A 72,089-nucleotide genomic window follows, 5' to 3' on the forward strand; every position below is an offset into this window, starting at 1 on the left:
TCCTTCTACCACACAACCCAGTCCAATTCACCTCCTACTTTTAGTGTTTTTGTTTTGTTTTGTTTTGTTTTATTTCAAACAACTTTATTAAACAAAGGTGTGATAATGTAAGTATGTAAGTTTCCTTATATTTATTCCTTTTTAATCAATTTCAACAAGATCCAACAAGTTAACCCTTTACATTTGTTTTAGATCTGGAAAAATATTTGAACAGAGTCTTATTGGTTTTGGCTGAAGATGTCATTAACTGCATAGATGCCTTTTTCCTGCTAAATGAAAGAGTTTTGCAAATGGATCACGGTGGAAGGTTTATACAAGATTAAAAACTTAAATTTGGAAATGTAACTTTGTGTTGTCCACAGATGAAACTCCAAAAGACCCAAGAAAGGCAGAACTCTGTAGGACTTTTGCAAAAACTGTTTTAAGTTTCCTATGAAATCATTGTAGAGAGTCAAGAATTATTTAAAAAGGATTATTTATTAAACATTTTTCTTTACAAAGTACAATCAATGGTTTGCATTAAATTTTGGGTTTTGGTGTTTGCCTGTATGTACACAAAAGCTTATAACAGAAAATATGTCTTGATTTAACATGTGGGACACAATGCTGAGTTACTTTCATATTTTGATTCCTACCAACATGAGCAGTTGATAATAACTTTCAGCTTATTTGCTTTGTTTTTTTTTGGTTTTTTTTTGTTTTTTTTTTTTTTAAACTGAAGATGAAGCAACAACATTTCTGCAGTGTCAGTACTTATCAATGTACTCAGTGATGACAAAGTAGAAATGAACAATCTTTTAGGGGTGTTCCACTGAGCATGAGTGGAACTTAAAAATTTTCTGGCAGGTTACTGGACTATTCTTATGATCCTAAAAGTCATTTTTGCAGTTATAAGATAAGAAGAATTGAGGAGCTAGGTAAGTTTAATAATACCCTATTAGCAGCAGTTGATAGTAAATGCAACATAACGTTTGTTTTGTCTGTCATACAAGGACGTGTACTAGCAGACACTATTGTATTGTTCTCTACTTGAACAAAAGTATCTGCATATGTTGTATGTCTTTGGAGAAACAAAACAAAAATAAAGAGACAAAAAGCCATTTATTGTCATGAGTGACTATTGCCATCAGCTAACATGAATGCATTGCTAAAATTAGTGAAGACAGGAAAATGCTGTAAGGTAAATATATACAGAGTTAAAATACATTTCTTATCCACTAGATAGTGATTTTGTGGCACTGTGGTTTTCAGAATATAACGTCTGTTGAGAGCAATGTAATTTTCAGTGCAAGCTAAAGCAAAAATACCTGCCCGCTGTCATGAACATGACAAACAAATCTGGAATGTTCAAAGTTCTTCTTCCACTTCTCCATACGTGAGGCACCTTTAAGACACGGCACTTACTGTAAACCATCTAAAAATTAAGAAAAGCAGACACAATAAGCCTGAATCTTCCATAACAACTCTAAAAATCACTGCCAGAGTCACTTGCATACGTAAACGATGCCTGTGTAAGGCTTGCCAGCAAAGCATCTTTCCTGAGAACGGAGCTGGGACACTCTCTGTATATCATAAGTGTGCATGCTCAGAGCTGTGATCGCTGTCGTGGCTGTCGTCGTTCGCTAGTGAGTCCCCTGTGTGCTGGAGACCAGCTGCCCCAATGCCAGAGAGCTCGGAGGGGAGCAGTGTGCCCTTTTTCACATTCACCAGTTCCTTTTCCCGGGCTGCTGCCCCTTGCTGGCCCCCTTTTACCCGCTTCCACTTCATCCGTCTGTTCTGGAACCAAACTTTTACCTTTGTGGAAGAAAAACAAAACAAGAAAATAGAAATGGGGTCACTGGTTGATAATGATCTTCCTAGATATAGTACAACACTGTCTGTTCGGTAAAAAACACAGCAAGAGCTCCTTGACAAGTGAAAGATCAAGTTTGGGATGTGATGTGAGTGCTAGGGATGTGAGGGTAATGACCACAGTGGATGGAAAAGGCTGCAGGACCAGCTGCAATATGCATCACTGCTGTTTTGCACTCCACAGAAAGACCTCAGAACCCTTTAGAAAACATTGGAGAGTTAACACGCTCTTGAAGAATGCATTAATTCTGCAGGTAGAGATGTGGAATAAATTCAGATGAGATTGGAAAAGAAATTATGAAAGATTAAAAATATATCTGCACATTTGAAGTCATATCATTTAACCCTGAGATTTTACTCCAGCTGAAACTCATTTGCCCTCCTCTCCTTCTCTGTATAGAAATATATGGGAAAATAATAATAATAATAAAAATTTGCACAGTTCCAAAGTACCAAAAGTACCAGCACTGCAAACCACAAGGACTTTTTTTCAATAGCCAAAAGAAAAAGAAAAAAAAAAAAAAAGGATGTGCATAGCATCTGTCAAATATATTAGACCATATTAGATCAGACTAGATGCTGATTTCAAATCAGCTTAAAATGCTGTCACTGAAAGCACTATTTGTGAATGAGAAGAAAGTTGGGGGTTGATCCATTTAGAATTAATGTTAAAAAAAATAATGCATGTATGTCTGCAGCTCTTAAAAGGAAGGTTCCACAATAAAAAATAAACAATATCTGCAACTTTTCCCTTGGAAGGAAAGCAAGTAAGCTTGCAGTGTCGGTGTATCCTCTGCTGTGTATAGCAGAATGTGTTTCAGAGTTTTAAAAGAAACAGCAAGGATCAGTCACAGCAGGACATATTGTACAACATGAGTAATAGAGCCACAAAAATGCTGTTTTGCTGAATCTGTCTTATACATCCCGGAAACATCCCAGTGTTTAACCTTTAACATCACTTTGAATTTTACATTAAAACTTTATTACAATTGAATTGATAGTTGACTTCACTATTTATATGTACACATGTGGAAAGGAAGAGAGGTGATAGATAGATAGACTATATTTATTTATAGTCTATGTTCCTGTTAAAGCCAATGCAAGCTGTTAAAGCCAATCACTTGGGAACAGAGCAAAATGATTCCAGGTTAGTTAAGAGCCTTAATGCCTATCACATCATTTCTGTTAGTCATCTCAGTAGTACCAAAGCATCTGGTTTGTACAGTGAAATGAGTGTAAAGGGGAAGGTATTTGGTACTGGCTGCTGTGATGTTGGGAATTTTGGGTCTCTTGGGTCACATATCAGAGATGTCTGTTGAAACTGTTTTCAAAAGGGTGCAACATTAGTACAGAATTGGCAGCTCTCTGGGGGAATTTAAGATGTCAATTTGTTTATTTATTTATTAAGACAATGAAGTTTCTCTCGTAAAAGCCAAAACTACACTGTTGCAAGAAAAGGTAGTAAATGCAACTGCAGGCACAATGCAAACACAAAAAATCAATAGACTTTGAATTCAGCCTGGTACCACAGAATACTATCACTCTTCTTCTGACAAAAGGGCCTATAAACTTGTATTCAATAAAAAGAAATTACAGGGTTGGAGAGATGTTTTAAAGATTTAAGCAATTCTCAGAATGTTTTTATGTCCTTAAACAAAAACAAAATGATGATACATACAAGGAATGTATCATTAAAAACAAACAAACAAACAAACAAAAACTTTCAATGCATAACCTGAATTCCACCCATTTTAACTTTAACTGCAATATCCACTATAAATAAGAGAGACCTGGGCATGCCACCATCCATATGCGTCTATTTCTTTTTTGGCTACTTAAGAAACTGAAGCTTATAATTTTAATAAATTATTATTTTTTTTCCTGTTATATATATATATATTTATAATGTGGACCACTTTACAAAATTGCAGCACAGAGAAGTCTCTCTCCTTCAACATTAAAATCAGGAGAACTGAGTGGCACCAGCTTCCAGGCAATGAGACAGGCAGGGGAGTACCTCTTATCACCTACCTAACTGGTGAAAAATTAAAAAAAAAAAAAAAAAAAAAAGGCTTTAATTCTTTTTTGTTGTTAGTGACTTCAAATAATTTGCAACTGATTTACTTAAAGAATATCAAACAAACAAACAAAAAATCATTAATTGATATGCCAAAGATTATTTTCAAAGGATAGAAATTAATTATATTTAAGTTTCCTATTAATAATGTTGTGAGTTTATTTTTATGTAACTGAAGGGAATACTTTAGGTATTCTTTATATATATATATATTCCTTATGTCCTCCATTTTAAAATACTGAAATCCACTTTTGACCAGATCCAAAGTACATTAATGTCAGTGGGAGTTTTCCCATTGAGTTCAATGAACTCTAGATGAGGCCCTTAATGCCCAAGTGTTAATAATATGAGACAAGTCCTTCACTTGTTATTTCCTCTGAAGATCGAATTCAGATATAGGAATTCTGAACTTCCTTTGGAGCTGAAGAGTCAATTATGGTGGGTAGAGTAGTTACTGATATGTGATCCATCTATATTTTTGTAATGGAAAGGAAGTGAAGCAAATTGTGTGAATGAAGTGATAATTTATTTGAAGTAATGGAAAACTGTGTTTTTCAATTGCCCAGATCATTTGAAACTTACAGGTGTTGCACAAAACATGCATCAGAACAAAAAATCCTCAGAAAGAAAGGTTGTTGGGGGAGGGAGAAGGAAGAGAGAGAGAGAAAGAGAGGAGTGTTTGTGGGGAGAATGTGAATGAAAGAAAAATAATGAAATTCATATATGAGTGAGAAAGGAAAAGACTGGATAATGAAGTGAACTTCAAAAATTCTTGAACACTTTTTTCAGTGAAAAAAATAGTTTGTCCCATTTACAACTTTTGAGAAAAAAAAAAAAAAGTCCTTTTAAAGCAACTTATATATCTACTGTGACAAACATCACACTGTAGGAGCTGTTTTATTCTGTTTTAGTTAGCTCCAGCAGGAGCCCAAGGTGTCAGGATCTGATTGCCTATTATTTATTAAAATGCACTCCCTCTTCTCTACCCTCTTAGCACAGCTTAACTGTATAGAGCAAGCATATGTATAGATGTATACATGGAAAACAAAGGAAGTGAAGGGAAATGAATAATATTAAAGATGATGGTAGCATTAACAGCTGTTTCTAAATCAGCACTTATGAGCCAGTCTATTGAGCACATCTGCTTACTGGCACGAAAACACAGCTTTTTTTCCCTTAGTCAACAAGTTGTTTAGCATCTGCATCTCCACATCTGATGATTAGACTGTTATTTAAGATACAAGTAAAATTTCACATTATGGGTCTCCTGATGTACAAAAGAAATGTTTTTGCTGTGAACAATTTTTTTAAGGAATTTTTTAAGGTCTGAAGGAATCATGGGACAAGATTCAAAAGAAGAGAGCTGATATTGTTGATGTCTACATTACTAAAATTATCAATATATACTTAGGATATACAGGTCTTTAGTAGGCTTAAGAGCTACACTATATGCTGTCTTGCCCATGTACCTTCAATATAACTTCATGACATGGATGGACATCAGTATATCAATTTGGTTCCAAATGAGCATATCACCTCAAATTCTGATTTAATACTCCTTCTTTAGTGGAGCCCTTTAGTCACATTAAAATTAAGAATAGTTACCGTGCTCTTTAGAATATTTCCTCTTGATGTGGGATTTTAGCATTCTACACTTATAGAGAAAAGCTAAACAGATATTTTCTACCATTAAAGGTTATTACTTAATAAAGACATTCTTGTCTGACAAATGAAAGAATGACTGAATTCAAACAACATAACTACCACAGTTGCAATATGTTTTCTTTTTTTCTTTCAATAAATATAAATTGCTCTTTCAAAATGCTCTTTTCTAAAATCTTATCTAAAATTAAGTTTTCTATTCCAGATTTTAGTGGTGTGAGTCCCAAACAGGATTAAAATTTAAGGCATTGATACCTCATAAACCTGAAAAATTAGAAACAAGAGGACTGCACCACTCAAGACTGTTATTTTGCTATAAGGGTTACATATTTCTAAGCATGAGCCTTTGAAGTCAGTATTACAAATTCCATCTGTTTTATTACACTTAAATGATGTTTCAAGAGGACCAAATCACTAAATCTTTTAAGTGTCCTGCCCCATGTCAGCCATTGTCCTTTTTCTTTTATTGTTATTTTTTTAATCTACCAATTGACTTTCTTCTAATACAGGTAAACATAACAAAAAATAATTCTGATTTTTAATAAATGAAAAGTTTACTTCTGAACTTCCTTTGGCTTTGAAAATGTTCCTTTTATTTTTAGATAGTACATTTATGCTGCCAAGTTTTAAAGAAAGTAAAATTCCTGAACTTTACAGAAATCACTGGTGCTATACAGCTGAAAATTACCTTCTTCATACATAGAGAGACAGCATTTTCATAACAATTTACTCAATACACTTATAAAATCAAGTAGGAATAGAAAAAAAAAAAAAAAGGCAAGATTCTTTTCCCTATTTAGTCTATGAATAAAAAGAAGAGCATCACAGAATGACACAACAGTTTGAGTTTGAAGGGATACCTTCCACTAGATCAGTTGCAATTACCAAATCTATTCATTTAAAATTATTTTAAAAATTTAAGTTATTCATTTAAAATATTTCTAGAAACAGTAGCAAGAGTTATCAGTTTAATAACTAAAGATAACGTAAGATTTTAAATAGTTTGATACATGGGAGAGTAAGTTAAGGTAGTTAGTCTTAACAATTTTAAATATATTTTAAGTCTTAAAAAACTTAAATATATTTTAAGTTTCAAACCAGTTTAAATATATGTCTGAGTATTAAATGTCTTCTTATTTATTATAAAATAGTACAAAATATATAAATCGGAGAAAATTAACCTTTCTAAATTACTGAGTGGCACCAGAACCTTATGATTAAAATTGATTTAGTCACCTTCTCACTGCTACGTGTTATGTTACAGGACTTTGCACTGAATGCACACAAGTGCTTTGCAGCAGCTGCTGAGAAAAAGGGGGGTTTTGGCAGGTGCACAAAGGACAGCTGGAACTTTTGGCACCCAGGAAGGTGTAGGAGGGAGTTCTGGTTTTTTGTTACATAGAAGTCAGTTGAGGTTTGGGTACTGCTTAGGTGATACATTCTCCTTTTTACCTCCCACATTTAGACAGGGATGGAATAGACATTATATTTCAGAGGACAGCAGTGATGAAAGTATTTCATTCTATTTTCAGAAGTCTTTGACATCACTCAGTTTATTTTCCTCAATTCCATTCAAAGTAGTGTCGGCTTCTCTACCATTGATCTTCAAAATTCATTTCATGATCAGAGCTAACAGCTAACCTTCTTTATCAAAAAGGAAGGCACTACATTTCAGGGTTTTAAGGTTCTTTTAAGGTTCTACTGACTTGTTTTGCATAATCTAAGGGAGTATTTTTGACAAAATTAGTCTCTCTGCTTTATCCAGAGTCAAAGAGGCAATCTGTGGGGCTACTCCCTGTGCCTTATTCTCCTAAAACACGTCTTTTGGGGGTCTACTATTCCAATTCTTTGGAATATATATATATCTATTCCAATTCTTTGAATATACATTTAAATCTACAAAAGAAACACATGGTAGAAATCTAATTTGTGGGGAACATCATCTTGAGCTAAAGTTTGCCTTTTCTTTGCATAGACACTCGCATGAATTACTCAGATGAGTAAAATGCAGAGCATTTTATTTCATGAGATAAAAAAAAATCTAACTTTCATTATTCTGCACCCATCTTGCACAAGTAAACTGAGTGTGAAAGTTAAAAGGCAGTGTGTAATCAAGACTGGCTTTTAGCTGAGTATGCTGTTTTTCTCTGCTACCACTTTAGGATGAAGAAAGTCAAATGAAAAGGAAAGTTAAGAAGCTGACTCAGCACAAAACAATCTACTAGCCCATGACAGTTCTTTGCGACTTTCTGACTTTGGAAACCATCTCCCTGCCCAAGAGAGAAGCAGCCTCACTTGTATTTGTTTAAACACAGTTCATTACTTGAATTCTGGAGGTTGTTTGTTTGTTTGTTTGTTTGTTTTTTCTTTCCAAAACAACCCAATCCTGAGTCTTTTGATGATAAACTAAACCAAAATCAACAACCAGATTTAAAGCTATTAAACCTCAAGAAGCTGCAACAATTTCAGCAGGACATCCCTGAGGGGAAGGAACTAGTGAAACTAGAAAGAGATTCTACAGTTTTTCAATTTCCTGCATTAAAAATAAATAAATAAATAAATAAATAAATAAATAAAACAAATAAAAGCAACAAACCAAAACCAAAAAAAAAACCCTCCTGACTTCTTTTTCTTTTTCTTTCTTTTTTTTTTTTTTTTTTTGAAGTGACCATAAATGACAAACCTATCTCCATCTTGAATGGGTGAAAAAACAAGCCACATCTTCCTTAGACTTGTGTTTAAGAAAAGGTTGGCTTAGGGGACAGAAGTCTTACTTTGTAAAAATACCCAGATGAGCTGCTGATATTTCTGTCTATATCACATAGATATATTTTTTGGCAGAAACAGAGGTTTCTCCCCACCCAGAACCTCATGGGGTTTCTCTGCAGGTGTAGGATCCATTCACAAGTAACAGCTTGAGGCTCTTGGAACTTTGCACATGGAATTGCTTGTTTGAATTCGATCAATACTGTAAAAGTAAGTGTGTTGTTTGAAGTTTAGCCATGTACTTTTTTTTTTTTTTTTTAAGAATTACCATACAAATCAAAATTATGCACAAGATATAATTATGTTTGCTAGTAGCATTCTTTCCTAAGAAAGAACAAACTGAGTTAGCACAGTATCTTTTACTGCTGGTTTTTATATTGCTCAATTACTGAGTTTTATTTTATTAAGTGTTACTCTTAACAAAAAGTGTTATTCTTTGTTTAAACAAATGATCTTGAGGATTTCAAGCTATGCAGGCTCATTATTATAGTGTATATAGAGAGTGCTTAACGAGTGGAAGCCTGGAATGAGCAGCTGCCTTTCAGAGAGGATCACAGAATCACAGAATCATCTAGGTTGGAAGAGACCTCCAAGATCACCGAGTCCAACTTCTGACTTAACACTAACAAGTCCTCCCCTAAACCATATCACTAAGTTCAACATCTAAACGTCTTTTAAAGACCTCCAGGGATGGTGACTCCACCACTTCTCTGTGCAGCCTATTCCAATGCCTAACAACCCTTTCAGTAAAGATTTGACAGCACAATCAATCAGACAGATATAGTCAACTATGTTATATCAACCTACACTTTCATTTTGTTTGAAAATACACAGGGAATAATTTCACCACCTAACCTTAGAAATCCAACTTCCTAAATTGGGAAGTTAGGCATGCCATGGAGAGACATGTACTCCTCCAGAGGTGGTTCAGAACAAATGGCCAATTGAGGGGCAATGAACTCTCTGGTGGAGCCTTTCTCACCCCAGTAACTATTATCTTACCACCCAAATTCAGTGCCTAAAAAATGCTATGATTAACCTCATCTCAGCTCTGCGATGCTGAAAAGGATTTCAATCAAGTCACTTGTGATCCAAGATAACCTTTGTATGGGAAAAGCCTTTCTAATGGAAAATTTCTCTTATTTTTATAATTGTAACTATTTAATGTTCCAATGTGTCTTATGGCTCCACTGCCCCAGGTAATCTATCAACACTGTCCAAAAGCATATAAATGATAATGATACTTGCTTCTTGTTCTCATAGAAAGGGACATTAAAAAGATTCTTCCTTTGTCACTCTATCCATGTTGGTATGACATATGTGGAAACCAAAAACAGATGCAAAACACTCTTCATTTTGACAAAATGTGTTCCTTGTCAATGCAAAATCAAAGGTTTCAGGAATTTTATGTATTATTTGTGTCTTTGGGGTGGATACTGGAAGTTAAAGCTAAGAAGAAACAAACCTTCTCATTGCCATCAGCAAAATTTAATCTGACTAGGTGGGATTTTCCATTTATGTTGGCAAACAGAAACGTTACGTATTTGGACTGTTTATTCCGGTAACCTGAGCTAGCCTGCAGAACTGCAACGTAGCTCTTTTGATTAGCTCCTTGCAAAAAGATCCTGTGAGGTGGAAAGATCTCCTACTCTTTCTATATTTGGCAGGATCAACTCCATAAAAATGTCCATTTTGCCACGCCTCTGATACCCCACAGCAGCTGCTTCCTCTCTTCATCCCACAGTGAGATATTAAAAAGTTTGGATGGAACCTTCTCCAAGTTTATCTGGATGTACAAAAAGCCAAGAATGCACTTGTCAAGGTTACAAATATCTAGGGAGCTAGCATAGTTTTTAGTCTAACTGTCTTTTCAAAATATAATTGAGGTCAGCTGAAAATTATTAACTGCTGGTTGAGCAGGGATTATGAGTGCATTCTATAGAAGATGGAGCAGGAATTAAAAGTACCTGTGCTGCTGGAATTCTTACAGTACCTTAGTAGAGCCATCCTTCCACTAGATGTGCTTATAATGCTCTCAAAGTGCACTCTATATCTAGGCATTTGAGGCACTTCATTTCATTTCATTTCATTTCATTTCATTTCATTTCATTTCATTTCATTTCATTTTCCTGTCTTGTAACTCAGGTTTCCTTTTTAGGGAGTGACAGGATTAATTCCTTTTCTTGATCCATATGCTTTTTTGTTTGTTTGTTTGTTTATTTGTTTGTTTTGTTTTGTTTTGTTTTTATTATTATTATTTTTGTGAGATGGCCTTCCATGAGTCATTTATGTTTGAATTGATCTTCTAAGTTGTTTCAAGAGTCAAATGGAGCCTTACTTTGGCTCCATACTTTGGCACTGTAGAAAACTTTAATACCCTTATATAGCTTTTAATATGGTCAAACATATGTTTTTTCTACAGCTTGTTTAAAAGCCAGAAAGGTAATTATGAAGTGTTAGTTGGTTGGTGCCTCTTTTAAGCTGCAACATATGGTTGAAATTAGCACTATAGTTGAGAAGAAGATAGAGCTTTTTTTGAGATAATATGCTCCATGATTTCTCTCTCATCTTGGCAAATAACTGAAAGTTGTAACTTTAGGATGACCCAACAATACTTTCCTTTGATTCATTTTTGCTCCTCTGCCCTCTTAATAATATGATGGTTGTCATTAAATAAGAATTAAAATAAGAATAAGAACTAAACAATAATGAAAAGTGTAAAAAAAAAAATAAAATCATAGAATATCCTGAGTTGGAAGGGACCAATAAGGATCATCCACAAGTCCAACTCCTGAATATGGTAGAATATGCATTTTGGTCTCAAACCTAATTTCTGAGGGGATATGTTAGTTTGCATGATGATCACTGCTATTTTATATCATTGTATGATCTGCCACAAGTTTCAGTTCTCTTTGTGCAAACTCACTGTTTCATGAGAAATCAAGAAAGCTTGCAACTTAAATAGGTATAACAGCCTGCAATGAGACAGATATAACTACTCACAAGTTCAAAATTTCTGAAGAAAGGAACTACTGCCTATCATTTACCATTTTCTGCGATGCAGCCTTTGAGGTAAAAATAGGCTAGGGAAACTATTTCAGAAATGGTAATTCTCTAAAAAAGCTATGTCACTGAAGAGAGTGATTTGGGAAACCCCATCAACATATTTTAATTTAGTCATAATTATTTTTAGAGAACAGACTGTTTTCTTATATATATATATAAAAGATTGGTATCAAATCTAATCTCCTCAACTGGAACAGCTAGTAAAAGAAAGTAATAACAGTAGTATGTAAACAAATAGGTACAGTTATCCCATTCAAGAATAATCATTAATTCTGCAAATGATGAAAGGACAGGTCCTGCATATGAGTTCAAGTTCACTGAAAAAGAAAGAAATATTAGTCTCACAGCTGCTTTATACTAGAGGGGTGTTTTGGTTTGGTTATTTTATAAGTCACTGAAGTATTTCTATAAAACAAGTATGCAAAAAGGTGCAAGCCTTTTGATTTACTGCATTAAGCTTTTGAAGACTGCCATATACCATGCAAACCCATGCCCAGTTCCACGCCTATTCACACTATTAAAGCAAAGTATTTGATTTCAAAAAGAGACATTTCAAACTTGATGACATTGGGAGTGACAACATGACTTGGCTCAGAGTGATTCAGAAACCAAAAACTATGCCCAGATTTTTCTCTCGATTTTCTTTTTGTTTTGTATTAACAATATAGTTTTTATGCTAGCCTCTATTTTTTTTTTCCCCTCTCAGAAATTTTATTGTTGCAAGATATGGAACTGGATAGATATTTTTCCTTTCATAAGTAAGGGTGACTTTAAGCAGGAAGACAGGAAGGAAGGCAAGAAAGGAGGAAGGAAGGGAGCTATCTCTAGCAGTTCAGTTGTCATTCAGATAATCTGGGAAAGCAGAGAAGAATTAGATTAGATAATTAGATATACTAATTATAATTCGATAGAAATTATAACAATTATCAACATAATGCATTATGTGACAGCCAGAAAACAGCAAATGCTCACATAACTTAAACGAATTATCCACACTTGTGTTGCATAGGTTGTCTTTTTTCCTCCAGAGACAATATTCAAATGCTTTTAATTTATCTGCTTCCTTTAAAATAGTCTCTTCATTTAGTTATACTACTCAACCTGACCAAAGAAAAGAATAAAGAATTTATCAGGAAGAATAATTAAATTCCAGGCCAAATTCACCCTTGCTAAAAATGAAGGTATGCTGAAGTCAGCTGACTGATTCCCATAAAATTGCACAGCAGATAGTTTTAATTCTGTTGTTTCTCAGTTCTACAAAACCTTTATCCTTTTCACTGAGATTAAAATTAATTCCTCCTCCCCTTAGCTGTCAAAATGAGGTGTGGAAGTTAATCTAATTGTCTAGGCTAAACTTACTCAGGTGTAATGAAAAAGAAAAAGGCAAAATTTGATCAGCTGATAAAAAATCATGTGCTCTATAAACATAAATATATCTAAGTAGATTAAAATGACCTGGCGAAACCTTGTAACATCTTCACATCAAAAAAGAAACTGCTGGCTTCTGCTTGAAAACCTAGAAGGGAAAGGATTTCTCTAGAAATCTTCAGAGAAACTGTTCTTTCATTCACTTTTGTGACTGAATGAGAGTTCATGTATAGAAAAAGATGGATTCTAACTGAGATGTCTATTTATGATGTTAATGAAACTCAAGACAATTGATTTAAAAACTTCTTATATCTAGAGTTTACAGATCATGGTGTTATCAAACATGGTCAGCATAAGTATCTGCATATATAGTTCTCCAGATATTCACCAAATATTACTATCACAATAGGGTGATCTGATGATTATACACAAATATATACATTGACATCTCTACTCAGTGTCATCTTAACATTTTCCCTTGAATACATCATCAACTTACTCACTATCTTAAGCAATTCCTCAATCTATCATGGATTCTTGAAGACAGGAGGACTGTCTATCTGTGGGCAAAATTCTTTAAACTTCAGTGATAAAACAGTACATAACATTTCATCAGATTTTATGTACTTGGGTCCAGTATTCTAAATGCTTTTAATAAAACACATTTTAAAGTGCTTATATTGGTGTAATTACTATTTGAGATGTGACTTAACACTTAGTGTGTTGGGATGATGTCCTGAAAACTCCGGTACATACTTAACATGAATATTTCCATTAGAAATCAATGTGACAACATGCATGATGAAACTTGAGCATGTGCAGAAGTGTTTCCCGGACTAGGGTTTGGTGAGCAGGAAACCAATAACAGTGATAAGAAATTCCATCATCTCCTCTGCTTTCACAGCACAGGGTAAGATAAAGTGGTTAAAAATGCTTGTATTCCAGTTTTGCTGGTGTTCCCATTCTTGCTGCCATCTGGAAACAGGATGTTCAGAAACTCTGGACAAATGGCAACTGCATATATTTAATAGACTAAAACAAGATGCTCATATTTGTTGCATGCAGGCAAAATGACTGCTTGCACATGCTGTACTTGGTCCTACAACTTTTTCAGCCACATTTGTGTGGACAGACTAGAAAAGATGTGCACCAGTTTAACAGATATATTACTTGTGCCTTTGTCTTCCATCTCTTTCTCCAAGATGAAACGAGTCTGTAGCTAGTAAATGTAAAAATAAAAAACACTTGCATAGCAGATAATAGACGTATCTTTTTGGTATAAACATTCAATCTGATATATTGATATATTTATAATTAGCATGAGAGCTCTGCTTTGAAAAGCTACTAACCATAATAAATATTGAGCAAGTATTTGAAGTTCATTATTTTGCATCAGTACCTGTCTTTCAGTGAGGTCAAGGTTTACTGCTATCTCATACCGCCTCAGCCTGGTCAAATAGTTATGATGAGCAAATTCTGCTTCTAGCTCTCTGATTTGTTCCTTGGTGAAAGCTGTCCTTTCCTTCCTGGGTTTACTGTTGACCTCTGACTTGTAGTTTCCTTCCTGGGAATCTGAAAAGGAAAAAAAAAAAAAAAAAAAAGAAAAAAAAAAAGATGACATTGAAATATTGAGAAATGCATAGCTAAATAAGAAACAACCTCAAAGTTAACATGCCTGCCTTCCACATAAGTTAAATTCCTAAAACTTTCTTCTCAGAAACACACCTTTGCCTTTATACCTATGGATGCTTCCCTGTAAATCAGGAAAGCAGCAGTAATTGTGACAGACATGAACTGTTGCTTCTATTCATGCACATCAAACATTAGCTCTAAAACCTTGCAGTGTTTCATTTCCGTAATGGTTCTCTGTAGAAGTTCTGCAAAGCTTCAACTCTTTCCCATTTCTGGCAACTCTCAGTGCACCCAGCCATTACAGGATATGCATCTTTTGAGTATCATTTTAATGAGTAATACTTCAAGAATTGCTAACTTCTATCATTTCACTGATACCTTAAGCCACAGCTCTATTTTAAAGAATACACTTTAAGGTTTAGTCCTATCACCCTTCAGTGAAAGAAAACAGACAAACCATAGGAAATTTGACAAGCATCAAAAAGAAAATAGTGAGTACACCCCATGTGATAATGGGGGCCCATCTTATCCATGCCAAGGTGCAGGTAAGGAAGTTATGCCATAGCCAGTGTCAGTATAAGAAATTTCTTACTGTTACAGCTGATGACCAAAAAATACTTTTGGCCACAATCAAAGGAGCTTTTCTCAAAGTTTCATAACCATCCTCCTGGTTCCTCAGAAAGAGGTGCATTCAGTCCTAAGCCAAACTACTGAACTCAGTGACAGTCATTCAGTGGGTATCAATGAAGTCTGTTTAAATAAAACAGATCAAACTGGAAAGAAAGAAAGGAAGGAAGGAAGGTAGGAAGGAAGGAAGGAAGGAAGGAAGGAAGGAAGGAAGGAAGGAAGGAAGGAAGGAAGGAAGGAAGGAAGGAAGGAAAATAGAGGGAGGGAGAGTGAGAATTGTAGGAGAAACAGACATTTATAAGTTTGGGAATGATACAATACCTATAAATCCAAAATTAACAAGAGATCAGTAGGAGTATCGTTAGTCAAATTCTGGCTTCAAAAACTATCTTAAAAATGTCACAGATAAATTCACACTTCACCTGCTGACTTGAATAGAAGCCTGCATCAACATCCAAAAGAACAGGCCCATAAGAAATCATTCCCTGGGACTCTGATGAATCATCAACATGACTGAGACTGTCCAACTGGCCAGTGAATCTAGTTTCAAAATTACAGTCAACTGTCAACATTTTATAAAAGTGTAAAAAATGTTTTCACTTTTTACCTTTTTATCAGTTACTCTGTTGTTTGGATGGAAACTTTTTTTTTTTTTTTTCCTTTTGGTCAGGAGAATTGTTGATGTTTAACTCAGTGCTAAAGTCACTAATTTATGACATTTTAAAGCTCATTTTAAGGCTCAAATCACCAAGACTCTTCTGCTGACATGACACAGAACTCTGCTTTGAACGTGTGATGTAATTCTGGTTTGTATACTGAGGATATCCTCAAAAGTGGCTGTATGGGTACGGGATATGTTTGGCCCCAGCCACAGTCAGACTTCTCTTGGAAGGACCCGGTTAGACAGCACACACACCAGCAGTGTGGAGACAAGGTCTGTTATCCAGACTCAAGATAGAGAATCTGATAGTTCAAAATCACCTTAAACCTAGTTCTTTTATACTAGTTTGGCAACTAGTATAAAAAAACTATGCAGACAGAAAAAAAAAAATGCAGACAGAAGTTACAGTTCTTTAGTTCTTTTATACTAGTTTGGCAACTAGTATAAAAGAACTGTAACTTCTGTCTGCATTTTTCAGTTGCAGGAAGATACACGTACCTTTTCTTCCCCCAAATTTCCCATTCTACAACCTCATCATATGCCTGTGCAGGTCCAAATTCTATATAGATGACCCGAACTTAAATTCTTATGCCTCTATTTCAGCTTTCCAATGAATCACTGAAAAGAGATACCTAAACCATTTTTTTTTTTTTTTAGTATTCTGATTTACTGTTCCTTATACCACCAGAGTTGTGTTTCATACATGTTTGAAAGAAGGTGGGTGTGCAAGCTGATTACCTACAATACAACACAAAAATGTATTTCATGTAAGTCATTGCTGAAGACCTCTTTGCACCCTTGATAAACCTGGGCCCATGTGAGGCCATGAGCCAAGCAGTCTTCCCATATCCATAACTGCAAGAAAGATCCATGACAGTTTTCCATGCTGGAGGTTGTGACCTTAAATAAAAGTAATGCACTTACAGATGACACTGACACCATAACAAAATTTCAGTATTACAAATAAAGACATAAATCAGGAAATGAAATAGAAAGTGGGGTTAGGTGTTTAAAAGCTTGGTAGCCAATGCTGTAATGACTAGTCAAAGTCAAAATCTTTGGGAGTACCCATACAAAAATCTCTCAGGAGGATCTCAATTTCTGTAAGTGTCTGAGACTTTTAATGCAATCACTTTTTCTGAAAGCAGATGACTGTACAGCCAGTAAAGCCATAATGAGCCATGTAATCTTTCAGGCTAACGTCCAAAAGGTCAGACTCATGTTTCTGAGTTCCCAGCTTATAAATGCCATCAGAATCTAAATTCCATGTTCCTGGGCTAAGGAGAAAGAAATGTAACTGCTATAGTAGCAGTTGTCCTTCATGTTTGCCAGCACAGAGGATTCAGCACTGCTAGAAGTGTTAGCCCACACAGATCCTGTGTGAATATAAGCATGCTTGGACAACTGGTTATTAAGACATTCCTGCCATTGCTGCATGTTACCTTTAAGAAAATATCAGATTGTTAATGCCTGGCAGCCACAGTTCTGTCAGCAGTATGATTTCATCAGCAAACTGACACAGTGGTAAAGTTTCAGGATTTTTGTGTGTGGGTGTTTGTTTGTTTGTTTGGTTTTTTGGTGCATGACATTGAATGCATTTGCCACACTGCTTGCTGTTTGCAGACATATTCCTGCAGAGGCAGACCCCAGCCAGTGTGACTGCACACAAATCCCTAAATGATTCTTCCCTTTGTCACATATACCTGCCTGGGCTGTCATGGCCTGCTTCACATTTCCTTCATCATAGAGCAGGTTAACCAACCTGGGAACTTGGGGAACTTGGGGAACTATGGGGAACTTGACAAGAGCCTACACTTGCTCACCTCTCCAAACAGCAAAATACTAATATTTATATTACTTTAGATGTGTTTGGTCTTCAGTAGCATTGAACTCAGACAAATTCAGTGCCAGGGCCACTACAGCTACTTAGTGACTTAGTAAGTCACTTAGTGACTTAGTGACTTAGTGACTTAGCCTTCGTGACTTAGTGTGTTCCATTGTCTTTAGGTGATGGAACTGCAAGTTTAGCTCTTAAAGCTCATTGCTGTAGTCACACTGAGTCATCATACAATATATGGAAGAGCTCAGTCATGAATTGGTCTTTTTTCATTGTTCAATGTTCACTTTTACTCTCTTTGAGTCACTATAAATGATAAGAATTTAGGACATTTTTACTCTGAAAAAATCATGTTATACTCAAAAATAGCTGAAAGTGATATTGGAGAGGTAAGCAGAAACCTGAATCAAGGAAGACTCTCCCTCACAGTACTGAGGTTCACACAACAGAACAAATGGAATCCTTGGCAATCTGTTTCAGAAAAGGCCTGGCCACCAAGACAATGGTATTTTGCTTAATGCACTTGAGATATTGAAAATGTATCTGAAAAGACACTTAGCTGTTTTCAGTTAGGTGAATGCCAGTTAGGAACTCTTGCTCTCATCTGATTTTCTCTGTTGCAGTGTTACTGTGGTTCATGTGCAGATTTCCTTTTATTTCCCATTGACAACATGCTACTCAGCAATTTCTAGAAATGTTACTGCCCTAAATTTTGGTTGTTCTAACTCTGAAACTAGTAAATTGAGTTATTTTGCTTGCTTATTTTTAATAGTCTCTGTAGAACTAGGACTGGGAGCTCCCATCTCTTTCTGACCTTCAGGTCTCTGTTCACGTCACCTGACTAGTTTCTCTTTGGTGGAAAATGGGTGGGAAACTTGGAAGAGAATTTTGGCAGAACTAATGTCAGCTCACATCTGTTTTGCAGCTGTTGCAACTAGGGAAAGAAAAAGGTCCCAAAAACCTTCATTTTCTTCTACTGGCTACATTTTATGCCAAATGGTAGGTGTAGAGGCAGAGAACAAAGCCTGTATGGATCTAAGTTACACTCCTTGCCTCTCAAAAGGCACATATAAAATATATACAGATGGTACAAACCACTTGATGATAAATACAGCAATCTATATTATCTGTCTTCTGCTTTATCCCAGATGAATTCTGGCACACTCTCACAATACATAGCTTACATGCAGGTATTAGTACCTTATCAGTCTCTTTTTGCAAACCTTTGTTCTTTGGATGTCAAGTAATGTAGGCAGTTAAACATGGCTTTGAGGTGTTCAGGTCATACCACTTTCCCATAACTGTTCGTATTAGTTTTCAAAAACTCTTTAATATCCCCCATTGGACAAAAATGCCTGTTGATAACTAGCATAGAATGTCATTCATTTAGAAAGTCATTCAAAGTTTAAAATGACTGTTAAAAGGCATAATGATTTTGGAAGCTTAGATTTTTTACTAAGCTTAGCAGCAGCTCAGAAATTATTACAAATATCTCTATATACGTATGTATATCATTACTAATTGTGCTAGTCCACACCCTCAAAAGTTGCTTCACCTTTACTCAAGGGAACAGATTGCTGTTTATCCCAACATTTGTACTGTCCAATCAGAGTTCCTGTTTCCTTCATTCTACATCACTGGGAGATGAAGCATACCAAGCAAACAGAGCATCTGAGTGTGGAACAGAAAAAGCAGACCTTTTCGCATTTTCACTTTTGATACATGCCTAGGGAAAAAAAGGAGTGCTCACAGAATAAGGAAAAATACTGATTAGAACATCAGTGATACAAAGAACTGCTGCTGAGTAGGGTCAGAATCAGGTGTAGAATTTGCAAGAAGCACCTGCTATTTTTTTCCTTTATCAGTTCAACAGTTGACATACCTTCATTTCTCAGACAGAAATTCTCTCAGTTAATACCTGCAATGTAAGATTCCAGACAAAAATAATAAATAAATAAATAAATCAAAGAATAAGATTGCTAGTGTTCCATTAGCTGTTGCTGATGGTTTCCAGATCCTGATATTTGTACTGAGAGTGAGTGGTGACAGCAAACACTAATAATTTCTGACAAAAAGGCCATCAGAATTTCACCCCTAGAATTGTTATTCAATATCCAGTCACCCAACTTTCATTCACATTTTCCAACACTTATTCTCAGAAAGTCCGTAACATGAACTACCTATTTCTATATTTATATCACTATGAAGTTATAGCAAAAATGGATAAATTATATGTTCTTAAACACACACCTTCCTATAAACAATGCTCAAGTGTTTGCATAAACAACTACTGCAAACTTTAAATTATTACTTTTTTTTTTTTTTTTTTTTTATTTCTTTACTTCAAAATGAAGGAATTTGTTCAAATAAATCAAGGTGAAAAGCTTCTGCTTCTGGGTATCTTAGTACTTCTGAGTGCATTTCTTTCAAACTTAATTTCTCTACATTTGTTTAAATCAGTAACATGTAAACAAAGGTTTAGAGCTTCTAAACATCAATAAGAGACAACAGTGGTATGTGACAAAATGCCAAAGTCTTTTTTTTTTCTTCCTTCAACATATTTGAAATGTGAACTTAGGGAAAAATACTTTAGTATCTGGGCAATAATCTAGCAAAATATCATTAACTTGAAACACACTTATGAACAAAATAAGCAACTTTGTGTTGCTACATTTGCAAAGGGATATTAAAGAGAGGAAAAAAATACTTTTTAATGGTAGGAAGTACTTATATACAACTAAATTACCTGATATGATTGTTTCTGATACTTTATAGTCAACTATATGACAAAATGAAATAGTTCAGTGAGATACAAGCAAGGGGTTGGCATAAAGGTCCCCATATGGTTCCTATTATTTTGCCCACAACTACATGTGAGAACAAGATTTACCCAGAAATGGTCAGTTTCAAACATTTCTTGACATTTAATAGATAATGTTAAGTAGTTTTTTCATTACAGCTTTTTTTTCTAAATTTTCTATTCAAAATTGCTCAGACTTATGTAAACTTACTCTGTGTTTAAAACACTGCCCATTGCTTTCCAGAATCCTTGGAACGTTTCGCTCGGTTCAAAGTGTAGTTCCAAATTGCTGCACATAGTCAATTAGAGTGTCTCTTGAGAATTTCTGGAGGTGAATCTCACAAAACATATTTAGAGAATCTCTTCTGAATATTGGTATGAACACCATCTTCATTTCCATAATTCACAACCCTGCATGTGCCAATGGCACAGTAGCACAAGTATGATGTCAAAATTACATGAAGATTTCTTTCCATTCTAATGAAAGCAAACTTTTATTTGCTTATTGAGTTAATGCTTTCTTAACCCAGTCTGTGACAATTTACAACTTAAAATAGCCTTATATTCACTCCCCCCCCAAAAAATATGAACTACCATAGCAAAACCTGTCAGTATTCTAAAACACTCTATATACTATCCTGAAACATTACCTACTAGTTGTTGCTGCCAACCTTTTTTGTTGTTACTGCTTCCTGAAACTACAATTCCAGGAATTATGCTACAGTATTGGAAACAGTGATTCACAGTGTTATGGTAGCTAATGCTATAGATTCTTGAAGATACCTATGGTGGAAATGATGTACTTATGACAGGTCATATGATCCATCTAACTATATAGCATATTTATATATCTACATCTTGAAAACATGGAAGCCAAAATATGAATTCTCCCATATAGCTACACCTTAGTAGATCTTCATGTGGAAAACGGTCCATACCAAATATTTGTATAATTACAGCTTAGTTTTACTTAGATTAGTAAAAGAGACTTGAAAGATATTTTAAGAAAAAGCAAAACCTAAAAATTTGTCTAAAAAGTCGATACAGAATTTCCCTTACAGAAACCTTACAGGATGCATTTCAATAGGACTTTTTCCAGTGGGACTTCAAACTCCTGTTTGGAGTTCTGGAGATACATCTCTTACATGCAGCATCAGATACACAAGAAGATTGTTTACCTATTTTCAGGATCATTTTTTTAATTAGCTTTCATGCTGCAGACTTTCATTAAATGAAGGTGGGACTTATCACCACCATTTACCCACCAAGCAGTGAGTCCTCCTGAGAAAGAGTAGCTTACAGATATAAAACAAGAAATTTTCCACAGAGAATCCTCTAAGAAAGAAAATAAAGGGAGAAAATGGTATTTGAGATAGGAGCTCATGTAATCTTCTTTCCCTTGTGTCTCACCTACTAGACTTCTCCCACAGAGGCTCTTTCCTATCTGAAGGAAGAAAAATAAAAATGAAGAGCAGTCACCCCTCCTCCCCATCCCCCAAACACTGTATGTGCCTCAGTCATCAGCACTGGTCTGTTGAAAGCCCTGCTTGGCAGCAGCTGTACCTTTTCTAAAGGACACATTAAAATACTCCTCTGGTCCCTACTTTATTGTATAAAAGATACTTAGAAAAACCAGTTTTTCCTGTGAAAATGGTACATGAAAGATCTAAAGCACTACAAACTTTAGGGAAGTGTCTGCTTAAGAAGAGAAAAGAGCATATAGAGCACAGAGAACTTATATAATCCTATATAATCACCTCTCAACAAGTCTTATCTCCCTAAAACACTGAGTTGCTGTTTTCATTTTAGCTTTGTGAAGCAGGGAAAACACTGTGTTGCCAAAAGTACTGGAGCTGCTACCAGAATTTTGAAACTCAGGTTTAAACAAAGGCCATTTTTAATTCCCATATGAAATAAAAATATGATAATAAAATAAAATAAAATAAAATAAAATAAAATAAAATAAAATAAAATAATTAATGCACTCAATGTTTTAATCATTTTGACCAGTAAGCTTTTGGCACAGATTCCTTAAAACAAGTACAAGTACAAGTACATCTGCCTCTTTGTCGCAGTTGCAATACATCTGAGGTTACTCCATGTAGAATGAATTTCATTGTCATAAAATACCAAATATTTAGCTTAAGATACTGTCAGTAGCAACAGTCTAGGTGAGGCTACGGAGTGGAAAAATATGTTGCAGTGACCTGCTGCTAAGAAATATACACAAATATTATAGTAGTATGTATCTTTTATGTGCCATCTGGAATTTAAATATCATGAAAATAGTTTTTGTTTTGTTTTGTTTTGTTTTGTGTGTGTGTGTTTGTTTGTTTGTTTTCTCTGCAAAGTTAGACTGACAGTCTTATTATTAAGAATCCAAAGTGCAGTTTGGAAGAGAACATATGTTGAGCAATGCATATTAGAGACCTTGATTCAAAATTATCTTCATTATATAAATGCCCATTAGTTTTATATATTTTCAAATGTAACTTGAAAGTCACTTGCATTTAAAGCAGCACTAGAGTCCACTGCCAGACTAGGAATGTCTGCATAGCAGTCAGCCATTCACTGTGAATTTCTAAGTATCATTCTAATTAAAAATTCATTGTTGTATTTCATCCATAGGCAATTAGACTTTTTTTTTTTTTTTTTTTAATATACAGTGACTATAGTAACCTTATCCAAGGTTTGCTGAAATCAAGTTGTATTTTCCAGACTTCACCGAGTGTAAACTCTGTTGTTCTTTCCTCCTTAGCTATATAGGTGTTATATATAGGTAATACCATTGCCCACACTCCTCACATACAAGACATTAAAGAAAAGTAAAGGTAATATCTATAGTAATATTGGTAGGTCTTGTAACAGTCCATGTTACAAGTTGTGGCACAATGGAGCAAATGGCCTAGAAATGAGTGTGCCATCTGGGCCAATTTCTAAGTCTAGGCCAAGTTCTTCCCCAAATTACAATGGGTCAAGACTGGTGCAAACTCAAAAATACCAGTGCAATTCTCCATTACCAGAGTGTCAGAGCTGCTTTTGATCCCATTGTACATCCCAGTTTACTTTGTGTATGATCATGATAGGTTTTGAGTTGATTAAAGAAAGGTATTTTCTTACAATCCTATGATCCTATTCTCAAAATATATATGCAGATCTCAGAGTTGAAATCTTGCTGACTTCTAAGTTTGCTTTAAAAAAAAAAAAAAGTTTGTACATAAGCCAAAGAATCCAGTCTTTTAGTTTTCCATACTTAGCAATAAAAGTTGAAACACTTACAAAACTTTAACATAGTTGGAGTTTCTTTAGAGCTCTGTATTACCTTACTTACCCATCTTTCCAAAGCAGGTCTTCAGGATACAGTTACACAAAGGAAAATATAAATGGGTACCAACAATTCTACTTTAACTCTTTCTAAGTATTATTTTATTCCTATGCTAATAAGAGTTATTCCTATGCTACAGGAAACAAGAAGCCATTTCACAGTGGTATTTTTGAGTGCAGTTCTTCCACGTATGCTACACTTGCTTTTTTTTTTTTTTTTTTTTTTTTTTTCCCATTCATCATGGAACAGATTTCTCTGGGACTCCTTAATGATGCAGTGAAAATTTTATATATGTTGAGCATGTGACAGAAAGAAACAGTGTCTGGAGCAAATCTAACATCCAATATTTCTATTTAATCCTATGTTAGAATGCCCTTTCTCTTTTCTTTTTATTTTTTAATCAGTCTGCCTGAAGTGTTTTATCTCTTTTTTTAAAACTGTCCTTTTGAAAAAAACATATCTGGCCTCTTCAAAGTCTGCAGCACCTTACAGAATCACAGGATCATAAATCACTATCCGTCTCAGCCTTAACGTGTGTCCCAGTCCTCAGAAGGAATAGCATGTGGTTCTTCTCTGCCTTACTTGCTGCTCTTGATGGACATGGCTCAACTCATGTGGCATAACAACATCCACTGTAAGTCACAAATGTAATCCTCACATGGTTCTTTAAGAAATACCAAAGATTTCTGTGCAAACACATATGCCTGCATACGTTTTAATGACATGTTTTGTAAATCTTATTATGCTTGAGAAAGCATTAAAATGAAGCCAACTGCCCCAATTGTGCTCATAACATACCTTAGTAAATATTCAGACTTTTTTTTTTTTTTTTAACAGAAAAACACACATACTCTTATACTAACAAAGGTTTCTGTTATGGCTGTATGCTACTATTTCATTCATGGTTTACTTTACAACATTGTGCTGAAGTATAACTCTAACTATATAAATGGATAAACAGTGGAAAGTACTTTCCCACATGCTATTAAATGAAATTACCTGTCTTTCAGGGGAAACCAAAATAAGAGGGGTTATAAAATAAATTTTTTCAGATGTTTAAATTATTTATACTTTTGGCTTTCAGAACAGCCAAGAAAGTTTTTGTTTTTTACTTAAAAGCATTACTATCTGTTAATGTTAGATAGAAAATCTCCTAATGACTGCTTTAGAAGTCCTTACTATCAGCATTTTTTAACTTAAAAGATCTCCTAGTTAGCTGCAGGCTGTGTTTTCCTTTCTTTGTGTCTTAAATGATTATCGTAAAAGGCAGAATCCACTAAAAATAATTATAAAAAAGATTTGTCATGTTTGAAGTTAATACAACTTCCTTTTTAGAACTGTAGCATAATTGTTAAAAAATGGAAAAACAATCACATAACTAAACAACAATAACAAAAATTATCTAAGGAATATATTGGGTAAATGAAATAAAATTTTAAAAAAATAAAATTAATAATAGAGCAGGTTCTGCTAAATCTATTTTACTATTAATTTTACAGCCTAGGGGAGATGCTTTTTTGTTTTTGTTTTGTTATTTGTTTGTTTGTTTGTTTTGATGAATAAATGTCCTTAATTACTAAGAATTAAACTGGATGTACAGTTAAAGTTTATGACTCACAATGGAAACCTTTGGCAGGGTGCAAACAAAACAACAAAAAACACCTTTAACTTTGATGTGAGCAACAGTTGCAATATAATTGTCTGGAGTACTTCCTATGATTTTCAGGTTACGGTGCAAGAATATATTTGCTAAGAGGGGAGGTTGCTTTAACTAAGGGTTCAAGTATAACTTTTGAGATTGCAAATTTTAGGACGTACTTGTACTGTCCCCTTTTAAAGGTATGATTCTCATAGGCCATAGTTAAAGTAACTAAGAGGTCTATGTTTTCTTTAAACATCTGAAATGGACGGTCATTTCCAAAGTAGTTGATATTCCTTATATAGTCTTAATTTTTCATTTGGAAAGAGAAATCATGGTAATAAGGGTCTGATTTTGCAAACTTTTCAGTGTGTACATGAAGTTTCTGCAGAATCAGGTCTCAAGTGAGTACTCTGAGAACAGCTATATATAGGAAAAAAAAGAAAAGAAAAGAAAAGAAAAGAAAAGAAAAGAAAAGAAAAGAAAAGAAAAGAAAAGAAAAGAAAAGAAAAGAAAAGAAAAGAAAAGAAAAGAAAAGAAAAGAAAAGAAAAGAAAAGAAAAGAAAAGAAAAGAAAAGAAAAGAAAAGAAAAGAAAAGAAAAGAAAAGAAAAGAATCCTCCAAAACCCAAGGGTGTCCAATAATTAGACCACAAGTCTACAGTACATTAGTCAAATCAAAAGGTCATTTTGTCCCCAGCTTCATTTCCAACTACTTTTCAGTAATGGAAAGTCTTTCTGTGGTCACTATGCTAATACAAAAGTAGAAACTTTTATTTTCCCAAATTAGAGAGGCCATTTGGCACACAAATGTTAAATAGTATGTCCTGACTCTTCCATCATTCATCTCATGCAACTTACTACATCTAAGCTGGAGAAGAAAGGCCTTCCTGGCAATGTGCTAGTGAAAGAGTCTGACAGTGCATGTCAAAGCATAGTAAATCCTGTATATGTTTTACAATTCTGGAGAGTGTTTGTTTTACACTTTTAAACAAAGTTCCTTGGAAATACCTATCTCTACTGGGATATGAAAGCTAAGAAACATTTATTGCAATTGAAGATACAGGTTGGGTAGCTATAACTTTTTTCTTGGTCCTGAAAGTTGCAAAACTGGAAACAAATACAAAGGTTATTTAATTCTTCTGTAAAATAAGCCACATCAGTCCCCACATACTGAGATTTTGACAGCCTAGCATATATACCATACCACCAAACCAATGTGTGGCCTTTGTAAAACAGTGAACATTTTATTTGCTAATAGGGTGAGGTAGGAGAGAGAGAAAAATTACCCCTTTGAGCCTCAAAAGAATGCTTCCTGAACTCTGGCAGCTTGGGCAAAGAGTATGTAGAAGCTCTGAAATTGCAAAAATTCAATGGGAAGTGGAATAAAGGCCTGTAGCTTTCCAACAAAATGAGGTATAGCAATTCAGCCTGAGATCTGGGGTGATACTCTACTCAACATAAAACTTCATCCAATCTAATGTTAAAGTATTCCAGTCACTAAGTTTCAGCCCAATTAATATAATTGCATATTATATATATATATATATACACACACACACACATATATATATAAATTTGGGTTATCTTATTTTAAAATTGCACAGCTTTTACAATCTTTAGTGCCAAAAAAAGAAGCTTTTCCAGTCTTTTTTATCCATTGATAACCACCGGAACATAGGCCTCTCATGCTCCTGCTCAGGATCTTGAGGCAAAGGGGAAGCCTATGGCTGAGGGACTGTTTGCTTAGCACAGCCATCCATTGTGTGAGAAAGGTGTCATAAGGAGGATGGAAAGGTAAGCGTTGAACAACCTTACTTTCTCCCCTACCCACTCTTCAGCAACACATCACTTTTAGGATTTGTCTGCTTGCTGTCTGGTTATTTAAAATGTGCAACTAGCATGTATTGCATCTCCCTTCCTTACTCCTGTCCCTAGTGACTCCAGTAAGTAGAATAAATGTCACTAGGGCTTGAATTTTAGATGTTAGACTGAGCATGCTCTGCTACAGCACAGTCCTATCAAAATGTTACTTATTGAATAACTGCACTGGTTTGTTTTACATGTTGCAATGTTTTCAGGGGATTTATAAGCCTCTAGGGCACTGAAAGCATGGAGCAACAGCTTCTTTTGCAGATGTAAACATGGGCTTGAGTAAATAGTTAATTTATACTGCTGTTACAGAATTTGGCTGGTGTTTCTGGTCATAAACAAGCTTTCTCTATCTTTCTAAACAAAAACAAAAACTGGATATTGACTTTCTCTATCATCCAAAATCTCTGCTTTCTTCTTAAGCAAAATAGGACACAGTTCATTTCACAAATCTGAGACAACATTCAAAGGGAAAGAGGTTAAAATGCTGGTCTTTTAGGGTTATGACTATACTGCACTAATATAAAAGATTAAAAAACATAACATTTTGATCGATATATATGATGTTTTTATGCAAGACTGCCAGGTTTCCACTAAAGAGCAAAAAGACAGCTACTGTTTAACTGAAGAAACTGATGGAAAATCCTCATTACTATATAAACAGTGGTTTAGGCATAAAAACTGTTTAGTTTATGCATCTGTGCATTTAGCTGAACACTAAGATTTGTCTAAACACAATTTGGTGCCTTCCTATTCTCACATATTTTCATTTTCTTTTTGAAAGCAGGAAATCTGTGTCTTCTCATGCCTCAAAATATAAAACAACAACAACAACAACATTATTTTTGTATCATGTGCTTTACCTAACCCACCAGAGAATCTCAGTACATTGCTTCCAGTGTTGTGGTTTCTCTCTAAAGTCTTTTTTTTTTTTTTCTTAACCTTTCCAAGAGAGACTTTGGTCTACCACCATCGTAAAAGACCTCATTGGTTACATCACCTAATTATTCTACTTTGGGATTAGACAATTTGCTTATTTGATGTTCTGTCACTCAGCTGCTTATCCAGACCTAAAGCTGAAGAAAAAATCTCAAAGTCATGTAATTATAACAGAAAGTTCTCATTTTAGTTCCCTTAGCTTTTAAGTCACACCAATAAAAATGTATACACAAATCAGTTTTTGACTGATGGTTTCCACTTCTGGTTCCACAAATATCAACTCTTTCAAGTTGGCCTAGTCCCTGTTAAAAATATCAGTATCAGCCCCTTCCCTCTTCCTTCACTTTTGTTACATAAGACCTTCAAATACATCAAAGAATAAAAGTTGTCTTGCAATAACTCTTATGCAAACCAACCTTCAGTTTTGTGTACAAAATGAGATGTTGATAAGACAAAGCTGAAGACATAAAAAAATCACTGGTTATTCCTTCTTGGACTGCTCCAACGGTGATCTGATAGAAGTTGAGATTATGCATATTCAACTTCAACATATTAATGAGCATTAATTCACCTGTATGTTTGTCTTCACATACAAGACAAATGGGATTAGTTGTGTGGATGGTGCCCTGTTCCTAAACAGGACCTGCCTCCAAAAGCCACTGAAGAGAGCCACACTTGCTTTTGTGTATCTGAATAAGTTTAAAATGTCTTTTAATCGGATAAAAACTAATTCTGATCTGTTTTTATTTGTTTTGTTTTAACTTACACTGAGAGCCAATAGGAGCCTATTTCTGATTGTTTGTTACTGATTTAAATTATTCATCATTAATTCTGAGAGAAGAGACACTATCAGGACTGTAATGCATGATTTTATTAAACCTTCAAAGGAAATAAACAAATACATAAATAATTTTAAATAATATTATTTGGAAAAGGCTAAACTTTAATCAACAGAAAAATAACTCACTCATCTAGGTAGGCTAATTTCCTAGCTAAAAGAACATTTATTTGGTTCATAAAATGCAGAGAGACCAGAAGCTCTTTCCTTGAATAAAGATGCATACATAAATAGAATATGACAGAGAGCTTCCAAGCACATTATTCTTCAACATTGCTGTAACAGTGCTGCTTAAAGGGCCCTTCTCAGTGTATGAGACATTGGCTCCATTCACCACGACTCTTCACCAAAGAGTCGTGGTGAATGGAGCCAAGTCCAGTTGGAGGCCAGTCGCTAGTGGCGTCCCCCAGGGCTCGGTGCTGGGGCCAGTCCTCTTTAATATCTTCATCGATGATCTGGACGAGGGCATCGAGTGCACCCTCAGTAAGTTCGCAGATGACACCAAGTTAGGTGCGTGTGTCGATCTGCTTAAGGGTAGGAAAGCTCTGCAGGAGGATCTGGATAGGCTGGACCGATGGGCTGTGGTCAACTGCATGAAGTTCAACAAGGCCAAGTGCCGGGTCCTGCACCTGGGGCACAATAACCCCAAGCAGAGCTACAGACTGGGAGAGGAATGGATGGAGAGCTGCCAGGCAGAGAAGGACCTGGGAGTGATGGTGGATAGTCGGCTGAATATGAGCCAGCAGTGTGCTCAGGTGGCCAAGAAGGCCAACGGCATCCTGGCTTGTATCAGGAACAGTGTGACCAGCAGGGCTAGGGAGGTGATCGTCCCCCTGTACTCAGCTCTGGTGAGGCCGCACCTCGAGTACTGTGTCCAGTTTTGGGCCCCTCGCTACAAGAAGGACATCGAGGTGCTTGAGCGGGTCCAGAGAAGGGCGACGAAGCTGGTGAGGGGCCTGGAGAACAAGTCCTACAAGGAGCAGCTGAGGGAGCTGGGCTTGTTCAGCCTGGAGAAGAGGAGGCTCAGGGGCGACCTTATCGCTCTCTATGGGTACCTCAAGGGAGGCTGTAGCGAGGTGGGGGTTGGTCTATTCTCCCACGTGCCTGGTGACAGGACGAGGGGAAATGGGCTTAAGTTGAGCCAGGGGAGTTTTAGGTTAGATGTTAGGAAGAACTTCTTCACTGAAAGGGTTGTGAGGCATTGGAACAGGCTGCCCAGGGAAGTGGTGGAGTCACCATCCCTGGAAGTCTTCAAAAGACGTTTAGATGTAGAGCTTAGGGAAATGGTTTAGTGGGGACTGTTAGCGTTAGGTCAGAGGTTGGACTTGATGATCTTGAGGTCTCTTCCAACCTAGAAATTCTGTGATTCTGTGATTCTGTGATACTAACAAATGAAAGTCCATGCTCCCAAGGGCTGACAACGTATCAAATATGTTGCAGTCCCCTTCTTTGTGAGATTAAAAAACAAGTGTACATGCTGCTCACTGCATGCCAGCTATCACCACCATGGGTACTATAACCACAGCAGGTTTTAAGGAAAGGCTGCAGGAAAACCTCATTGTTGCTACATCCTTCAACTTAACCTCCCAGTTCATCTAACTGTAAACAGCAGTTCTTACCTTGAACAAGACTTCAATCCTTATTTAAATAATGTGTGATAGGAACTGGCCAAATTTACATACGTTGCTTACTGGTTTACATATAAATAGTATGGAATTTCACTTTTTAAACAACAGATCTGGGCAAAAATGAAGATAAAGAGGAGTCATACTCCTGTGCATCCTCCATAATCAATGCTATGTAGACATGGTGTTAGGACAATGTTCAGGTCTCTTTTTACTGATGTACAACTGTAGAGGAAATGAAAATGCATACTATTTTTCTGAGTCAAAACTGTCTTCTTAAGTGGTGCTATTCTGAAATTCCTTAGAGTATGCTTACAAAAAAAAATAATAATAAAAATAAAAAATTATGATTTATCTCAAAGGTTGCAGTAATTGAAATAATCATAGTAAAAGGTCAAAATATGCAGTGTCCTCAGACTTCTTTGCAGCAAACAGCTAAGGATAAGAAACATGCCAGGGTCTAAAGCAAGAAGGAAAGGACAATTGCAACATGAAAATATATATACTGTTCTCAGAAAAGCATTGTAAACCTTCATGAGAAGGTGAGCAAACCCCTCATGAGAGTTGTCAAGAGATACTCAGGTCCACTGATACCTATTAACGGTATTTACATAGTAAATACTTCAGATACCAAATAAATAATTTTCATATGCTTTAATATCTGAAAACATGAGTCTCTGTGGGTATAAATGAGCATATCTTTTACATGATGAATTGCAATGTGGCTATGCACTATTCAATTTATAACTGAAAAAGTTAAGCATATTACGACATCCTTATACATAGACATCTGACCTGAAAATCCAGAAATATATTTGGGAAGCACGCATACAAGCCACAATTACACAAAAATGGTTTCAGAGTGGAAGCAATTTCTGAAATTAAAGAAGCATCATTGTAAATGTAACATAACAATTTATCAGTAAGAGAACTATAAAGAATAGACATTCATTTTTAGCAAACTCATACGTCAAGTTGCCCAGGGGTAAAATCATTTATCAGCATTTAGACTTTCATTTTCCTAAACATATTTAGAAAGCAGCCATTTTGAAACTCCCTCTGCACACATGAGATATTTAGGGGAACCAGAACAATTATTTAAACCTGGTAGAAGAACACAGAGTGCAGAAAAGTCATTAGCTCAAATCCAGTTCTGAAAGCCTATTTACAAATAACAATCCCACCAAGTACGCGTACAAGATATAAACAATAAGTTGTTTCACAACTCTAAGAAAAGAGTGTGTGTGAAAAGAAAGAATTGGTCAAAAGAGCGCCTGTCTTTTGTACACATTTTTCTAAGGAAAATGATCTTCAGTGACCCACAATGCTGTTCTGGGGTCATTTCTCTATGGCTTTTACAGCTATTGATCATCAGATTTATCTATGCTATTTGAAGCAGTCATTACACACAGACTTTCTTCTCAGATCCAGAACCTGTGAATCATTATGAATATAATGTCCTGGAGTATCTATACCACTCTTTTCTCAAAGCATTCCATATTTCTAAAAAAGTAGTTTAAGAACCAGTAAGGCAATAATGTTGAGATGCCAAAAATGATGTTCAGCTCCTCATTTACTCTAAATCAATATTAAGAAAAATGTAGGAGATGGCAATGTTATATCCGGTACAAATCATCACTTGGACAAAGCATAGCTGACTGTAGACAGGACCAAAGTACTTGTCTGAAATGCTTCCTTCTTTCTAAATGCCTTCCGCTACACCCCCCACCCCCCACCCTTCCAACTCCTGATGTTAAGACGTGAAGGCAGATGCCCTTGTCACTGACTAGCCTCTATGTATTTGCTTGGCTTGATTCTCACTGTGTTTAACTCCCACTCCAGATGATGAAGATTATGCCCTGTCCTACCCGAAACAAAGCAGGCATCAATGAGCAAAATTTGCTAACTGATGTAATGCATATGCACATATTAAGTCACGCATACTGAAGAAAGTTGAACTCATACATAAACACACAAGGAGTCTGCTTAGCATGAAGATTCACATGACATAGTACTTTCCTTCTCTGCTCTGTGCACTGGCTTCCCCTTGAAGGAAAGAGTCCACCTCAAGGTCTCTGTAGCTGTTTCCAGCCCTCCACAGAAATAGCTTTAGCAACCTGGCAGCTTTTTCTTTCCAAAATACTACTTTTCTAACACAACCATGTTGCACTGAAACAATTACAAAATTTAAGAGTGTGAGAGGTTGACAAATGCAGAGCCAGAATCTTTATTTTCTTTTTTTTTCCCACCAAGGCAAAATATTCATTCTCGTAAGAAATGTGTGGCTCCAGCATTCATGGCTTACAGTGGCAGATAATAAGCACTTTAATTGACTAAATATTTTTTTTTTTTTCAGATAAACACAACATAAAAAAGCTGTGCAGTGCATACAGAAAGAAATTAATTCTTTTGTGCATATACATGAATAGAAAATTTGTGAATAATATGTCTTCAGGGTCTTGTAAGGCAACTTAAAAATAATAACAAATATTGCTTACTATTTTAGTTCAACAAGCACTAAAAGTAATCAACCAGTGTAAGTGAAAATAGTGAAGCAGCCTTGAAAAAGTGGTTGTAGCCTTTGCTCTGAACAACCCCTGAAATTTTATGATGCTGACCTGGAATTTGTCCAGTCATTCTAATCTTGGATTCAAGTGACTGGATTACTTCTCAGAAAAGAAGTACCTTGCTGATTGGATTTATACTGTCTGCATGACATTTCTTTTGGGGTCAGTTTTTTGTTGGAAAACAAAGCAAACAAAACAGAAAGCTCCCAAGCATTTGACTTTTACTAAACTAGCTACCAAGTCAGAAGTGTCAATGTTTTGAGTTCCAAGATTAAGTAAATCAGCTTGAATATTTAATTTTAACACTAAATTATCCTATTAATTTTGATCTCGAATAAATTCTCCACTGCATTCTTTACAACTTCAGAATCTTCATCTAAATGAATCAACAGGGAAAGGAATCCCATACATACTCAGTAAAACATAAAAATGTCCTCTACAGTTATCAGATAACTGATATTCCTTGAAGTACATGTAATGCATAGCTAAGTGTTTAGTAGTCCTCCAATTTTCCTTCTTCCTGTAACAAGGTACTTTAGCAGTTACATAAATAAACCATCTAAGGACAAAACCCAAGAAACTTTAGGATTTTTTTTTCACACCTCCTTTAAGGTGTACCTGTGCTTATTTAATCTTTTCTTTTTTTCCCTCTATTTTTTTTTTTTTGTTCTTACAGATGAGCCTGAAAGTGGCAAAAACAGGATTTCCAGCTATGCAGAAGGCTGCATAAGACCTGATACAGATGTACAGATGTTTTTTCATGTGGATGTAACTAACTGAACAACCATCATTCTTTATTGTTAATGTGTGGTAGGCCTCTGGGAAACAAGAAAAATAGATGACAACTGGGAGAAAAAAAAAAAGAAAAAAAGATAAGGCATGACCAGATTTTCTATCTTCTACATCATAGTTCTTATATTCCCACCAGCTAGACTTGGAATATTGTGTTTTCAGCCTTTATAATCCCTTCTGAAGTCTCTGATTCTTCCCACCATTTCATTATTTATTCCTAATGATAGGAGACATTATATCTGTGATACATCACGATTTAAACAGTTGTGTAGTTTCAGCAAATGTTCCTTTTAAGGACTTGAAGCTACCCAAATCATATTTGAAAAATCATCTCTAAGCACTTTTTGAGAGTGTGTATGGATTCATTTCAGGATATTTTGGCAAATGTAATCTGGAAACTAATCCCAGTTTTATAAACAAGTAGTGTATTTTGTAGGAATTGAACTGTCATATATATTTCAGGCAGATTTTCCCCCCCCCCTCATTCTGTTATTGACAGAAACACCATTTATGCAGGATTCAGTGCAAGCCAGGAAATATATACTGTCAACTGGAGTCCCAAGTTATTCCAGAAGTTTTCCAAATTAAATCTGGCATCTGGTACCATAGCAAGTGCCATACTCCTTCTGGTTTAGTTTTATACCATCTCACCTTAGGAACATTTATACCTCACCATCACTAGCACAGTAAGTTATAAATGCAGAGAATAAGAAATGAAGGGCATTCCCATTTCACCCTCACATGAAATCATATTCTGGTAAGCTTCCAGCTCAAGACTGGATGTAGTGGAACACATTGCTCTGACTCCAAATAGCATTGTCGTTCTGTCAATATCAATCTGTCGTTCCCTCCAGCCCTCCTTCCTTCCCACTAAGGAAGACAAAGACACTATGGCACTGTGCTGGGAGTGTACAAATGCCAAGTCCACAGCAGGAAAGAGACAGGTATAGAAATGTCCCTTTAAGTTACTACTGGTAAAAACATGCTGGATTTTTTTTTCTTTTTTCTATTTTTTTTTTTAAAGTCCGTATTAACTTATAAAACATTACATACACAAAAAATCAGACAACAATCTGAACACAGGGGTTAGAATAACCATTTGGAAAGGATACAACCGAAGCCTGTGTTTATGTTTGCAGTAATTACAAGAATAGTTTCTACCTTATCATGAGTTACAAATGTAAAGTATTGAATTTGCTACCAATAAAAATACAGTGGAATGTCAGCACAAGTCTGAAAATAAGTCACTTCAAAGGATGTGGATATGAACAAGTTAAAAAAAAATATTTATAGGACTAAAGACAAAAATATTACTTGCTGAGGATGCAAATTCAAGATAGAATTTTTACTAAAATTGTAATAACACTGTTTTCCAACGAAGAAAAAACTACTGATATTAAAACTCCTAACAAGCTTCAAATGAGTTAGGAACACACATAATGGAATGGATAAAGAGCCATGAAAGGTTTTTCAACACTATTTATAAATGATGTAAGACTGTCCCATTTAAAAATTCTTATTAGTTTTTGCTGGGACAGGGTTCCAACTCCAATGAAGAATCATTAGATTTTCCTAAAAAAAAAAAAAAAAAAAAAAGTTTTTCTTCTGTTATTGATTGTTCCTGTCATGAGTTCAGATGTCATTAGCAGTTTCTAGTATTTTTCATATGCACAGATATTTGTATAAGCCAAAAGTCAGATTTTATTAGGAAGAAAGCTTAATGTTATTTTGCTGAAAATAACTATAATTTTTAACATGAATATTTTCTTTCACTTTAATGAAGAACTAAACTATCCTACTCAATTTAACCCAAAAATAACTCATAACCTAGCAAGGAGGGTTTTTTTTCTCCCTTCATGACACTAAGCTAGCTGTCAGAAGCTTAATATCCAAAAACCTTTTCAGCAGTTGAAGTAGTTCATCAGAGAACAACCAGAATGAATTAAGAAATTCCTAGCTCATCAAGACTAATTTTTCATTGAAGAAGAGGTAAAAGAGAAGATTGCAGTGAAATATATCCCAGCTCAAGAATAAAGAAAAAGCAAATGCAAAGTTACATGTGAAAACTCTTGGTGTTAAAGGAAGTTAATACAGAGAGTAGTCCATGGCATGAAAGACCAGTAGCAGCAACCAAAGGAGTATCTGGTTTTAAATGGGAGTCAGAGAAGTGTGGAAGTCAGAAACATGGTACAAGGCATACACCAGATGATTCCGTGGAAGTCACAGACCTAGAAGGACTTTCTGGACTCTTTCTTTTTTCAAATTTCCTATGTCCCTGTGAAACTGTCTTTCTTTAAGTAGTTTTCAAGGGTCTGCAATTCATTTCTTGGCTAGGCAACCTCACTTTCACTGAACACAGTGATCTGAAGTTTGTTTGAATTCCTGCTGTGTGGAAATCTACTGTACTTTCTAGCAGGTGTGAGAACACTGAGGCTCCTTCAGTTGCAGCTCATTTCCACTTACTAACTACTTTATCTCCGTGGATGAAGCAAAAGTGACTTTTGTGTTTCCTGGCAGTCTGCTGCTTCAAAGAACCTAATAGTGATTTGTTTATTTCAGAGGAAATGGAGACCAGTCAGTGATGACAGATTTATTGGTTAAATGGACATCACAAAAAAATTTTCATGCAGTACAGGCTGGCTCTAACCACACTATGAGAACTCATAGTAAAGGGGTGATGTGCATTCCAGAAATCCAGTCCTATTTAATTCACTCCACTCTAATCTGTACATTTATATAGCACCCTTCACACAATTTCCTAGAGCTCTGTGCAGAAATGTAATAACCACTGTACAGAAAAATATCCAGGTATATTAATGGCTTACATTTAGACTTGAAAATACAGCAAAAGAAGCCAGACTTGAATACCTCTTGGCAATGAGTCAGTCAGTGACAGGCAAGAAAAAACTTGGGTGCCCAATCTCTTCCAGTTCAGTCTCAGGGTAGAAGACAAGTTCCTAGTTCTTGAGACAATTCACAATATGGCAATTTGTAATAGCTCCTAGTGCTATGGAATGAGACAATGGAGAATTTTATACTGGAGCAATATACTATGAAAACCAATATGAAACTGTAGTGGGAGCCAAGACAAATTGTACAATATGTCTAATCAAACACAGTCCAACAAGAGAAGGCACGGGGTTTTCAGCAGATGGTAGGTTTGCAAGTCATGAAGAGCTACTCAGGGAAATGCACAGTCTTAACATGAAAAATAAATAAATAAAATGTCCTAGAGCAAGATGCTGCTAAAATTATGTTGCTATAGTCTTTAAATGTTAACTGGATGTGGTATTTGCATCGGTCAGGGGTAAAACAGATTTATGTATAGTGTATATGAACCTATGTTGAAAATCCCAGATAACTTGACAACTACCCATTTTCTGTAAGGGTGGGGAACATCAATCAAGGCAAGCACTGAGATCCAATCAGTCAGCAAGCAATTCCATTTGATCTGGATTCAATTTCAGAAAAAATGTCTGGCTGAGGTCGTGCATCAGCCAAACAAACACACCATTTGGAAAGAAGCTGGAATATTTGTTGAGGCAGAGAAATATATCTGTACATCACCTCTATACATATGGTTGGATAAAGCACATTTGCCAATAAATGGCTCAAAAACTCAACAAAATGATAAAAGTGCCCCTACTTAAGATGATAAAATAAAAAGTCTTATCTTTTCTTTGGAGCTCCCTACCTGCTCAAAATACCTTGATTGGTATTTCACCCAACAATTAGTATTTGGAATTATGATTGCGTTTTGATTCCACCAGCCAGATTCTCAGTTTGGCTTAGCATCCTAAATGGTTTTCCTCTGCTTATACATAAGAAACCTTAAGGCAGTTACACCCATTTTACAGACCACAGATCTGTAGTGTGGACTAACTACAGCAGTGTGTAAAGACTAATGAAATTACTCTGAAGGGAATGAAATGAGTGGAGCTACACAGGAACACCTTTAAGGAGTATAGTCAAGGTGATTTGCCCAAAATAATATATTTGCTTCTTACTAGGGACAGTTTGCCTGACAAGAACACCATGCTGAACCATATGTGCTATCTTCCAGCTATGGGGACTGCTTTGATTGTTCTACACAATGTTGCCTATGACAAATTCATATACAAAGTCTATGGCAGAGTTTCAAGCTCAGTGTCAAGCTCAAGCTCCCCCATTTCTTTCCAATGTCTTATTTCAAAGCAACCTTTCTTCTCTGTATTTGGGGTACAGGGTAACATGATTGATTGTTTATTAAAAATTTGTCTTTGAAGCCTACTCATCGTCTCCTCATTTTAACAACTGTTTCTAAAATAATAATAATAATAACAATACAAGAATGAAGTCCAAAGGAGCTTTTGAATCAAGTACACTATCTTATACAACCCATAGTACAAATGGTAATTTTACTGTGTGCATATGTGCATACAGAACTTATTTAAAATTAAGACCAAATTTTTACTTTTTTTTTACCTATAAAAAGATACGCTAAATGCTTTGTTTGATATTGATTTAACCCACTCTTGCAATTAAGTATATTATGATAAACTGTACATTATGAATTTTAAAGCGTAAGCATAATGACTTGCAAGCATCCCATATACTAGCCTCACTCAAGAAACTTTCCATGAATGGGAGCTTATTATAAGAAGGAAGTGCATTGCCCTTATTTCTTTAAAAAGTTATATTTTATACAGCTTTAATGCTAAAGCAAAAAAAGAATATGTGACCATGTTGCATTTTTAAGAATACACACCCTGCCTTAACTCCTTGAAAATGTATTACCAAAGCGTTAGGTGCAGAGCAGTAGGTACGCAGCTCAAAACAATGTGAAGATATATTTTTAAAACTAGGGACAAGCTAAAGGGGTCACAGTCCTGCAACAGTAACAATAGATCTCTTAACTATAAGCAAATACTTGAAGGATACAGATGAGGGACAATTCTGAAATAAAATGTTTACAGTTAAATTCTACAGCCAGGAAGAGATAGGCTAAAGACTAAAAGCTGCCACAACACAAAAGGATCAGTTTTCAAGAAAGCTGCACATCCGACTGTTACCATTTAGGCACCTAAATGAAGAACAATGGGGGCTGCTGGGTTCTGAGCTCTTTCAAGCATCTGGTCCAAATTCTTTCCTTCCATATGAATCAAAACAAATGTTTAGGCTACCAACTTTCCATTGCCCTTTCAGTTTAATGCCAGCTTTTCTAGCTTTTAAATTCCTTAGTGTAATAAAATGAATAAAACACTAACTTAGCAAAATGCCCAGTTAGGGACTATTTGCAATATTTTCTTTTTTATTAGTAGCAGACATAAAGTTTTTATAAAGTCATTGTAAAAATATATCTTTCAAAACAATATCTTTTGGATCAAGATTTTTTGTTTAATACATTTTAAAAAATATGAATCTATCTTATTTGGCTATCAAAAAGTGGTCATAGTTTAGCTCATAGATTTTAAAATAGAACAGACTGAAAATCAGCATAAAACAAAATACAGTAGCAGAAATGGTCAGAATATTACCAGCTAAATATTATTAGAAAAAAGGGGAGATCACTTTATCATGTCGCAGTAGAACATAAGGTAATGTTAGAATTCCACACTAAGTAAAATTTTAAGGTGACACAATTCCTACAACTCAGGACAACAGTGTCCATCCTATAGTGGTGCAGTGGCTAATCCTGGACCTGCAATTCTTTGCAAGAGCTTAGGATACATCATTGTGCCTGGATACATCCTAGGAAAGATGTGCTAGGCAGTCATAAATCTTTGTATTTAAATGTTAGAGGGCAACTCTAACAGATAGACAGGCAAATACAACTAAGTGGCTGTGACTTGGGTCTGCAACCAAAACAAATTATATGGGAAATGCATGGTGTTACCTGATAATATTAAACCTGGGAGGGGAATGTGCCAGTCCCCTTCCCACCATGAGAAAATGTGTTCTACAAACATGAGCAAATTCAAACATTTTAGGAAAAGACTCTATTTAGAAATCAACTAACCAAATTTTACAGGCTCATCACACGAAATACTGAAACCTCCAGTGCTTTCAAAGACCTTCATGAACAGACAGACTTAACTGGACAAAAGTAAAGAGCAACTGGATATCTCATTTCAGTTTTACAACACACATAGAAGCACGGAAACAACAACAAGTGAAAATATCAAGCCATGGATGGAAATTTGTCTTTTTTTTTTTTTTTTTTTTTTTTTTTTCTGACTAGAATGAAAGAAAGCTGCTTCAAGAAGCATGTAAACAGAAAGATTTTTGACTAATATACATGAACTAATTTAATAAAATATGGAGAAAAGAAAGAAGCATAAAGTCAGTTTTCAGCTTTTCCTGTACCTAATGAACAGTTTCCTCATCACTTGCTCTTTTCCAAGCTATATTTAGGTTTAATGCTTCTACCGCTTTCTGATTCTTACATAAGTTATTTTCTATAAGTGATACTGTGCCAAACAGCTATTATGCCAAAGTTCCTTCTTACCCCTGTTTGTAGAAAGACTGTTCATTAAGAAAAGAAACCAAATAGATGAAAATTAATGACCTGAGGAATGAAGACTCACCCCTCAAAACTAACTTATCTTGTGAATAAGGATGTGTGAGAATTGCCTCTTAGTTCTGGAGGATGAAGAGCAAGGAGTAATATTTAGGACTGTAGTAGAGCAGGAGACAGGGCTAAGGAAAATAAAATTTGGAGCATTTTAAGATGACTATCAGGCCAAAATTCCTGCAAGTGAGATTTATTATACAATGGAGTCTGTTTCCTGAGACTGCTAATGAAGGCAAGCTATTTTTTAAAGTCCAAACGAACATTTAATAAATTAGTACCACACTCACGAACCATATACATTACCCACTTTGTCATACTGAATTGAAAGAAATCAACCCACACTCAACCCTTTTAGTCTCCACTACTTCACTCCATCTGTCACTCATCAATAAAGGAATATAAATATGTATTTCTGTTTGGGGGACTGGGAGTACCCCTTTCCCTACAAATAGGATTGCTCTGGGTAAATTATGTACAATTTTTTTCAAGATATTATTTCCTTCTTTTTCTACTTTTTATACCCATACTGTGGTTTCTGTCCTTCCAACCATCCTTAGGTCCACATAGCTAGACATATAAGTTCTAGTAATTAATTATCTGGGGGGTTGTTCAGCAACTATCCACTGTACCATCTGACCATCTGCCACTTTCTTTATACTGGAAATAAGGGCATCCTGAACGGACACTGCAGAGTCCAAAGTTCCTTTCCTTTTTGGACCAGAGAAAGCTTAGCCTGGCATAGAGAACCTGGCATAGAGGGAGAGAAAGAGAGTGAGAGGAGGGTTGTTTACTCCCCTCTGTGAAAGCTGGAAGTGAGATGAGAAAGGTAGTGATGAAAGTCAGTGTGATTATGAAAAAAAAAAAAAAAAAAAAACACTTTCAGCTATGACAGTTTTGCAGCATTTCCTGAAGGGGGGCAGCCTCTTGATCCTTTTTAATATCCTTATTAGTCTCCAGTTCAAGAAGCGTGTGTGAGGACATGTTTAACTTCCATTGAAGTCAATGGTTCCTGAGCATATGCTCAAATTTTTTCGCAAATCAGGACTTTAATCTGTTCCTTATGTACATTTAGGATTACAGAGAAGTCTTCTGTTTTTGAAGTTGCTGGAAACATCAGCTTGCTGATGGGAGGTGGGGGAAGGGAGCAGGACTCCATCACTTTTAGAAGTCTGCAACTTTCTTGTTTAAATTTTTTCTAATTTTGACCAGACAAATATCTGTTTACCAGTTTTGGAAATATTCACACATACTGTCTATCAGATTCTAATGTATGCTGCAGAAATGTGAGTTGCTGACACAACAGCCTTCTAGGATTGTATGAAAGTCACAAATACTAAGGTTACTGTTTTATTTCTCCCCCCTTAATACAGTTGATAGAATTCTTACCAAAAATCAAAGAGATTTATCCCTAACAAGGGGAAAGAAAAGTTGAGACAAAAGCTGTAAAACTGTCTCTGCACTAAACTGTAAATGCACCTCAATTCTGGGATTTAGTTCTTTTGGCTATTTCAGTTCTGGAACTGAATTCTCTTCGCTGAGCTGAATGGTTATGCCAAACTGTATGGTGATTTTTGCGATATGGAAAAAAGCCCACTGGATACTAGCCGGAAAGCAGCCAATCTTGTGATCTGATCCTCATGTGAATTTATGCCTCCAGAGTTCAGATTTAATATCTACTGTAATTTTTCCATGCACTCCACACTCTATTCACTGATATTACACTGCAATATATATATATATATATATATATATATATATATAACATCTATATATTGAAAATAACTGCAGATTGCCAAGCCCGGACATTTAAAAGGTATCAGCAAGACTCCTGGCCCTTCTCTTTTCTCTCCCTGCCTGTAGATCTCTCATCCTCCTCAAAGTGTTTTAAAAACACATTTAGGAATAAACTAGTACACTATAACCAAATGTTAGTCCAGCCAAATCAAGAGGACCATTTCACATCTCTAGCTGCTGTTATTTTAGATATGATACAAACACATGTGCATACACACACTAGAAATGTATATATGTCTATTATACCAATTAAATTAAAAATATATTTTATTACTTTCAAAATTAGTCTTACAGGAAACTAGAGTGAAAAGACAAATCGCCAACTATATTTAAAGAGTTTACAGACCACTTCAAAAAGTGACTTCGCGTTTTTTGAAGCATGTTCCTTCTGGCACAATCCGTTATTACCTACAATCTTAGAATTAAAAATGACATTTTAAAGTGGTTAAACTCATTTTTTTTTTCACCCAGTTGGGTTAGTATTCCCTTTTTATATAAAGCTCTGCTGACACTGACTGCATCACTAGTATAAAAAATCAACCATTGCCATCATCGTGCCTGGATCATGCTTGATTTCTGCTACCACCATTTGCAGAATCTGCTCTATGGTGTGCAAACTTATGAAGTAAAAACCTCAAGAAGAGAAGAGAACACATGAAGCATCTTTTTATGTATGTATGTATGTATTTATTTATTTTTAACTTTCAGCCTTTTAAAGTTTTTCTTATACACCATAAATGCACAGAAAAGCTATGATTGACCAACAGTTAACCAGAATATGTTTCCAGTAAAACAATTATGATTTGGGGCCAATGAGTTAATGGCACAAAATTGTTTCTGAATGTTTATTTCATTAATGTGAACTGTACCACAGAAAGAGTGTAAATGGACAGAGGATGAACACACTTAAAAAAGAGAACATTTAAGAAGACAATCTTGAATGGGATAAGAGAACAGAAGTATCATGTGAGCAGCAGTTAGGGAAAGCATTGCAGAGAAATTGCTTGTACTAAGAGAGTACAAGCTGGCACCAGAAGAATGATTCTAGGAAGAGAATTTCAGAAGGGTATGATTAAAATGTAGGATCATTTGATCAGTTTTGGTTTTGGCAGGGGTAAAGGAGGAGTCCAGAACACCAGGGCAGAAGAGGAGGATTCAATTCCTGCTTTATGGTGTAAGAATCATCTGCAAAACAATCTGAAAACACATTGGAGAGATTTATAAAAATAATTTGCAAGCTTAAGTGGCAAAATGATCTCCAAAACCCTAGGTCTCACTCAGTTCTGAACAAGAAGTAGCCCGTGGCTCCCCACCCCATTTTGAGAAAGCCAAGCCCAATGTCATCTTGTTCCTGTAAAAAAGAAGTACCTTGTGACTGCCCCAGGTCTGGTCTGTGAGCATTTTTCCCTATGTACATTCTTGCCCTGGAGGGAAAGGAAACACTGTCCTCTTTTACAAAGAAATCAGCTTTAACTTCATAAAGCTAATTTTTATGGTTTATGGAGACCATAAAATAGGAGACATTAAATGAAATGACAATGAAGGTAAAAAGGCAAATTCATGAAACCTCCTTCATCTGCTTGTCGTGCAATACACTACACATTCCCTGAAACTGCTTTATCCCAGCCTTTCTTAAACTTGCAGAAATGCTATTCCAGAAGTATTTAGAGACTATGTATGTGTCCCGTCTCCATCCCCCCTCCCCCCAGTAACTTCTGAACAAGTAAGTCTCCATGCACATGGACACCTCACGTAAAAGCAGTGTTTTTTACATTTCTAGTTCAGTGTGGATTTCACCTCTGCCTTTTGAAGTAAGATTGCTGATGTATTAACATGGTCCTTTTACTTAATAAACCAGCAATAACATGTGGCCAGACTACAGTGTACGGGTAGCATCAAGCTTTCCACTTATCTGCATAATCAAGTCAACCATGTGTTTCAAGGTTAACATGGATGCAGCTTTTAGTTTGTATGTGTGTGAATTAAGACTACCAATTAGTTGTGGAAACACACTTGAAAAACACAAAGCAAGCCAGAGCCTCCATAAATAATATTTTTATGGTATCTACCCATATGTTGTGTAACTACAAACATGTCTTAGCTGCACATCATCAAGCCGAAGGAATCAATGACAGAGTAGCAACGGACATGCCTTGTGCTTAAATTTTTGAATATTATACTGTTAATTGCAACAGAGGTAACTTAGTTAAGTAAGCTAAGTAACATAAGCTTTGACAGGGTTAGAGTATCATTACACATTTATATACATGTATTATAAAGGACTCTGTCTGATAAAGAGTGAGGGACTTGTGCAGGAGGAAGGAAACAACATTCCTAAGATCTTTGAAGGACTCGATCTTTCTGTAAGTTATAGTTCATAAAACATACTTCAAAATGGCTGGACACATTTAGCCTCTGTACTTAAAACACACAATTTCTATAAAAAAAAAAAATAACTAAAAATAAAAATAAAAATAAAAATAAAAATAAAAATAAAAATAAAAATAAATAAAAATAAAAATAAAAATAAAAATAAAAATAAAAATAAAAATAAAAATAAAAATAAAAATAAAAATAAAAATAAAAATAAAAATAAATAAAAATAGAAATAAAAGTGTTTGTTTGGGTGTCATGTCCAGTAAAGCTTTCCTGATATGTTTGCAAATATAAAAATGTTAAATCCATGATATTTCTCATGCCAGCCCATCTAAATTTCAGTTTTGAAACAGTGAAATAAAGATAAATTTACAAGGTTCAAATACTGTTAGATTTCTGTATTAAAGCAATAAAACAGTTTGCCTCATAAAGTTGTAGCAATGTATGGAAGTGTAAAAAGAGAAGGATTCAGAAAAAGTGAAAGAAAAAAATTAAAACACAAAGCTAAGCCAAATCTACAAGAAAGTTTGGCTGAATATTTCTTCAGAATTTAAACCAACCTAAAATATTTACACCCTTTTTCTCCTGTGATTTTTTCACATTTTTTTTCTTTTAATTTATAATTGAAATAGTTCCATTTACTACTTTTAATAATAATGCATTATTTCATAAAAGCAAACACTACGGATAGAATAGTCACTCCCTTTATTGGCCCAATAATAGGACTGATTAGAAAATCATGTAAATAAATGTGGTAATAATACAATAAAATGTAATGCTGCAGATTTGCATCACCTTATGGACCTCTTATTTTCATCTGACACTGCTCCACTGATCCATAACTGGCTTATTTTACCTTGCCTAACAAACTAACATTACCTAAGAGTACAGTTTTATTTAGCAGATCACTGTGGTTTGTAAATTACTGTATCTTACTAGATGTAAGTACATCTTATTATCGCATCTTACAGTACATTTAATTGGATGTACTGTAAATTACTTCTAATGGAAATCTGGAAAAAAGTGACATTTTTTATTTTGCAATAAAGTGAGCATTCTTTCCGCAAGCATAAATGGATATTGAAAAGATATACATGCATACACTCCTTCAGAAATATACATCTTTTTTTTTTAAAAAAAAAAAAAAGAAAGAGAGAGAGACATAGAGAGATGGGGGGGGGGGGGAGGGGAGAGACCTGGGGGTGAGACCATCAGTATGTATTGTTCGAATGTCCTCAGGAACGCAGAGAACTTAGTACACAGCTGGTGCTTGAGGTCATTGTGGTACTCCCAAAACAAGAATACAGGGGAAAAAAATAAAAAGGAAAAAAATAAAAATAAACTTATACTACTACCTCACTTAAGTGAATCACACAGTTAGTAACACCAAAGCGCAAAGGGCTGGCAACTTTCTCAGTGCTCCCTAAGCCCTATGCAAGGCAAATGTGCTAATCACTTCATGGACTGCTATTATATTTTAAAGTCTAGTTCGAAAAATATCAGTCTGAAATGAGTGAACATGCCTTAACCCACATTAGACTGCTGTTTTCTTCTGACAGAAAGTGTTGTTTGGCACTGTAAGCACAAGGCTTTATACCGTGTCTTTAAGTGGTCTACATATCTACAGCCACACAGTCTTCCATTCACACCGTTTTTATCAGCTCAGCATACCAGACTCACAAAATATGTCATTATATAGTTTACCAAAGCATCTGACTTCAGTTCTTTTTTCTTCATTAAACAAGTTGAAATTTTTGTGAATTTGGGAGATATTTAGTCACTGTCCCTATCATTCTTTTTACAGTAAAAAGCACATTTTAACAAGTAGGTTTCACTTATTCACAAACAAAAGGATGGAGCCTATAGCATTCCAGTATTCTACACCAGCTGGAAGAAAATTAAAGGCTTGAAAAGCAACTGAGACCCACACGCCAGACAAGCTTCACTCACCCTGCAGAACCCCCTTCCTTCTAAAGAAGCTCCTGTGCACGTTATCCATACACTGCACTCCTCTAGGATATGCCATTTTTTGTTTGGCAGGTAGAAAACCCTACTGTTCACTCCACTCGCTTCACAGCTATACTGTCAGTCCACATATGTCCAACAGATTTTTAGTATCTATATTTAGAAGGGCCAAAGTAGGAAACCATTTTTTTTATTATTATTTATTTTTTATCCTGCTTGGTAAATTTAAGTGACCAATGCCCCCAGTTCAATGAAACATGTAAACACCCACCTAACTTCAAGTGTGTTTGTATCAATGTAATGCAGGTACACCTGATATGAAGCCCTGGCTCCTATCAAGAGTTTCAATGTCAGTACACACAGACTTTTCTTCACCTCCCAACATCCAAAATTAAATGTGTATTGTCATTGCGGTCAAAGAATTAAAATTCATAATAGTGGCAAAGGATTCTGAAATGCATCTAACACAATTTATGTACAGCAGTATTTGTTTGGGCTCACTTGTTAAAAATAAAATATATATATATGTAGTTATTATAGATCTAAGAGAATGCAGAAGGAAGAAGTACTTTTAAAAGCTTGCTGTAATCTGTTTCAGTTTTAGTTTTTCATATCCTATTTGCTATAAAATAATGTTCAATAAACCAATTTTTCTCTAGTCCAAGAAACAGCATTATAAAAAAAAGGAGAGGAGAGGAGAGGAGAGGAGAGGAGAGGAGAGGAGAGGAGAGGAGAGGAGAGGAGAGGAGAGGAGAGGAGAGGAGAGGAGAGGAGAGGAGAGGAGAGGAGAGGAGAGGAGAGGAGAGGAGAGGAGAGGAGAGGAGAGGAGAGGAGAGGAGAGGAGAGGAGAGGAAGGAAGGAAGGAAGGAAGGAAGGAAGGAAGGAAGGAAGGAAGGAAGGAAGGAAGGAAGGAAGGAAGGAAGGAAGGAAGGAAGGAAGGAAGGAAGGAAGGAAGGAAGGAAGGAAGGAAGGAAGAAAAAAAAAGAGAGAGAGAGAGAGAGAGAGAGAGAGAGAGAGAGAAAGAAAGAAAGGAAAGAAAGAAAGAAAGAAAGAAAGAAAGAAAGAAAGAAAGAAAGAAAGAAAGAAAGAAAGAAAGAAAGAAAGAAAGAAAGAAAGAAAGAAAGAAAGAAAGAAAGAAAGAAAGAAAGAGAGAGAAAGAAAGAAAAGATTACTTGGCTTCCAGTTAGTGTTTCACAATCCACTGGATTTTATAGGTTTAGTAAAACTGTGCTCTTCCGTTATAAATGAAAGATTTGCCTCATTCCTTTCAGATTTGTTTCTTCTGCTGTTTAGTCAATTATTATATTTCATTTGTTGAAATGAAAGATAAAAGGAAACATAGGTTCAAATACAAAATTTTCAATGCAAAGTTTAGACTGTTGCTTTTTTCTATGTGATTAGCAAATGTGTCCAGTGATTTCAGATAATGTAGTATTGGATAATTTCATTCACCATTAAACAACAAAATACTGAGTAACCAGTTGCCAAATGTGATTTCTGATTTTTCTTGTGATGTACAATCACATTTTTATTTAATATGCATGGTAATATGCATGACTTCCAGTCAAGTAACTGTCCCCAAAAAGTATTTGCAAAATTCAGGATTCTGTATGAAAAGTAAGCCCATGTTCCAAATAGGAGGTATGTTACGGTCTTCTATATGTACAAGATTTCAAAATGAAGGACATATTCTGTAATCAACAATGAATGTTGCACCTTTAATATCACTTATTTTAACATTAGTAGATTTTTGACAGCCTAAGATGTATATTAGAACATTTAAAACAGCTCCTCATGTAAGGCAACATTGTCTACTATTTTGTTTCTTTACATAAATGATTTTTTTTCTTCTCTACATCACTCAATGAATGCTAGGATATAACAACATAACTCTGTACAAGTGATGTTACATATATATATCTAATAGCAAAGATTGAACATCACCTTGATTTATTTATTTATTTATTTTTTATCAAAGTATTATTGGAAATGGATATAGACTAGGTAAACTTCTCCAATAACACATATTTTGTAATATATTAATAAGAACAGCAAATGTATTTCCACCCCACTAACAAAAACCTAAGACCCATAGCAGCAGTCTCTTTGTCTCTCTCTCTCTCTCTTTTTTTTTTTTTTTTTTTAATTAACATTCCATTCCTTTGTTCTGTTTCCCTCTGTCCTTGGAAGCACATACCACACAGCTGATCACAAAAAGCATAAGCACAAGCACACCTAACTGGTCTACTTCCTTCACCCAAGCTAAATTACATTTATAGTAAGAACACACGTCTTAAACTGTGGCCCTACAAAAATCAGCAGGAGTTTTGTCATTAGTCTCTTCCAGGGGGAAATTTTGCTTAGCATAAATAACTTATTTCAGTAACTTTGTTTGTTTGTTTGTTTCATATACTTCAGATACATACAGGAATGGACTGTGTACATCCACCATAATCCCATCAGGCTATTTTTGAATTCATAGAATACAGTAGAAAAGTAGCCATCTAGCCAACAGATACCCCAGATACAGACCCCAGAAGTAAAATGATGTCTTAACAAAAGCTTGCAGTTCTTAACAAATGGAAGGAAAGCACTGGCATTGACATTGTATAGACCGGGGAAATAGATATAAAAGGATAGGGCACAGGATCGAGACAGGTCCGAAGGCTAGGTTCAGTGCCTAGCTGTGGACTGATGTAATGAAGTAGTTTCAAGCACCATTTATCAAACTTCTTTAACGCCACACTATTTTAGTTGAAAACCTTATTAGCGACATTTGTAAGCATTTATATATTTAAAATATGACTTTCCTTTCATGCCCTTTCAAATGGCATTCTTAAGTGTATTAGAGCAAGGACAGAATAGGAAAAAAATAATAAGAAGAAAAGGATTGAACCCAACTCCAGCAAAACTGCATTTAACTGATGGATTTAAACTTCATTCATTTAGTGGATGAAACCAGATATATTTTGCTTCCTTTCCAGAGACCAGCAAAACTTCCTGGGTAGAATACATTTCACTACTGAAAGAAACATGCTACAGTGACCATTCATGCTGTCACATAGCATCACATTTGCTGAAAGCAATAATCCTGTAAGCAATATCAGTTTATTACCGGACAGCAGCAAAAATAATGTTGCCACCTTCCCTTAAATTTCTAGACACAGAAACTAGTCCTACTCTTAAGAACTTCAAAGGTACAGCATGTTGAGTCGTCACATCACTAAAGAATGAATGTTTACAAATGGCAAACGATATGCAGATTAACAATCTCAGTTAAAAACAATTTATTAGGTAATTAGTACATCTGAAAAGGGAAACAAGTCTGAGAACAAAAAAATGACAACAAAAAAAAAAATCCAGAATTACTGTGCAAAATACTAGAGAAGCAACGCTAAACATGTTAGGTTAAATTTTGCCCTAGGGTGCTAAAATGAATGAAATTAAAATTCACTTTATGTATATATAATGCTGAACTGGCAATGATCAAACTATCAGACAATCCTAATATTTTATCAGTAAATATTTGCAAGAATTATAAAACATTGTACTTTCCCTACTATAAAACAATAGAATAAAAATGTTAAAAAGTAACTACAGTCATGATTTCTTGAATAAGATTTAGTGAAATTTTCAGTTCTCCAAATATTGCCATACCAACTGGATCTTTAATAGACATGTGCGTATCTCTTTCTGTGTTTGGTTCTAGCACCGCATTTCTTACTCATTCAGAGCCCTCAGTGACTTTGCTTTGAAGACTGGGATGCTTGACAGTGCTTAATACCAAATAATAAAACAATAACATCAAGTTATATTTTTGTGCCAAAGATTCAAACCAGAGTAGCAGCATTAAGCTCCAATGGCTTAAAAATTCTTCAGCACTGAAGTAGTTGCACTGGAGTCAATAGAACGTCTCACAAAAAAAATATTTGTGCTCCAGTGAACCACTAGATTGAGATCCTGGTGTTTCTAAAGGTGAGGAGGGAGTGTAAATCCTACTGAATAATATATATAAACAGACAAAAATACGTAATTAGAGGCCATACTTATTTCTGTCCACAAAGAATTACTCTTTGGCTATGGGAAAGGGTTTCTGTGAATATGCCACTAAAATAGGGATTTACATTTTTACAGTTCTAGAAAAATTATTGATTATATTTATTGAGAGCAGTATGAATATATTGCAAATTTTCACCAGTTACATGATCCAGCAAGTACCCCCACTATTGTAGCCCAGTGTTTGCTAAGCAATCAGCCTTATTAGTTTTCTCCTAGAAAAATCACTAGGATAGCTGATTACTATTCACCAAATTGGAATTTGCTTCATTTATGAAATCTATAGGTTGGAGTTTGTTGTTTTTATGTTTTGTTTCAGTTTGTTTTCCTTTATTATGGCAAGGGATGCTTTGATACTGGATACCAAACAAATTAACTCTTTCCAGAAAAACTGTGCTTTATTATGTATTTTTTTCCTGCTTCCGTTTACAACCATGCTGAAAAGTACAGACACATTGATGAATCAGTTACACAGTTCTTTTTGACTACAAGTGTGCAGCTCATTTTTCTTATCAATGTGTTTCAGAAACTAATCAAAAGTCCTCAAAACCAATGATTTCACAATATTTATAATCATTTATCAAAATGACCGGCTTTTCAGAGACTCTTTCAAACAACTATATATGATTTATGATATTTAGATGTGTTTAAAATAAATTCTCTGGAGATGTAACTTTTACTGCTTCCTTGCTGAAAATAGGAAGGTTATAAAAGATGTTAAAACACTGGAGAAAAGAGTATTGTTTACTTTTCATGTGATTTGTCAATGAAAAAAAAAACAAAACAGCAGAACAGCTATTGAAACACTGGAATCGTGAAATGTTTTTGTACATTTAACAGCAGTGTTTCTACATGATATTATTATGTAAATACAGCAGTCAAAAATATGAATAGATATTATTACCTACTAGCCTTTCATTGGAAAACTATGCCATATAGAAATATTTTTCTATGTCAAACTGACTAAATAAATAAATACAATTGTGCACGGGGGTGTGTTCAATTACATTATACTTACTGGAATCAATTTTATTTTTATCATATACTTATCTATCACAATATACATGTTTGGATAGCTGTAGTTCTTAGAAGAACTCTTTCCGTGGTACTCACCCACTCCCTAATCTTTTCAGCTTAGTACTATTTTTTTTTTCCATAGCATTTTAGGCTTCCTTAAGACTACCACATTCACTTTCTTTTCATATTTCTCCATAAACTTAGATTACATTTCTATATGGACTTTTCTGCTGAGTGGAGTTTTAAGGAAACTAGGACTGAAGTAAGCCAACTGAGACCATTGTAGTATTAATTTTGCATCTGATGTGTTCTGTATCTTCTGAGAATCAAAACCTAGCCAAAATAAAATAATAAACTAAATAAAAAAGAATGTCCTCAAAAGTCATGGGCAACTAATACGAAGGGGAGAAATTAAAAAAAATCAAAAATATTCTGTAAAAAACAACGCATACCACAAAGTAACAATGCGCTCCAAGTATGTTTTTTATGTACTCAACATGGTTTTCATCCGCACCTCATTAGCGCACAGATAATCCTGACCATTAGTGCATTTTAAAATAAGCGTATTTATTTGCAACCTATCCTCAGATTTGCTATCGCCTCTTTCCTCCTACATCCTTGCCATAATGAGAGCTGAATTAGGAAGGCAAGGTTGCAGACGACATTATTCACTGCAAAATACAAACGTCTACAGATCTGAGTGCATCCCTCCGCAGCTCGCCTGCATGTTTACTAACCCACTGCTGGGCCTACGCAGGTTGAAAGGAATGTCCTCAAGATAATGAGAGAGTGACTACAAAACACAGAGACACTGACAGCTGTAGTGCACAGAGTTGATGGCTAAGTAAGCAGCATTTCCCAGTCCTTCGTAACAAGAACAGTTGGCAATTTCACCCTGTTCTGTGCAGCCTACTCAATATCTTCAACGGGTAGTTCCCAAACTGATTAAAACCTGGGTTAGAGCAAAAGAAAACTGTAAGTCAGACAGCTTATATAGAATTACTACAAAAACACATTTCACCTTGCTTCCTTGATCCCAAACAAAAAGTATAACAAAGTGCAGCACAAACAGTGTCTCTAACTCTATTCCCTGCAATATGAGAATTTCAGGGAAAAAGAGCAAACACGGAAACAAACACACAGCCCATCATCCAAAATCTTTTTCATTGTTAAAAAGATTACATTTCTGCCATCCTAACAAAAAAGCAAAAATGGGCACCTCTTAACATAAATATCCACAGTATCTATATGGCTAACCAACAATTATTAATTTGGGAGATAAAAGATACGAGTATTATTTGTGTTTCACTCTTTCTTTAAACTACCCATAAACTCAGTTTTATGAATCAACATTCCTGATCAACATTCAGGAGTGAAAGCAAAGTACTGCAAGAAAGGGGTAGCCTAAGGTTAATTCATTTCTGAAATATGGAAGAGATTCAGTGCTCAGGAAGTCACTGGACATTCTGTGGCTCTATGTGACTATGCTTGAGAAGAGGAAATATATCTGTAAATAAGCAGAAGCATTAATAATTGTCTCAGAATGTTAGCACTGAACCTTACACAGTCTCTCTTTGCTTCTTAGTTATTTACTTTAAGGATTTTATACAAATGTCTATTGAAGTAGTTCCAAGTGGGGTGAATCTGTCTCCAAAATATGAGGAGGGAGTCGATGAAATTCTTTAAAATATGACAATTTGTTTAAAAAGCAGATTAGTGAGAAATAAAGGGTTTGATTTTATGACAAACGAGGGGCAATTATTGACTACAAATACAGAACCGCAGTGACATAAAATTAGTTCTTGCTGCTATGCATTAAGAAGACATTAAATATCTAGCATGAGAGTTCAGGATTAGTAAAGGGGTGGGGTTAAATGTTCAGTCCAAAATTCAGTCTTTTCCTGAAGAAAAAACAAAGATCCTACAGCTACCCTGTTGTTGTCAAAAGATGCCTATTTTCAGTTCAAGGAATTCCTAACTGTGTGAATAGACATAATATACTTTTTCTTACTGGAAGGGAGGAAGCAATAGTTACCTGCCTTGATCTTCAGAAAGTCTTAGAAAGTGAGGTTCATAGTACAGTGCAATGTAAGCATAATCACGACTAGAGGCTCCAGCTCTTGTCCACTAAATCCAATGGAAGGCTCCAGTTACTTCAGGGTAAGGTCTGTGACATTCCCTACTGTTTTTTTGGTTTGCATTGCAAAACAAAATAAACAGAAACCCGTACAGATACTTCCCTGATGTTGAAAGGGAACCATTTCCTTCTTTTTCCTTCAGCTTTAAATACACTGATAAATACAATAAATCCTTACACTAACCGGCATCCAGTTCTTTTCAGTAGCACTGGGGATGCAAGTTTTAGTATTCCTTATATGCCTCACAAAATCCAAGAGTTCATTTTATTTCAGACAATGTAATGAAGATGCAACGATAGAGCTCGCCACCAGTGTTCGACAAAATACGGCTTTTAATCTTGTAAGTTTTCAGCCCAGCTACATAAGATAAAACCCAGTTAAGCTCATCCTGAATTACTGTAAATATTTATAAATGTAATGGACAGTGATCAAAGCAATAGCATCCTCCAGAGTTAATTTTTAAAATAATTTCTATTGCTTACCACTTTACCAAACTCACAACATTTCAAGTGAAAAAGGTCACAGTTTTGTGTGAACTTGGTAACTCTCTGGAGCAGCCTTTCACTTTCTCTTCCTTGATAACAAATGTTTCACTATGCCCGCTCTTGAGTTTTCAAACTGTTGTGTCCTCTCTTTTTCAAGTGCCTACTGCCTGTCTCGGTGTATTTTTGATGACTCTTCAGCTTATGTGTGCTCTGACGGAAGTGCCATCAATCGCATCGCCTTCACCGAGTGTCTTTTGTCAGAGCGGGACTTTGACAGGCTTTGCTGTTTTAGAAGCAGGGATTATATCAAGGTTTTTGCATGCTCAGAAAGGTTTTTGCATGCTTAGAGATGCCGATACCCTCCACCCTGCCACCCCCCACCCCACCCCCGTAATTAAGGGTCTACACGGCTTCTGCTCATCTTTAAGTAAGAATTGCAGTGTTTTATTTAAAAGTCAAACAGTTCCTTCCTTCCCTCCGCCCCCGGCACCAGAAACTTGAAGTGAAGTAGCTTTCTGCAACTCCAACTCCCCTCTTTGCTTTACAGACCCCAGCGTTTGCCCCTTCCACGCCGAGCACTTTATTGAGCGCACAGCCAACTCCTACAGGACAGCGAGGCACGAACTCTTGTCAGGGAGCCTCGCTTCCCAGAGAGTTCCCAACCGTTGTGCAATCTCCTCGGAGCTGCCGGCAGCTCGGCGGGGAAGGGGCGGAGGGGAAGGAGAGCACTAGGCTCCGAAGTTTGCAGCAGAGGTGGCGTATCAGACAGGAGGAGGGGGGCGCGGAACCAGATGCTCAAATGCTCACCAAAATTACAACCGCTTCTCTCCTTGACTGTAGGAAAACCTCCCTACCACCGCCACCTTCGTTTCATGCTCTATCACGTGCTGGATTTTTCCTTTTTATTCCCCCCCCCACCCCCCCCCGCACCTCCCTAGCCCTAAGAAAGCTCGCTTTCATAATGGACATCCCGAGAGCGCGGTTGAGGGAAGGAGCGAGCCAACAGCCCGGTGGCACCGGTCGGCGAGAGCACCACCGGGACCGTGCCGAGCCGAGACGGGCCGAGCGGAGCCGGGACACCCGGGGCCCGGCAGCGCAGCTCCCCCCGACACCCGCCGCCCACCCCGCAGGGGAAAGCGTAAGCCGTTACCTGAGCTGTCGCTTTTCCTTTTGCCGGCCCTCTTCTCTGTTTCCACCGGGGACAGAGCCTGCCTGCCATAGTCCCCTGGCGCACACGCTGCCCCCGTGGGGGTGTTAGTGCCCAGGCTGGAAGAGTTTGAACACAGGACGGGGGGGCTGCTGCCCAGCTCCGGGGGTCCTCCTGAGTCGGGCTGAAGGCAGAGGCTGTGCCTGGCTGCGGCGGGAGGAGACGACATCTGAGGAATGTGCCAGTTCGTCTGCAAAGCCTGGTGCTGCTGTTGCTGGTGGTGGTGGTGGTGGTGATGGTGGTGGTGGTGGTGCCCCCTATGATGCTGGCTGGCAAACATGCCCTCCTCATTGGGGTATCCCGCTATTATGCAAGAGGAAGAAGAAGAAGACAGATCAGGGTAGGACATGTGGTCAGATCTTCCATGCAGGGCAAGAGAAGACTGCGAGAAAGGGTGCAAGCTCTGCGCAGTGGCATGGGGGCTGCGCAGGCAGCCAAAGAGTGTGTGATCCATGGCATGCAAGTCTCAGGTTCCAGGCAGGAGAGTTTAGGAAGGATCCAACTTCACCACCCTTTGTCAACTTTCACTGTAAACAGATCGGGGTTGGGATTTTTTTTTCCAAAACGGCAACGACAGACTTTGCAGCAGGCAGCTGAGCTCAGATAATCCAGGTCTTTAGCCCTAGCGGCCAGTCTCCGCTGCATAAACACTCGGACCTAGATGAGCCTTTCTGAGAGCTGCTCAGATGTCAAGAAGTGGGAGAGGTTGAAGCCAATAGAAGGTGGTCCCAGAGAACTGCTCGAAGGGGGAAACGGCTCCGAGAGGTTATAAATACAGTAGTGTGTAATGTGAGCTGGGGGCTGGCTTAGCAACACAGCACTGACCACATGCAAACTCCCTCCAAAACGCCAGCGCCGTCCCCGCGCCGAGCCGCTCCGTCAGCGGGCGGCAGCGCTGCGCACCCGCGCCCGGGGCGCCCGCGGCAGCGGCGGGGGGGCCGGGGACCGGCTCTATGGGGGCTCCGCGGGGGCGCAGCCCGCCTCTCCCTCCCTGCCCGCGGGGAGCACGCCCCCCGCCCGCCGCCCCCACGGGCCGCCCCGGGGCCGCCCGCGCCCCCCACGGGGCGTGGAGGGATGGAGGGGCCACCGGGCCACCGCCCGGGGGTGCCACTGTGTGTCCCCCCACACACACACACACCCGGGAAGGGGGGAGCGACAAAGAATTGAGGTGCCTCCCTCGGGGAGAAGTGCGGGGCTCGCGCGGCCCCTTCTCCCCGGGGGTTCAGGCAGGGCACCTGGCTGCTGCCTCACCTGTGCGCCCGGCGAGCCTGGGCGCAGCGCGGCCGGTTCCGTGCGCTGCCCCCGTGCTGCCCCCGCGCTGCCCCCGGGCCCAGCAGCGCGGCCCCGGCCGCACGCACGCCCCCCGCACCCGGCCATAGGGGCCGCAGGCCGCCGACCCCTGCGGCTGGGGCCGCAAGAAAGTCGCCGGCGCTCAACGTGCCGCCAAAAGTGGTCGGAGAAAGACAAGGCTCCTTTCTTGCCCCCTGCCCGTCCAAAAACGCAGCCCGCCTAACTTCCCGTCGCTGTGTCTTCATTTGCTTTGTTGCGGGCTTTAGTGTCTCAGGAGGGACAACCTAGAGAGCCTGGATTTGGTTTATCTTTCTTTTCTTAACATGTTTGTATTGGAATTAACAGTAGCCACGAAGAAGGCTGTAAACTGGTTTAAATTAGGATAACGTGTTTCTTGATCGCTGACCAAAGAGGTGCCCACTGCCGAAACGCTGTGATACTTGGCCCTTCCTCCTCACTCTACCTTCCTCCTCCTCCCTGAAAACCATACTTAGGAGGAAATAAAAGAAAAGAAAAGAAAAGAAACAAAAAGAAAGAAAGGAAAAAAAAAAAAAAGGCCATTGCGCTCAAATTCTTGGGTCCATGTGCGAAAGATAAAATGAATTTGAATTGCTATTGGAAAAAATCAGGAATTGTATGAGATTTGCAAGAGCTAGTTTCTTAAACGGAAATTGAGTCCTATTTTGTGGGAAATTAGTTTTGCAGACTTTCTAAAAAAAAAAAATCTAAAACTTTTGTTCAGCAGCTGCTCCACTTTTCCCTGCAGTTTCAGACTGAGCTGGAACCTGCAGCAGTCTTTCGACGGTAAGATTTTCCCCCATTTTCTGACATCTAATGCTTTTTAAGAATTGTCTTTAGTTTTAACTGTAACAACGCGGTCTTTAAAAAGAGAGTGGCGTCCAAAGCAGAAGTTGCTGCCTCTGTGTACTGTTCAAAACTTGATATTTCTTCAGAATAAAGGAAATATACAGTTACAACACTGATGAAATATTTTGTGCTTTTCATTGTGTTTATCGTTTCAATATGTGCTCTAATATTAAAAGCAAGGAGTACAAAGAAAACTCAATGGCTGAACTACCCTTGCTTTTGCGAACGCGCCGGGATGCGAGCGCAGGGGTGACGGTGCCCCGGCCAGCCGGCAGTGCCTCGCGACGACCGGCGCACGGCCACCGACGCACCGCCCGCAGCGGCTCTGCCGGCCCTGGCCCGTCTCCGCGCCGGTGGCGGCATAAGGGCAGCCGCCGGCGGGGGTGGCCCCAGGTGGGCGCGGGAGCGTCGGGCGCGGCCCCCCGGGCAGCCGCTGCGCTCCTGTCCGCTCCCCTCCGCGGGGACCGGCGTGCGTGGCGCGCCCCGGCGCGGCTCTCCAACCTGCTGCTCTCGGCCCGCCCGCCCCGGACACGGGGGCCAGGCGCCGTCAGGGGGGCCGGGGACCGGCCGGGGCCGGGGGGGCAGGAATGCAAGGACTCCTCCTGCAAGGGTAGCCGTTGCTCAAGCCCTGACTGCCACAGCTGCGAAGGGGCCGGGGAAGTCCCAAACCCAAGGCAGAATAAACGTGCCCCCTTTTTTTTTTCTCTCTCTCTCTTTTTTTTTTTTTTTCCCTCTCTCTCTCGTTGTTTTTTTATTTTTTTTTATTTTTTTTTATTTTTTTTATTTTCTTTTTTAATTCTAGGGGATGGCCGCACAGGATTTCTCGCACAGGATAAAAAAGTGAAATAAGTGAAGCACAATGAAGAAAGCGAGAGGGTGCGAGGGGGAGGGAGAAAGATTAGGTTTCCAAGAGAAATAAGATACGGAGCCAAATAGAACTTTTTAGGGAGAGGTAGGAGAGGCTCCAAAAGGTGAAGAAATAAAATAAAAATAAAAAAAGAACACAATAACGAAGTTACAATGGCACGACTAAGTCTTTGCCATCAGCTTCATAATTAGATCTGAATATGCGGGACTGTATTTCCTTTGGCTCTTGAGTCCCCTAATAAGTACACAAGTTCCGCATCAAGTGTTCTTATTACTTCTTCAATAAGTGCTTTTAAGCATGCAAGAACTGGAAATACAAATCTCGACAGAGCTTTATGCTTTCATTTTAAACAATATAGGCGACTAATGTTGAGGCAAATAAACAACTTCAGACGTTAACTGGAATAATCCAAAAAATTTCTGTATGGAGCTATCGAATAACTATGGTTACATGATACCATCCTTTGTAAAAATGTATGATTTTTCAGTCAATGAAAGCTTCTGTGAGAAGCTTCTCAGTGCAATAATTACTGAATAAAGTGTAAGCAGCTATTACCTCCCAATATAAATGATCAGATTTTTGCTCATATTGTATCTTTTTAGAATGTGTGTTTGACCTACATATGGTACAAAAGCGTAACTTAAATCAATGCCAGCAAGTTTGCCCAAAGCTTATAACATCAAGTGAAAAAATAGAATGTTTTAAATATGAAAACAGTAAACCGTTTAACTCATAAAAACATCTGGAGCCAACACAGTTTGGAACATCATTTATATTTTCATATATGGGCTAATATTTGCATTCGCTTTGTGTTGTTTTTTTTTTTTTTTTTTTTTTTTTTTTTTTTTTAACTACGATTTATGGCAAAAGAAATCATATAAAATTGACCTGAGTGAACCAGCGCACAATTTCTCCGCTTCAGGACTTTTGTAGTCGGTATTTCACTTTGGAGGCTAAAAGCACCATCTCCCTGACTATTTATCAGAATGTAAGTAAGATTCTTGAACATTTCTTTCTAGTGTGCAGTTCGCATATTTGCAATATGCATAGTACAATAAAATCAAACAGTCATATTTGAGGACCACTGTTATGGTGGTGTAAACCACTAACTTTGGTTAAAGTCAGCAAACTTTGTTAAAGTCAGCAAAAAGATGCCAGTTTGCACCATTTGAGAATATTCTCCTTACTGTCAAAGAGGAAGCTTACAAATATGAATTCAGTTTATTTTAGCCAAAGATTTTATTGTACTCAAGAGCATACCAAAGCAAGAAGACGAGATTTTATTGTACTGCAATTATGATCAGTTCGTATTTTTCTATGGCAATTTGATGAAGGCAGGCATCATTATTTAACCTGAGTCAATCCAGATTCACAACAGATGTATGTTTATTTTCCATCTTTTATTTTTTCTCCCTAAAATTTCTCTGTTCTACTCCGATGGAAACAGTATGATTTGTTTCTTTTGATACCTGTGCTGTGATGGAAATCTACATATATAAGCAATAATAAAGCCAAGGGATTAAGCATCATTTCAAAGATGCTTGGATGCCTTAACTGAAAGTCTTTGCACAGAAAATGAATAATTTTTTGACTGACTCATCAAGAATACAATATCCCTGCCTAGTTAAAATAGTCAATAATCACATTTACTTTTCATATACCTATGGTATGGCAGTATCTTCCCTATGCTTCACCATAAAAAGTTTTTGTGAGAAATTACACTACCACAAAGTGTACCACATAACTTTAACATTGCATTTCTGTGGTGTACTTCCATTTCGTTCTTTTTAACGTTTACATGTGCATTGGTTTAACACTTATCAGACACAATTTTTGGTTTAAAGACTACAACATATCTATAAAAACTTTAAGCCTGAATCCATATTTTCAGCTACTTCTCCTGTATACATATGGATTCTGTTCTAATTTTCATGATCTCCAAGTATTACAAATTTTAAAGCTATGCCAGCAATGTAGTATATTACATAAAAGTTGTTCTGAACTAGGCCCTCACTGAAAATGATTTATAAGTTTGCATTACATCATTAAAAGCTATTTCAGTTGCCAACCCACTCGAACCAGTAAAATATCTTATGCTTTCTATTTAGTTTAAGTAAACCGATGAAATATTAAAATGGTTAATGTACTTGAGGCTTCACACCTGAACTATGATGTTTCAGGAATGGTTTTAGAGTTTAAACTACAGGAAACTTGTATTTCACATTAGATACTCAAAAGCCCCAGAACAAGTTATCTTCAAAACCTTGGTGTGTGTTTCCATCTTTTAAATAGATAATTTATTTGCAAACTGAACTCTCTTGTATAATACCATTTGTTTCCCAATCTGCACGTTATATTGCATTTTACCAACTGTTTCATTTTTTTCTAGTATTATCTCCACTGAAGATCTCCAAACTTAAATAAATAAATAAATAAATAAATAAATCATTGTAGGGTACAAGGTACTTTAATTATACATATCTCTCATTTGTATTTAAAAATGAATTCAAAGTGCATGTACAAGCAAGTCAATGATGCCTGAAAAAATATGTTTTCCGTTTTGTTTTCTTCAGATCTTGACAATTAGACACAATACTCAGTCAATTCTCCTATTAAAATTACTAATTGTAGAGGGAAAAGGGCTTGTATTTTTTGTGTTTTATTCATTATATTATTTGATACAAATTGCATTGTGGATTTTGATAACGATTCAGAAGATATTTTACTAGAGCCCCCATCAAAAATATGGATACAGATGGAAGAATGGCTAAGTATATTTTGAGCACCTTGTATATGCTTTGTAATGCTTACTTCTCATTGTACAGTTAATATTTTGCTGATTATACTTGGTCATCCAGAATAAAAAAAAAATCTAGCTCACTCAAATGTTTGCATATCAAATCTTTCACACTAAGACTTATAGCTGTTTACTGGGTAGATATACAGCATGATTACTTTACCGAGACCAAAACAGAGAAAAAGAAAATCCTACCATTACCTGAAATACTTATCATATCCTGACTGACATTACCAGACCCTTACAGGACCAGCAGCAGGGGGCATATTTCATAATTCTGCTTCCATCAGAGGATGTAAACAGAATGATAAGTCACTAATCTTCATCACCTCTTTTGCACGTTAATGAGGAAAATATTACTCGGTGTGTGTATTTCTAATTTTCTCTGCTCTGGAATGAGAAAAAGACACATATGCATAGATGAATGCACCAAAAACAAATAACTACAAAATATCTAGATTTTAATAGCTGCTGGGATGATGTCTTCTACTCTGCAGGTATGTTTCCTTATGATTTATAGTGTGATGAGCTCTAGACTTGGAGAACAAACATAGAACTAGCGAGTAATGAGAAGAGAAAGATATTCACTGCCCCAAAAAGTTCAGGCTCTATTTGTTCCACTAGCTTCATGTAGGAGTACTCCTGTGTTTTCACAGAGTTCTGTTTGTATTCATGGTGATTTGCTTTACTAGATGCATTTGCAGGATTGGAATCTTAATTAATATTAGTTGTAGAAAACAGCCAAAAATTGCATGTACTTTTTTTAGGCATAGCTGCAACATACTGCTCAATGTCTAATGCCAGATCACTCTAATTATAGATACTGAATAGGAGAAATCAAATATGAAGTAAAAACTGTTTGAAATGACCATTTTATTTTATGCTGATTCTTTTAGACGTTAGTATTACAGATTGTAGGGGAAAAATAAAAAATAAAAAATAAATCTGACACCCCCACTCCCCTTCCCCCCCAAAAAAGATAGATTTCCCTTTCCCTTAAAAATACATGCCAAGATGAGCTTAATTTGCAGAGGGATCACTGAAAGATAAAATCATATTTGTTTCAAAGATATGAAGACATGCAGGAAATTATTTTAAGTTTGGTGGAGCCAATGACACTAGTGATGTTTAAAAATTAGATAACATCTTCAGTATCTTTAAAGAAGGTCCAAGCAGAATACCTTAAGGAAACTGACACACTTACATATATATATATATAATTAAAAAATAGCTTTATCAATATGTTGTGAATATATTATTTCTTACAATTAACCTTTCCAATATATTTGTATTCATTATGCTTTATTAGGCATCACATTATGTGGCCTTTGATGCAATACAGATAGGTCTCAGGGTGGGTTCAATAAACTGTTCCACTGAGGGACTGTCTTTGAGATGCTTTTGCATCACCTAAGTATATGTATTGGACACTGAATCACATTGAATCACTCTCAGGAGCCACCTTTCTCTCTTCATTGGTGCCTGTCTCATGCATTTCATCTAAAATAGATGCCCATAATAAAAGTGTGAAACCCCTTTATTCCTTATCCCATTTTCCAAAACTGTGTCTAGTGCCTAGCACTGTGGGCTTGGCAAAGCTCAGCTGTATAGCAAGTAAGAGGTATATTATTCAACAAACATTGCAGCTGACTGAGACACACATGCAAAATACAACATGTGGGGACACTCTCTGGAATTCTGCAGTTCCCTTGCAGGCATATTGTCCATGTTACATATTTGTGCATTTCAGCCATAGACCATATCACTTAGGGATTTAGATTTTATTTAATAATGCAAGCATATTTCAATACAAGATGGGAAACTAAAAATATTTTCCATTTAACTGTTTCAAAACACCATGTGCAAGAGAACACAACAAAATGGAATTAACTCATAACATATGCAACTCTTATTTGTGCAAGAGCAGTATATGCCCCTAAATCCAGACTCCAGCATCTGGAGGCATAGCATGTCTCTACTGGAAGAGAGAAGTATGAGACATGTCAGCTTCTTGGATATGTTACATTGAAAGCCGTGCCTTTTCATTCATGATACCCAATACAATGCCAATTAAAACTAATAAAGCAGACAATGTCCAGGTAAACTGCCTTGGAAGTATTTTGGATTTTTCATCTCATTAGTCATAGGCAGTAGGATTACCCTGAGAAAAGTATTTACAATATTAAAAAATAAATGAAATGAAATGAAATGAAATGAAATGAAATAAAATAAAATAAAATAAATAAAATAAAATAAAATAAAATAAAATAAAATAAAATAAAATAAAATAAAATAAAATAAAATAAAAATCTCATCTAAAGCTCTTCATTTGAAACAATCAAGTTTGAATGAAACCTAATAACCCACGGTATAAATCATTTATTCATAGTGCATCCAAATGTACTGATCCCATTTGTAGAAACAAGTTTTGATGTCACCAAGGTTTTTCTTGTCTCTTTCTCTTTACTACTTTTTACCTCTAGCACCATCATGGAATAATGTATTCTTTCTACACTTTCAATATTGTGATCATCTTGGTAGAGTCTCTGAAAACATCGTAAAGAAACAATTCATCGTTTAAGTGTTTTATAACATGAATTGTCTTCAGGCTTGACCTTGAGTCTTATTTTTTCCCCATCATCCTCACGGGAGATACTTTAGAGGATCAGCTTCATTGTTAGACTGCAATAGCAATTTTAAAAAGTGCAGCTAAACATAAATATTCTTTCTCGTGGTAAAAATAAACAAACAACAACAACAACAAAAGAAAATTGCATTTTGAAACAAAAGTGTGAAAGAGTTTTGGTGGATAAGATATTGTTTTCTTAATGCATTTGCAAATTTTTATTGCACTAAAATTTTTAGATAATCTGTAATAGAAGTTGAGACCTCTAACTTTTCTTTCATTCATTTCTATCAATTAATCTTTTTTATATTCAGAGCAATCAAAGGAGAAAGTATTGCAGCTATTCTTATTTTCAGAAAATACAAGTCGAAACTGAGAAACTGCTTTGCTACAAAAATTTGTTTATTAAGCTTTGAAAATCCTCTGCTGAACAGCATAGTGGTTGTATATACACACACATGCATACAGTGTAAGAGGGTGTTCAGCCATGCAAAAATGCAAACATACCTCCAGGCTCACATCTTTAATGTACGGTTAAAACAAATTACGTTAGTGACTATTTTCTTTTTAATAATGGGGATAGTTCTTAGATGCATTACACAAAACCAGAATACCTCACAATGAGGTAAACGAAGGAACAGAAAAATCTCTTTGCACAGATTACCAGACAAAGTTCTGATTTCACTTCCTAGCTGAGAAAAATGTTTGGGAATGTATCTAATCTAACACACCCTATAAAACCGTACAGTAGTCCCTGGTATAACAGGGAGCAGTGTGGATGTAAAGGTCACATCCCATAGCAAAATTCCAAGATTTCAGCCTGCAATCCAATACTGCCTAATGAATTTTCAAATTGTGAAGCTGTGTGCCCATTTTGGAAAGTAGGTAGGTTGTCTTTCTGTATAGATGTTCATTAATTTCATCATGTATGAAGTACATAATACATGTGAACCCCTGCAGCTGTGGTAAGAAGTCTTTTTTAAAATATACCTTGGCTTGATGATGAGAATATTTTGCTCTAAAAATAAGTCATGCATTTAAATATTTAAATATGACAGGCGTGTATCCAGGGGTGCATGCAGCAAGATTACCCTGTACAATTTGTAGTCCTTCAGACTTCCCCAAATGAAGTCCCATAAATATGAACATACACTGCTTGTTGTTTTCTTTTTTTTTTAAGTTTCCTTTATTGGTATCATAATAGTATGGCCCAAATATAAGGAAATAACCATATCATATTAAACACAGGAATATGCTTTCACAGTCATTTATTGTGCATAGCTAGTAAACATTTCCTGGCAAACAATTTAGAGAGTCCATAAATTCCATCCTAACGCTACTTCCGTAGCTACACGCACTGCACCATACACGAGGGTATTAGCTCAGTCTCTCTCATCCGGAATGGGTGGATTGGAATTGAAAAATCCCCACCCCCACCCCCCATTATAGCACCATATGTCTCGAAAGTCTATCCTCTCTCAGGGCAAACGGCTCCTCTCAGATCCGCCTGATGGATCATGACTAAAATTCTGCTGTCCCTTGCTATTTAATCTAACAGCATTGCTGAAGTATCTATCAAGAGAGCACAACAAGCCAAGCATCCCTTTGGCGTGAGCGGCAGTTCCCCACACAGAGAGTATCAGGAATATGGAATATCAGAGGGAAAGTCGACCACACCATGCCAATTTGTATGGAAAAAATGATTCTGAAGCTAAGGGTAGGGAAAAGAATAAAACCTCTGGATTAAAAGAAAAAAAAAAAAAAAAAAAAAAAAAAAGCAGTCCTCATAATTCCCTGTTGCCTCATACAATCAGTTAACCATTGTTAGTAGACCAGCTTTGTAGAATCTTCAAAGGTACTGAGTCTGTCAGAATTTCAGACAGTTTTCTCTACGTATCTTATTCAGGTGTTTATATAATGAGGGATTATTAGGGAAACAGTTTACTCATAAAGATTTTTGGAGGGTTAGATTTCTGCTCAGTCTTTTTCAGTCCTTTTGTTGTGTGTGTCTGCTGAATTACACTGGGAAAAAAATACTTTAAACAGCCCTCAAACCATTTTGCATTTGAAAAAAAAGAAAAAAAAATCATATGAAATGATCACGTTAAGGTAACGTTCATACCACTAGTACCAGAGACTAAACTGACATATTTCAGCCAGTTTGGATCCTTATTACAGGTATACATTATTATCATTCCTGTTACAGCTATTATTTCCAGATTATTTTGGATTGGAAACAAAGAGTTAGCAAAAATCTGGACTCCTTCCAAAGTTCCAAAGACCAGCTCGAAAGCTCAAAGGGGTTCAGTCACCATGTCAGTGTTCTGCTTTACAATCTTTAATTTTACAAGGTATAATACTAAAACCTCTCTTTTGTACCCCTTGAATCAGTTTTAAGGAAGGGTTGTATGATAACAAAGATGACTAAGAGCAGAAAGATTTTATTTCCCTGGCTGTGGAAGTCTTTATTTCTAACTCCCTGTTTTTAAAATCCTCTTTCAGTTATTTACAATGAATGGAGCCATTATTAAACAAATAGTCCTGTTCTTAGTTACTGGCTGCACTATATTTGAAAATCCACATATCTCAATCTTCAATCACATGTGTGTCAAAAACTCCCCTTTGGAAGATTATTAGGTGAACAACAAAGACTTTGGAGTAACAGTATGATGATGGATTACACATTTGAAGCTAATTAAAATATTTAAAAAGATTAAAAGATATTAAAGCTTTAGAAATTTTTCTAGATTGCCCTCTATAGATTTTTTCTATATTGTCCTTTGCCCACTGCTCAACAGCAGACCTTTCATAAGCATCCCTCATTTTCTGACTACTCATCTTTACGACTTCCCTGTACTTCCTCCTAGTACCTCTAAGGCACCGAGTTCAGCCATGAGTCCTTCAGCAGTATGCCGAAGAGAAGTAGTTTGTGGTCTGCAATTTGCTCAACTTATTGTCTGATGATAAAGGCCCTAATCCTTTTCCTGGATCAGGACCTCCGCCAGCTTCCTTTCATTGTGCACATGGGCAAACAGAGCAAGAAGAAAGATAACGCTCCGCTTGTTCAGCATAACTCCAGCAATCATTTTCTCTTTTATGTTTCCAGTGAATCTGATTGCTGGCAAAAGCTTCCAGAAAAAGACAAGTCTGATCAGAAAGAGCATGAGCAGAGAAAGTCCAGTTTCTCAAACATATTGCCTGGAAGACTATTTTGTACTGGTGACGGGGCATATTAGTCACTGGGCCTAGTCAGCCTTGGCCTCTCACAAATCAAACAAGTGTTCCTGCTTGGGTGAATGTCCTCTAATAAGGATTTTATTGTGAATACTTGTCCAACAACTACAAGACACTATAGTCTTTTATTTAACATTATGCTTATGAATGGTAGTATGGATTTTTTTCCTTACTATCTTCATGGTACAGAGTACCAATAACAAATTCAATTCAGGTGTTTTATATATATTAAATAGTAGGAAATACATCTGTTTAAAAAATGTAGCTCATTCCTGTGCTTTCAGAGTCTCTCTGGATTTATTATATTAAAGCCAAATCTATTGTTAATCCATTTAACACTGATTGTATTCCTCAAATATGTTTGGTGTTTCCTTTCAGAACAGTCATATACAGGTCAGTATTACACCTTAATACTGGTACTGGCATAGAAGTGCTAGAAACAGGTAATACATTGACACAATACAATATCAACAGTTCTTGCTGATAAAATACCTACAACCTTAATAATTACACGGTGACCAGTTGAATCATTAGCAACTATTTAATGAGATCTCTGTTGAAATCTTTGCCCTTCTGTGTCAGGTGTTGTGCACGGAACAGGAGAACTGATTATCTAAATAGGCAAGATAAACTGTAAAAGAAATGAAACCGGATAAATGTTAGGCAACTATACTTAAAATTAGAAACATATACCATAAACATTCAGTTCAGGTCTGTCATTAAGAATAGTTTGCTGGCTACACAAACAGAAATGTCGTATTCCTCTTTAAAATGTTTCTAGTAAATTATGTAGCAAGAATTAGGAGATGCATTCCCTGAAAGCATTCTAATAGCACTTTTGAATAGGTTTCACTCTCATAACGAATAGAATTATATCAGAGAGAGTTAATTAGGAGTTATGGTCCAGTTAGAAAACTTCACCATGAAGCTAGTGGCAAGTTAAATTGTTATAATATGGAACAGAGCTTTGTGAAGAAAACTGCTGGAAGTCTAACAGTTTGAGTGCTACTGACTTCAAAGAGGCTAGAATTTCAGCCCCCATTTCCAGAATTCTATAATTCGTTATAATTGTAGCTGCATTTTTGGTCTGTAATGTATTTCTGCCCAAAACATTAAAGTGAGCAATCTGCATATGATGTTATAAATAAACAGTCTACGACAGGACACTGTGAATCTAGGTTACGATTTCACTCTAACATGCAAAAAAAAAGAAGAAAAAAAAAAGGGGGGGGGCAACAAAAACCTGCCTTTGTACTCTAAGTCTTTCACACATCTCAGTGTCAATAATTTTAAAACTACACTCTGTTATGAAGTAATAATTCAAAATGTAGTTATATCAGACTGACATTTTAGATCTCATATTTTATGTCTCATTTGAAAGATTCTCATTGCTGTAATGTTTAAATAATAATTTTAAAAGTCTGCATTTCATGTCATGAAATATCTTAACATTGAAAAAATGCTTATGGACTATGGAATAATCTCAACATGAGCTGGAAACCTCAGAGCATTCATAATAAAACTTAAGCTACATTAAATAAATAAAAAATGACAACTTTCCCAAGTGCATCCAACACAGAGAAATTTGCTACCAGATTTCAGTGCGATAAAGAAGAATCAGAGAATTATACATTAATTACTAGAACCTGATTAAATTTGGTAAATTTTGGCAAATGAATTAAAATTCAATGTTTGTTTTTGGTGATATAAGGCAGTTACCTTTTACAAAATGGATGATGAGTGTGCACCAGTTATTTAGAGAAAATATCAAAGGTAAAATGTGAATGACACCTTCAGTCTCCTAAAGAATACTTTAATGGCCATCTCAAAAAAAAAAAAAAAAAAAAAAAAAAAAAGTAACAAGCAAGGAGTAACCTCCTAATTTTTTGTTGCAATAATTAAATGACTTAGAAAGTACGTGAAGGCAGCTTCTAAAGAAAAAATACCTCTGTATTTTTTCCATGCTCCGTAAGCAAGGGAAAATGTAGCAATTAATGTAAATTAGAAGCTGGGAATTAAAAAGTATTGATAAAGAAAGCCAAAGGTCACAAAGAGAAAACAAGATAAGTACAATATGAATACATTTTGAAATTATATTTTAAACAAAAAATCCTAACAATTGCCTTGCTCCCTTATTAAATGGATTACTAGGATTTTTGTAATAATTTTTTATTATATGTTTTTTTTTTTAAAGGCATTCTCAAATACTTTTTTTTTCTGTATTTTGGAAAAATGTCAAATGATGTATTCATATCAGATAATTATGATGAATTTGTATTTCAGTAGTAGTACAGGAGAACATTAAATAACAGCTAATAAAACTAGACATTTTTAAAATTAGTAGACCTGAATAATTTGCATGGAGGTATTTTAATACATTTGGCAGAGAACCTGTCTGCACAGTTAGTGAGGATTTTTAATGCCTCTTGGAGAACTAGGGAGGTTTTAGAGAACTAAGCAAAAATTTTTGTCAATATTTAAAGAGAATAAATGTGATGACTTAAATGTCTATAGGCATTTCAACTTCACATTGATCTCAAGCAAAATAAGGAAGGATTTCTAGCAATATCAGCTCATTTTAATCAAAGCAGTGAGAACAGAAAATTATGGAAAATTACCATGCCAAAGCTAACTCAATATCATTTAATAAAAGCATATGTTTGGTAGGATAAACATAATTTCAGTAGTATTAAATATGCAGAGGAATATTGGAAAGTCTTCTACTTGTTAATCATACTATTTTATTGAAAAAAAAAAAAAAAAAAACATTTAAGTCAATATTGTACTTACTAAATTGACTCAAATCTGAGTCTCATTCGCATAGTAAGTAGGGAATAATAGTCAGCGGTGCTTATTGTAATGGTGACCAACAAGTGTGTGTCCCCATGAAATTTTTTATCTATCTGTGAGTCTTGTATGAATAATAAGTGAAAATATTTAGGAAGTTTTCAGTTAAAGTGATTGGAAGATCAGTAAATATAGAGTCAAGTCACTGTGGAACCTGGATTGCTCAGGAAACTGTCTGTAGCCAGTAGCAGTTAAGCTGCAAACTTCAGACAAGACAAACACACTCTCTAATAGGAAAGTCTGCATGTCACTGCTACAAGGTAGAGACTCTGCCCACAACCTGAAGCCAGTCTGAAAAAGACGGCAGAGCAGATAGTCAGCTGGGAAGAGTACAAGAAAATAGACACGGGTCTGATACAACCCATGGGCACTGAACTAGAGAAACATGGAGGAGAAACATAGAGGTAACAGGGTTGTGTTACCTCTGTCCTTGGCAGGGATGCAACCAGTTCTGGAATAGTGCATCCACAACTCAAGAAAAAATTATTGAAACATTGGAAAAGGTTCAGAGAAAAGCAATAGGACTGATGAAAGGATTGGAAAATATTCCTTGTACTGACTCAAATAGTTTGATCTATTTAGGTTATCAGAGAGAAGTTTAAAAGGCTTATAAATAACTAAGTGAGAAATTTGATAACACTAGACTTTACAGTTCAGTGACAAAGGTATAACAGAAGATGTTGGAGAAACACACTGGAAGGTTTAAATCAAGAGTGAAGGTTTTTTTCTTCCATTCAAATCTACGCTATAGTTCTAAAAAAAAAAAAAAAAAAAAAAGGAAATTAAGGAAAGTTGTGGTGCCCCTCTCACAGAGGGGCAGACTGAACAGATGACCTTAATAGCCTCTTAGCTTTATAGGCCATGAATCGACAGCTTCAATTGCGGGCTTCTCTGCTCCATATTTTCTGAAGCCACCACTGGGCAGATCCAACTAGTGCGATGTTAATCGGAACCAGGTGGAGCCTGTTTTTGCCACACAAGGGAGCTTCCCCTGAAGCTACATTGGATAAGACCAAGATTTGACTGGAGTGAAAAAAATCATACAGTATGAAAAGCTTGTGTCTATCATATTGACACACATCATTTCTAATTATTGCAAAATTTATCGATATTTCAGTGAATATAAAACACTGTCTTGAGGAGTAAATGGTGTGGTAAATTTAATGGCAAAGTGGATTTAAACTCCCCTACATACAGACACGCCTTATCGGCTCCAGAGAAATAGAAGGAAATGGAAAATTATGCACAAACACATACAGCTCTGTTTAAGTAAGGTAGAGTACAGGAGAGAGCAAACTCCTTTTGCCTGTTTTTTATGCTCTTGAGAATAGCATAGGTCCAAAATCTTTTCTTCAACCACAGCCATTTCTCAATTACTGTTCTAGATAGGAGAGAGCTGGATCAACAAAGGAAAGAGAAATGCTAACAGGATAAAAAATAAAAGACATATAAACAATATACCATATGTAGGACACGCACCATGTGCCAGCCTCATTTTTTTTCCTCTCTCTCTTATGTGGTCCAATAAGTCCAGTCGTTTGGAGGGTCTGTCTACTGCAGTGTCTACTTCAGGCATTTGATGTAGGTGCTTTGACTTGCAGCTGCCCCCTGCCCCCCGGCTCAGTTCCCAGAACCTCTGTCTCTCTGGCATCTATGCAGGGAAGGAAAAACGCCTAGTCTTTAAAACTATGCCTAAGTTAGATACCTAGATTAGCCTGAAGCTGTTGTATAAATATCAATCTTTTCTATTTTCTTTTTTATTATTATTATAATTATTTTTTTATTATTATTTTTTTTTCTTTTTTTTTCTTTCTTTTCTTTTTTCTTTTTTTTTTTTTTCCCAATTATTACTGCTATGGAAAAAATAATAATTGTTTCAATTACAATGTTATAAATTGCAGGAAAGTTTACAAATTCAAGGCCAAGTCCTAGCTGGTACAGTTCATATATTGGTATTCAAATAAACAGACCGATTCCCATTTGCCCCAGCAGAAGTGCAGCCTTTGAGCTGGTTTTACAAACCAAGT

The 72,089-nt window shown here is 36.3% G+C and overlaps 1 protein-coding gene across 1 annotated transcript; it reads right to left on the reverse strand.

The window, feature by feature from the left end:
- Window positions 1-673: 673 nt before the first annotated feature.
- On the reverse strand, window positions 674-56,937 carry MEOX2 (mesenchyme homeobox 2). Its single transcript, XM_082755054.1, has 3 exons — window positions 55,477-56,937; window positions 14,190-14,362; window positions 674-1,794 (listed from the first exon to the last, which is right to left on the reverse strand). Exons 1-3 carry the CDS (start codon window positions 55,985-55,987, stop codon window positions 1,570-1,572), a joined length of 909 nt encoding a protein of 302 aa, XP_082611180.1. The 5' UTR covers window positions 55,988-56,937; the 3' UTR covers window positions 674-1,569.
- Window positions 56,938-72,089: the final 15,152 nt, after the last annotated feature.

Source organism: Aythya marila (genome assembly GCF_965140915.1).
Source record: "Aythya marila genome assembly, chromosome: 2".
NCBI classification, from domain to species: Eukaryota; Metazoa; Chordata; class Aves; order Anseriformes; family Anatidae; genus Aythya; species Aythya marila.

Bases quoted from the DNA above. Each gene is read 5' to 3' on its own strand.
- MEOX2 (XM_082755054.1), bottom strand. From the start codon at position 55,987: ATGGATCACACACTCTTTGGCTGCCTGCGCAGCCCCCATGCCACTGCG. The intron at 14,363-55,476 runs GTAACGGCTTAC...TTTCCTTTTCAG, and splicing joins AAGGAAAAGCGACAGCTCAG to ATTCCCAGGAAGGAAACTAC. The intron at 1,795-14,189 runs GTACTGATGCAA...TCTTCCACAAAG, and splicing joins TTGACCTCACTGAAAGACAG to GTAAAAGTTTGGTTCCAGAA.